Source organism: Strigops habroptila, chromosome 11 (genome assembly GCF_004027225.2).
Source record: "Strigops habroptila isolate Jane chromosome 11, bStrHab1.2.pri, whole genome shotgun sequence".
Lineage (NCBI taxonomy): Eukaryota > Metazoa > Chordata > Aves > Psittaciformes > Psittacidae > Strigops > Strigops habroptila.
This window is the reverse complement of record NC_046360.1, coordinates 31,643,981-31,716,069: the sequence shown is the minus strand read 5'-3', so window position 1 is coordinate 31,716,069 and position 72,089 is coordinate 31,643,981. Positions and strand designations below refer to the sequence as shown.

The 72,089-nt window shown below is 39.4% G+C and overlaps 1 protein-coding gene across 1 annotated transcript; it reads right to left on the bottom strand.

Moving 5' to 3' along the window:
- Nucleotides 1-20,635: 20,635 nt before the first annotated feature.
- TAFA4 (TAFA chemokine like family member 4) lies at nt 20,636-71,814 on the bottom strand. The gene is made up of 5 exons (XM_030501281.1): nt 71,700-71,814; nt 68,527-68,642; nt 32,750-32,905; nt 24,925-25,049; nt 20,636-20,715 (listed from the first exon to the last, which is right to left on the bottom strand). The coding sequence occupies exons 1-5, from the start codon at nt 71,777-71,779 to the stop codon at nt 20,704-20,706; spliced, it is 489 nt and encodes a 162-aa protein (XP_030357141.1). The 5' UTR covers nt 71,780-71,814; the 3' UTR covers nt 20,636-20,703.
- Between the last annotated feature and the right edge of the window lie 275 nt (nt 71,815-72,089).

Below are 72,089 nucleotides of genomic sequence, written 5' to 3'. Positions count from 1 at the left end.
CAGCGCTTCCACTGCTGGTAAAACCTATACCTAGGAACTGCTGACAACGGGGAAGCTATGTCTCAACGTAATATATTCTATTTTACAAACTCAAGCAGTTCCTCCAAGGAAGGAAGAACAAAATGTGCAGGGAAACACCCAGCATACACCACCACCATCTGGCTTGGCTTCCTCCCATCCACCTTGAGGTGCAAAGGATGCTGGTGAGCATTCAGCATACCCACTCCTTTTTCCCTACTGATCACAAAATCCTGCTGCAATTTTCCCTCTCCACAATCCACTTTCTACCCACAGGAGCACGGAATTTCCCAGCATTGATGGTTACAGCTCACCAAGACTGCTGTTATACAGGATGTTATCCTCAGCTTTTCCAACACTTCATAATGTATGCTCAGTCATTCTAAGCATTACATAGCTCCAGTGAAAATCACACAGCTTCACAGGGATAGAGCGCACAGTGTTCGGATTAGCAGAGTTATCCACTGTTTAGGAGTGTCTTAGCCTATTCTTAGCTTGGAAGGTAGCAAGAAGGAACAGCTTCTACCCAAGGAGTGGTCTCCTATGAGTATTAGCAGTTCTGCACTTTGGGAGCCCTTGCTAGCAGTCAGCACTTATTTTATCAGCTGCTATTTAGGCTGCATCTGTGCTTTGGTCTCATGAGTCTGCCAAAGCAATAATGAACCTGACATCTCCTCAGTCAGCTGTACATTTTATGGTTTTATAGCGTATTCCTCTATAGTGTCACTGTATACATGCACTTCATGTGGGCTGACCTTGAGGGGTAAAGCTACTGTTAGATATCTACACCAGTAAGTCCAGCTTAGTCTTTGTGTCCCATTGATCCCTCTCCACGCTGAGTTCAGCCCAAGTCTTGCTGAAACGTGAGGGAAACCTCTGGCACTAGACCTGTCTTCATGCTTTTCTGATCAAGTAAGCTGTAGTGTTACTAAGCTTTTCTTATAAAAACAATCCTTCCTTATTTAGAAATAAACTTAGAGCAGTGAATTAGAGAATTACAGAAGACAGAGGAACTCAAAAAAGTTAGCCAGCCTATTCTCTCAATCCTAACAGAGGACCATATCTACTTAAACTATTCATGAAAGATCTTACTTAAGATATTCTGAGTATTTCCAGGAGTGAATCCTACTGCACTTGTGTCTATACATGATTTTTTTACTATCTGCACGGTTTAGTCCTTGCAGAGATTTTTATATAAATTATAGCTCCACAGAGTGAATCAAATTAAAGACCATTATTATTAGCATTAAGCCAGTGTGTAAAATGAACAAGATACTGTCAAAACAAATTGGGAGTCTCTTTGTCTGCACTTTCTAATCTGAAAAGATTCCAAACTATACAATGCAAAACACACACAAAGTTGGAAAATCTCCTATGGGGAGAAATAATGAATAAAACAATTTGATGCCTTTCCAATCTGACAAAACAAAGAAATGTTCTGAGCAGTGGTTCTCAGGGATAAAAATCATTCAGCTTTTCATTATATGTGTTAATTTATGCTTTACATATTTAAAAAAAACAGTAAATTTTTAACTTGAAAACCTGCTATTACATCTCGCCAGGAGTGTCACTCATGCAATATGCAAAGAAGCACTAGTAGGTCTAAGAAGCAAGGATAGTGCATTTGCAGTTACTACCAACACTTGCTAGTTTAGTATGGGACAGTGCTTTGCCAAATAATTTTTTTTCTAACCAAAGATGGCCACCTCCTTCCCAACCACAGCTCTGGCCTCAGTGACATCAGTGGGAGTAAGGTCTTAGGACATTTGGCTCTGCCACCTACAAGAATATCCAGTCCTTTGAAGTACACTTTAGTTTGTTAAATCAGCACCCAGCTAAGGAACAAATGCAAATCTCTTTACATAGAGTCCAGTAGGGCAGAGACAAGCCAGACCCTCCAGGGCTCAGAAACCGGAAACCATCAGGATATCATTTCTGAAACAACATTGCCCTAAACCTTCTCAATCCACCTAAAATATTTCTTCCAACTGTGCCATATGTCGAATCCGTTCTGAAGCCAGTTGCTCATTCTGCAACATCATTAAGCAAAAGATATGGGGGAAGAAAAAAGCCCAGTTCTCTAGCAGCTGACTGCAAGATCAGATGCCAATAAAACCAGTCAGACTAGACTGGATTTTAGTTTGGTTGTTGTATTTGGTTGTGATTGCATCACTGAGACATGATTCAGTGATGGTTTTGACTCTTGAAAAGATAGCTCTTCAACCTTTGCTCCTTGTCATCAGAAAGTCTTAATTCACACTCCAGAATATGTTTTAGTATGAGCCAGACAAATGAAGAGGAGAGCTTAGCTGGTTTTCAGTTTCAGATGCAGAAAGCATTCTTGCATTGAATAAGCAGAATTAAAAATAGAAATTAAAAACAAACAAACAAAACCAACCAGACAACAAGCTGGAAAAGAAGATTATCAGCTGATCAATAGCATATTCTCCTCCAAATAGAAAGCCTTCTTATTCTTTCAAAGAAATTCCAGATCAACTGTCTATCCCCATGCGGAAACTTCATATAGAGGCGTTAAGCTATAGGAAACTGCATAAAGCATGTTATTACCTGGATTTTCTTATAAGGCAGACATATTTTGCATCATACTTTCAATACAAAATCAGAAATCTTCACTACAAATGTAGCACACCACTGGAATAATTATCAACTAACGCAAACAAAGATCAGAGATTAAACTATAAACCAGCACACTTGAGAACAACTGAAACTGGTTTGCCTTGCAAAGAAGCCTCAAATTGTCCTAGGCAGGCAAACCAGCCATCCAGAAATTAATTATGTATAATCTTCTACAGTTTAGGGAGCCTCACCCCATCTATTCCCTTTATACCTACCAAGAAGGTCACTCTATGAATCTGTAAGCCAGCAAAATAAAAAGTTGTGGTGAAGTGTCAGCTTATTAATCACGTACATACGGCTCTTCCTGGAAAAGAAACTTTCACCTAAAGCAAACTGATGTTTCTGTTCTCTGTTCCAGCTAAGTCCAGCCCACCACACATGCCAGATCATTAAGAGTTCTGAAAATAATAAATTCAAAATTAGTCATTATATGTGAAAGAGATTGATGGCTTTCCTGTCTGATAAGAGTCAGTTTGGAATAAAAATGCCCTCCTGTAAACAGAAGTAAACCATACATTTTCCAAAAAAAAAAAAAAAAAAAGGCAAGATTCAAAACAAATATTCAACAATATCAACAAATATTCAACAGTAGTTTCTTCAAGGTTTTCAAAAGCTGGTCCTTGATCTTGAAGATTCTTACACATGCTCTTCTCTACCTCCCTACTACCTGCCACAGCATCACATTGGCCAACATCCTGTATATCACAGAGGGATATAGCCCATGAAACACTACAGATAGCTCTGTTAACACCCAAAGATATTCTTGTGATCACCAACTGTGTTTACACTCCTGAATCGGTCTGCAGCCTTTGATACAAAGATTGAAAAAAACTACTAATAACAATATGTACCAGAAGCAGACAGTTCATTCTCAACATAGTTGCTATCGATGGCGTCCAGCAAACCGAAGAGTGGAGACAAGGTCTGTTCTTCCTTCCTTGAACAGCCCATAGGCATCCACATAATCCTTCCTTCTATTAATTATGAAAAATGACTGGGAGATCTGGAGAGGTGCTGCAGAGTTGGTTTACCAACAGCCTGTGGATGAGAGACAGTGTCCTCATAATCCGTGGATAACGACCATTGACTCTAACAACATGCCAGAACACCTCCAGGAAAATAGCTCTTGGAGAGGAGCAGATGGCTTGAAGTGAATCCAAGCAAGGCTGAAGTGAATGAATCCAAGCACAGCCAAAAAGCATGATGAGAAGAAGGATTTCTTTAACAGCTCATGGAAACATCCTCTCCTGCTCTACAAAAAAGCATGCTGCTCACATTTGTCAAAGCTGTGCCTTGGGTCTGACATCTTGCAAAGTCTGGCTACTTAGGTGGCATCAGTATTCCATGAATTTGTCACCTGTGGGCTGGATTATAACAACTCAACCTGTTTTGAAGCTCGGTTTGGGAACCTGTACACCAGCTTCAGCTGGTTGAGAATGGGGAACAACTGCTTTTTCCACAGCATGTTGCCAGGGGCATATCTGGTTTGTGCTCCAGTGTTTCCCAGACCTCCCAGCCACCATCTGATGCCAACTTAAGGCCCTGGTCGTATTTTTCAAAACAATTAGTGTTGCAAGTCCCAACCACGTCAAAGTCTGAATTTTCATCCATGAATCTCCAATGGCAACTGTGCTCCTCTGAGAGGTTTTAAAGCTCAGAACAAACATCTAGGAGAGCTGTGAAAAAAACACCATTTTTTATCGATAGCTATGGAATATTGTACTGGGGGAGATGAGGCAAAACCAGATTCTGGTACACTTCAGGCATAATTTCTTTAAAGCGAATATACTTCTTAACTTGAATGCACAACTCAGATACCTGTTTCATTCCAAAACTCTTCGCAACTTCCTCATCATATCAAAGGTCACAAATTTCTACTCCCCTTGTGAAGAACTGGAAGAGGCTCTACAAAGTTCATTAGACACTCAGACTGCCACTGACCTTGCCTACAGTGCTCTGACAGTTGAATACCCTTAGAAAAATGAAGAATATGCTGAATGCAACTTAGTCTGTGCTTCAATCCACCCTTCACACTTTTTTTGGTGACACACCATATCACAGAAGTTAAAAACAATTTTCATTTGGTTACACCTACCTTCTCACATCCAGAGGTTTTGCAGCTTCCTGATGTGAATTTTTTCATTCATTCCTCTTCTGAATTACAAGTAGATTTGGGAAGCTTGTTATTTACTCCTCCTCCAGCTCAACAACCTTGAATGGTTGACTAGTGTTCAGGGCAATGTTATCTTACCTCATATATCAGTGTGCAGGAAGACCAATTTGCCTCCAGTATTGACTAGTGGAAGTACCAAGTTTATTTGCTTTGAAAGAAGTTTGGTTTTCCAGCTCCCCATATGTTTAAGAATTACAAAGGAACAGTCTTTTGCAAATGGACATGAGCTTATACATGGTATGTGTGTTAAGCTGACTTCAAAATGCAGTGTCTTCAGGAACTGCATTATATCACAAGGCTGCTTTCACCAGCCTCAACCATTCTCCTCACATGTTGTTCCCCTTCCCAGAACGCCCCTGTCCCATTGAACTTTCTCAGCATCGAGTCCTGCTAGCAGTAGATGCAATTATCCTGCTGTTCTCACCAACATCCATGGCATCAGTTGCTAAAAACACACGCAGAGTAGCACAGGCAATCCCTTCAATTCATCAAATTCTGCCCTTTTGCAGACAAGATTAAAGACCTTTCAGTAATTAAAGATGGAAGGATGTCATTGAAAGGTACAGGGTAGCTGGGTAAGGTGAGTTATTCAAGTGACACATCTATGATTCTCTGGTCTCTTCTGACCTCTTGTTCTGAAGGCTACTGTTTGTAAATCAAGATTAATGAGAAGAACAGAACTTAAGTGCACCTGATCATAAATCTGGGAGAGTTAGTACACTCTCTGACAAGATTAATATGTTTTATATCTGACACTGTCTGTGTATTGCTCCGTGTTCAATACATTACCATCTCAGGCCTGAAAGTGGAGAGCAGATTTACTTGCAGTGCAACTTCCACTTTCTGCAGAGCATTTAATTTACAACTCTGTATCCATTGTCATCCCTCTTGAGGCTGTTTTCATTATGAAAAAAGAACATTTAACATAACTCCAGTATAAATGTACGTAAAACAACATATCGGCAAAAAGCCACTGAAAAGTGCTGTTGGTTAGACCATTAGGACAACAAACTGGTAATTTTTTGAGGAAACATATCAGAAAATGCCATTTCACCAAAGTCAAAACATTTTCTAGGTAAAATTTATTACTTTGGAAAAACCCCTGTAATAGAAACTATTTGCTTTAATATACTTTCACTTGAAACAGACTGCATTTCATATAAACTGCTTTCTTCCTTTGAAATGTACAATGATTAGCAAATACTTCTTTAGATTTAAAGAAGTCTGAACTCGAACTTCAGGAATTGCCATTTACTGAATCTCATCTTTTCAAGTGAGCCAATTCCATCCTCTGAAATTCCCCCACGTGACGAATGAAAATTGTTGAGATTTTTGTTTTCTACCTTCATTTGAAACAGAAGTGTTTTTCAAATCTTGAGTTTCTCACAGATTAGGAAAACAATCCCCACTGAGCCATAGCAGACACACAAACCCTGTGAGAAATTGTAAACTGCTTGGAACAATTCCTCAGCAGATCTTCAGATGTTTTTGCCCATGGTCAGTGAACATGCTGATGAACAGTTTCTCAAGTTGTCTTCTTGGTGGTCAAAACACACCTGGGATCAGAATCAGACATTGCAGAGAAAGTCCTTTTGTGCAACAGCCGTACCAGTGACAATGGCAGTATGGTGTAATGCATAAATAACAAAGGCAATACCGTCCAACTGATCCCACGCAACTGAAGCAGCATGGAGCAAGGAGAAATGGGATTCAGTCCTGTTGAAGGAACCCCTCACCATTTGCTTCCTCCCCATTTGCATCTCCTGAAAATGCTCCTCCTGCCTTGCTCCTGCAGCCCCAGTGAGCTACCCCAGGCACGATAGGCAGGTGGCACATCTCCTCCTGTGGCCTGTCCCTCCTTCTAGGACTATACTTTCACAATCACGGGTGCCAGACAAATAGCTCCTGCCCCCTCCTGAATCAAAATCAGGGCTAGAAAGTAATCAGCAGAGGCCCCCAGTTTTATTTCTCTGGAGAGAAACACATGGGCATAGACTGTCCATCTTTCAAAATGCTCCTGTAATTCAGATCATAACTCCACTGGCCTTCAGGCTGACACATGCCATGAGAAGCACATACATGACAGAAGCTAATTTCACTCCTAGGTCTCACCCCTGTTCACAGCTCCCACCCTTACATGATTTGATTCTCCTTTGCACACATAGCCATGTTCTCAACAGTTCCTGCCCTCCACCACAGCATTTTCTGAAGTCGGCACCCTACCAAAAGTTGTCTTCTCATTATATTTCTTGCTCTTCAGTATCACTGTCACCTCCTCCCACCACACCATATGTTCCTAATCTCTTCCCTGCTGAGCAGTCTCTGGTCTCTGAAATCTGACAGCTGAAATGACCTCCCCCTCCTTGGCCCACTGTTCTGTCTCAGCAGAAGTCAGTGACTGCAGCCAGCATGCTCTGCTCTCCTCAGCCACCAGATCCATACCTGCAAATGAGGGTAAAGGCATATCTGCATTCCCAGCCTTGATCTACTCCATCTCCTGATGCTGTGGGCTTTTTGGGACACAGAGGTCTCCTGTTCTTTGGCTATGGAGCACTTAAGAAGTGTCTTGCATCTGAATGAGGTCACCGGGTACTTTCACAATGCAGATAGCTGAACTGCTCTCCATATTACTACTAACTAGCCATTTCTAAAGCCTTTTTGTCACCAGCACCACTGAAAAGCTTCTAACATCATATGAACTCTCAAGACTCAAAGTCAGAATCTCTCCCATAAACAAACCAGTTACTCCTTGTTCGTGCTCTGACTCTGCAGCCAGGACTAATATAAAGCAAAGTCAAGTTTTCTAATCTTCCACACTATACAACACCCAGCAATCAGAGGCTTATTATCAGATAATGATTTACTTTCTACCCACCAGCTATTTGCAAAGATCATCCACTCTCCCTGTCTGAAGTACCGTCAGGGCTTCTCCGTAAGTCCACTCCATTTATCATTAGGGGGATTTACACTGTAAACAGGACAGCTGCATTACTAAGTCTAATTACACCCTGAGAAGACAAAGCACCGTGTGCCTACACGTTGAACTGGAATTAGAAGTCCAGGTAGAACAGACGAGAGGCTTTTAATTAAACAATGTCAGTTACCTTTCACAGAAAGCCTACGATTTAATTTAAGCGCACACACAGGAAGAACAGTAGGTCAAGCACCTTCCTCATCTTGTGAACGTCAGGCCTAGCGGCTGCCAAACACAACACAATCATTTCTGCCCACCTGCCTCACATTTCTCTGTAGAGGTACCTCATCCTCTTTTTGGCTTTCTTTCCTTTAATTAGGAGTAAGGAAAAAGTTGTAGTGACTTCATAGCATGTCAGATTTAATCTGCGTAAGACCCCACCACATGTTGGGGGTGTGTGTGGCAAGAGTTTTTAATAAAGGATTACAGGATGCACCTGCTGTGGCTGAAATATTGTGAGCTTTTTCTAAGCTCTGGGAGGCCTGCAGTAGGTCAGCTTTGACTTGAACATTTATTACTTATCAAGCTTTAGCATTGGGATGGAGTTGGAAGCACGGTGATGATGCCAGCTGATTTAAATTGCCAAAGTAGTGATCAGGTTGTTTGCGCAAAACAAGAGAAGTGTTTGTCTTAATGGCTGTTTCAAAAATGGGCAGAATTCCTTTGCCCCAGACAACCTATTTTTTTTGTTGTTCCCAGATGTCATCAGATAATGACTTTTACGCCAACAAGTTAATTGCAAAATCAAAGCTATGCAAATGTATACTGAACTATACTCATGTATTTCCTAAAATTGCTTCAAATTTAATGTAATGAACAGCGTGTTTTGTGAAGGAAGATTGCAGATGCCATGGAAAATTAATGCTGTTTCTGAGCATGACCATCACCCAGTCAAACGCCTTGCCAATTCTCCCCTCTGCTTGCACCACTTGTACTGCTCATTGTTCATGTCTTTCACAGGATGTGGGACACGGGGGGTCAATTGCTTTCTACATCTGAAGGAGTTCAACCCAAAGCGCACTAGCATACATGTTTGACATTTGGTGTATGTGTGGGACAGGCACCGCCACTCCAATCAGCTGAAGCAGCTCCATGGTTGGAAGGGATGTTAAAAATCATCTAGTTCTAACTCCCCTGCCATCAGAATTTTTAGGTTTTGAGGTAATTTTAACTAAGAAAATCTCACCGTAGACCATTATTGGCATGTGCAGCTACACAGCCTGGTTCAGCAGCTCTTACAAACACCAAAGAGCAGCCAGCAAAAGAGCAGTTAACCAGACGACTTCACCTAAGTATTCTCAGCAGTAGGGCTGCAGAGCTGGACCAAGTCTGTCTAGGAAACAGCCACCTTTGGAGTGTTTAGATGTTTCCTTTTGAATGAACCACTTGTCAGTTCATTGCTCACAGCTGCCAGTGTGTACCAGACTATTTACTGCATCCAAGCCATTTCCATTCTAATGGTACACAATAGAAGAGAAAGAGACGCTCAAAATATACTGAACAGTGACAAGTGTTAATAGGGCTGCTAGCCTGCTTTAAAGCAATTCTATTAACACATTATACTGCAGCTGAGGGTAATTATTTCCAAGGGAAATGGCTTTTGCAACCATGACCCATGGTAGGCTCTCATAATGGTGATTAAATTCGCATGTGACTAATATACAGAAGACATTAACTGAAGTTTCAGTTTATTAAGATTTACAGAGACATCTACAGGGCCATAGAAGACAGTTTCCTTGGGTTGCAGGAACAAAAAACAAAGTAAGAAAGGCTCATGTTGGCCTATAAAGATAATTAATTTCAGATTTTCAGTAATATGTGTTAGAGTAATATCTCTGCGAATCTGACATTTAGTAAAGAAATTAAAGGGTTATTATACATAACGTGATAAATTTTATATTTTGCCTTCAGTTAACACAATTTCAATCTACCACTGAATATCAAGCTAAGTTAGAAACATGAAATGGGGGAATAAAAGAAAAAAGGAGCGATTCACTGCTTCTCATCTTGCATTGTCTGTCTCTTCCTTACTGCAACTTGGTGGCAGCACAACATTGTGCATTCAGTACTTCCCTGCCATGAAAATAAGCAAAGTACTGGAAAATATGGGATACTCCTTGCTCCTTTGCAGCATCCAACTGGCTAAGCCAGTGTTAGAGGCTGATTAAAGCCAGCAGCTGATAACTTCACCACTGGAAAACCTCCACCTCTGTCTCCCTCCTGCCACTGGGCTCACCATTATATGCCAGTCTGCCTGCCTTCAGCATACATTTACCACTGATCCAAATCGGTCCCGACAGGGACTATAAACAGGGCAAACAGCAAAAGTGTCAATGCAAGTTATGCTGTGCCATGCACATTGCAGCATTAGAATGTAAAAACCTTTCCTGTTTCACAAAAGGAAGTCCTTTTATGGATTTCCACAGTGACTTGATGTGATCTCTACAGTCAGAGACAAACAAGAGCAGCAGCAGTAAGCTAAAGCTTCCCACATGCCCTCAGGATGGCTCTGGTTGCAGCTGTGGAGCAGTTGGCATACCTTAAGCTTGTCCTTTATAGGAAACCATGCTGCAGCACCTGTCTGTAAGGACCAAATGCTGTTAGGAAGAGCTTACCCTGCTTTACAATACCATGAATGTTCCTGCAGAACAAAATATGCTATTTTGAAAGGAAAACCAGCTCTCAGCTAATTCTGTCCGTGCAACAGCAGTGCAGGAGGCTCTAACAAATAACTCTCCATTGCCTTTTGAATATGTGCTTATACACAGCTTGGATATAAGAAAGGGAAGGGAAGGGAGAACAGAAGTGAGGAAAATCTGGATCTACCTCGTGGGTTGAATGAGTATAGAAGTAGCTTTTATGGAACAGCCAAGTTTTCTACTGCATATACTGTAATGCCTAACGGTAGCTGCACACAGTCAACATTTGACAGACAACTTGGCAAAGCTTCTTACATTTTATGTTACCTACTTATTATGCAGCAGACTGAGAGTTGCAGGCAGGCTACTGGAATCCACACCAGGCAAACACTATGGTCTGGCTTCTCCCTTGGACCTGTGCCTTGGGGACAGAATGGGAACAGCCTCGGCTTCTTAGCCCTTGCTCTCATAAGCAATAAAGCAGGGAGGGATGCAATTGCTTTCAGACATCAATTGAAAACCTTTGGGCTCCATCATTCACAAAGAATTTCTGTTGATAAACATGCACACAAGGATATCACTGCATTTAAAAGACTATCTGCATTTATTCAACCATCTTGTCATTCTTTGTATATAACAACCTGCAAATGGCTCTCAAATACAACCTCTGTTGCAGGACTGATTAACAGCAGAACCAAATCCAGCATTTCTCTCAAGCAGCTGAACTTTTCTTCTGGTCTCCTGCTTGGCCACTCCCTGGAATCTACTGAGAGCTGATCAGGACACCTACGGACTTGACAGAGAGATGACTTTGTTATCCATCAAATATTGATTTTTCCTAGATTTGAGTATATAGTGAATGATACCCTTGAAATACTGTGAGGTGGTAGAAAACTTTGAGAAAGGAAAGAATTTAGTTTAGAATTTCAGAGGCTACATAATCATATATACAGCTACTTCTCAAGCAGTGAGGGAACCTTTGGCAGGCCCAATAATGTCATTCTGTCATTCAAAAAACCTCTGGAATCTCCAAAGAAATCCTTGAATTGAGGCTTTCCTAAGAACAAAAACATTGTTGGAGAATACAGAAAACATTCCTGCCTGCTTCAGAGTTTGTCTGACAGAATGACATACCTATGGATCACAAGATCAATGACCCAGGAACATAACTCTGTTGAAATATTCTTGACATGGTGAACATTAATGGGCCTTGAAATAGGCCCATAGGGTCTAACCCATCAATGCACCTGCAGCAATTCAGCAGACTGTAGCAACTCTAAAACTGCCATTAGTCCATTAAATAGTAGGTCTATGAATGTACTTCTCACTAAAGGAGGAGCAAAGTCTGATTTGATTTGATAGACTGAAATAGCCTCATCATAACTATTAACTAAAATATCTTCAAAGGTGCTTACAGGGGCTTTAGATGATGTTGAAAACTGCGCTCCTTTCACGTGCCACAACTACAGAACTCCAACATTGCTTGAATAGATAAACCAAGATTTCATTGACTAAATAATGTCAACACAACACAGCACAACCTTCCTACACAGCCAAGCCAGCTTTCCGAATTTTTGTGACTATCAGGGTCTTTTCCCAAAGGGACAATATCCAAGAGGGACTGAACTTGTTACATCATTGCTCAATGCCAGAGCCTTGCTTTGATGTGGTAGACAACTGGTTTTGGCATGGCCAATCCTCTTTCTGAATCAAGAGTAAAGACCGACAGCTACAGCTTTCCATTTTCACCTAGTTCAAGCCAACCAATTTCTGCATCTTCCACCTGCTCTTCCAAACACTTCTGCTCTTCTGTCCTCTGCCCTTGATGATGTGTGATGTTCTCAGTGGATGGAGTGGAGGAGCAAAGCTTGGGAAAGGAAGATTGATAAGACCCATGGACAGTCAATGTGCCAAACTCACCTTGGTGCACTGAGGGCCACAAAAGTTGCACTAGAAAGACTTCTGTTTCAACAGTCTGTCACTTGCCCCTCAGTGATTCACAGATCTCCATTCCTTATCATTGCTTTTTTGGGAAGGAACCCAGGGTGAAGAACCTTATGAAGGTCTTTATGACCTTCACAGAAAACAACCTGTTATGGTGAAGAAGATAATCTGGTGGGTGAGCAAGTGGAGAAAAAGCAGAGGCACAAGGGAGCAAAGACAAAACAATGACAGAGCTATCCCCCAACCCAATATTTTGAGTGTTGCTATGCAAAAATATTTACAGATATTTGTATAGAACCTTTCTGAAATGAAAACTAAAATATTGATACATTCATCATAGATAAACATATTGTACCACAAATGCAGCTCTGCGAACAGAGTCCTGAAAGACAATATAAACAGCTCCAAAACCTTCCTCTTTCAGAAGCTCCAGCACTCCAGACCTGTTTTGTTGCTTGGCTTAATTTTCAACCATGCAAAATAAAAGCTTTTGCTAAAAAGATGTAAATATCCCTATGCTTCATAAAAGAAAGTTCCTTTTTTGACATGATTACCCCAATCTAATTAAAAATTATGCTTGTCACATCCTGGAAAATTAAATGTCTTCACACAGCGTAAATGCTGTCATTTGGAGAGGTCACAATAAATTACTTATAAACAAGTAAAAAAAAATATTAATTCCTGCTGTAAGTACCAAACTCCTTACAAACCTAATTAAAGAGCAAAAACTCAGCATCCTGAAGTGACTTGGAGATGCTTCCCACTTGCAGAATAGAAGTCTGTGTGTTTAAGTGAGCAACTCAACACATTTGGGAAAGAGATGGAAAGCACAAAAGGAATAATAGAAAAGACGAGAGACAGGATTTTATGCAAATGCGTTATGAATATAAATACACCCCAACACTAGAACAGTGAGTGCATCGTTATTGTGGAAGCTGGGGGATTGGCTTTGTTGTCATTCAGCACCAAAAATCAATGCTCAGAATCCTTTTCTCATGACACTGTTACAATTCATAAATTATTAACTGGAGTCTTTTGTAAAAAGTTCCTGTTTACAAGGTTACTCTGTAAGTTAAAATGTTTGTTTCCCCACAAATCTCTACTGTAAAGCATCTGTGGGTAGATTTACATGATGAAGTTGATAGATTTGTATTTTGACAGTACATCTGTCATCTTCGCTTCATGTGTCAAGAGGTCAGGTGTGCACTTGGTGTTATCAGGTGGCTCATTAGTGTCTTGTGGGATATACTACCTTGTCTGCTTAAGTGACAAAGAATGTTCTTTTCAGCCCTTGCTGCAAGAATTCACATCCCCTTTGCAATTGTTTGTATTTTCCTACTGTCAGAAGATAGGAATGAATTCTTAGCACACATACAGAGAAAACGTCAAGGGACAGAGCACCATGTGGAGAGAGAAAACTCAATACTTTCACACACCCTCCGATCAATCTGGGCTGCTAAGGGTGCAAAGTGTGCCCATGGCCTCTTCTTTACAGGACCTGAAACACATATTTAGACACTCAGCACAGTCACATTACAATTTGCACTGCCTCTGCCAAATAAATGCGCGTTAACCACTGCCAACAAGCCATCAGCTCACTGCTAACTGATCTTGGACGTTCATGCTCTCTGTAGGGGTAGGGTAGTTCTATTGGCTGTGAAAGCCATGGGCTAAAACAGAATGTAGTTTTCCCGTTACTTTCCAAGACTGTGTAAAAGTTGTTGAAAGCAGCAGTACCATTCCTCTCGTTTTCCTGAAATATTCCTCGCAGATTTGCTAATGCGTCCTGCTGTCTGTGGGCACATCTTCAAAAGACAGACTAAAGAACATCATTGTGCATTCATCTGGACCTGTGTGAACTCATCATCAGCTCCAGGAGTTTTATATGAACCCGAGTGACAGCGAAGTTTAGTCCTGCAAATACCAGTGCTGTTTTAAAAAGCACCTATTTTATTTTGTTGGGACTTAGAGTAATGCATTTTACATTGATTTTACCACTGTAGTAGATTACTTTGTGGGCCACTTAATTTAAAAGGTAAGCAAACAGCTGACAGTTTTGCTGGCAAATCACTTGTTCCAGTGAATTTTAAGCAATGGGCATATTTGTCAAAAAATATGGTAAAGAAAAAAATTATTGGGTTTCTGTAAACTAGAAAATCATTCGGTGCATGAACTTGGGTGGGTCTGCGTATTACTACACAGCAAACAGATTCTGTACCTAATTTTTTTGTTGTCTTATAGGCTACTTTTTCCACTATTACAGTGGTCCTCATTTCTTCCTCATGGTGCCTGATGGAGGCATTGCAGATGTCCCTTTAAGGTGCATGAAAATTATTTTTCCATTTATTGTGGATCTCTGAGGTCTCAGGGTTACAAAGGCCACTGGTCAACTGTCCTTGAAAAGTCTATGGAATAACACTTTGTAATAACAATATAGAGTATCTTGGTGTAAAGTTATCTTACCAGTGTTACCTTGTTATTCTTCTGGCTCCCTGTTAGAGACCACCTGTGGGACTGGATGAACCTTGTCCCTCTTGGCTTTCTTTACCTGTCTGAACCAAACTTCCTCTCTGCTCAGAAGACTCAGTGAGAAGTTTCCTAACTGGAAAGTGCATCCACTCCCAACCTTTAATTGCGGAGAACACAAATAAGGACTCTAACCAGGGGTGGGATTACCAAACCTTCAGTGCATATATTAAAGAGCAGAAGGGATACTGGATTCCTACAATTCATACATGTTTGTGTAAACGGCCTTACCAATCTGTGCAACCTCATGCCAGTGCAGATTGTCACTAGGAGAAACATCACTCCAGTGGGCAGACAAAATATTTGTCTTCCTGCTCCTCTACTGAGAAGCTTTCAATGACTAAATATTAAGACCGAAGTGGAAAAAGTCAGTTCCACAAAATTTCCCTTACAAAGATAAAAGCCTTTTACACCCTAAATGAAGAAGTCACTGCTAGTGCTGGGTTATCCAACATCCCTAAATAATCACTGCTTGGCAGATACAATGCAGGTTATAATGGAAGCAGGCACAAGAGAGTTAATGTATCTTTAAAAATTACTGCCTCCAGCTGCAACCTTCATATGAGACCAAGCTACCTCACTTTGCTCCATCTATCCACAGACCACAAGTAGGTATGGTACCTGCATTTCAGCTGAAGACCAGTATCCTGTCAAGATGCACTGCTTAATCACTTGTGATCTGACCATGCCTTAGATACCTTCCAAAATGAGAATCTTATATTGACTAGAAGAGATTTATGTGTCTCTGAACTTCATTCCCAGAAAGGTGTACAAAAAATGCATATGCAATCCTCTTTCTCCATTGTATGGCAAGGGCAAGAAGAGTGAAGCCAGAGTTGACTTTCCACACTTCGCCTCCCTCAGGTCTACCCACATTCATTTCCAGGACGCATCTTGCACTGTTAAAATGCAACGCTGGCATTTCACAGGCTTGAGCCTCCACGTTCAATGTAGCTTGTAGTGATTTTTCTGACAAAATTTCATTGACTATCATTTTGTATAAAGGATTTTAATAACAAACTTTTTATCCATGCTACCAAAACTCCTTTTGGGTGCATGCAATTTCTATTAGTATTAATGGGAATGCCACACACTCACAGAGGGTAGAATGGCCCCTGAAGTGTTCTAACATAGTATTAATTTCTCCTGGTGGATGACTCTGTCCTCATGACAATAATAAAGCTACAGTACTTTATAAAATGAAAAAGGACTCTTGAAGGTTGGTACAGGCTGTTATACTAACCTGTTAACTGTGTGAATTTCCATCCAAGTTAGAAAAATCTGGTAACTGAGGCATTTATACAAGGTTCTAGACTTTAAAGTACAAGCTGCAAACACTGCCTAGGCACTTTTTTTAAAGTAACTATTTAACAGCAAAAGACACAATATCAATGAGAGATATGCAGCTTATTCAACAAGGCAAAGTTATCATTTGGATAAAACCTCCAACTTTTATCATTGTCTACCTAATCCTGCTTTTGCAAAGGGCATCTATATGCTCCACTAAACACTAGGTAACTAAAGTGGAAAATACACATATTCTATGTTTTCAGATGTAGAAGTCTCATTTCCATTCAATAAGAATCCCCACAGCTGTGACCTTCAAAAACATCCTCATGAACTCTATATAACCAGCATATTTCAAGGTGAGCAGATCCATTCTGTGTCTGTCCAGAATTATTACCACAATGAAGTGCTTGGGGACACCATGCTGCAAAAAGCAGTCCTTTAAATGACATTACTACAGTTTAGAGGTATTTATTTATCTTAAACAGTTAAAACTATATCTGTATCTATATATCAATAGATACAGAACCATCTATTGTTACAACAGAAGCCTTAACTGTTCTCTTACCCCAGGGTCTGCTCAGTCTGTAAGCAAATTGTTAGTCTTCAAAGACATTTTCTACTGTTGTAGGTTTATTATGAACTAACCCTTGAGAAAATTTACAGCAAATGTAAAAATTTTATTTACTCTCTTTAGGTACAAATTCTAACACAAATCCTTGAAGATAGTAGACTTAGGGGTAAATGGAAAATGGAATAAAATCTATCATGGATTTAACAGAGTTGTAGAATGGAAGAGAAACCTTGCAGGGATTTCCATTAAGATAATTTATTTTCAAGATAAAGAAAATTCCATGTATCTAGTTTAATCCATATATCATTTATTTTGATACCGCAGATATTTCCTGATTTAATTGGAGAATATATGGACGGTGGTAAGAAAATTGCTACAGAGTGAACAACAGCACTTTCTGTTCAAAATGAGATGGGATAGAGTTTCCTCACCAGTCAGTCTTGGTAGTGTTCAACCATAACCTTGCAAAGAGACACACAGAAAACCTCAGCACAGGGAAGAGGCAGCACCTCACGACCTCAGCCTGGGAGAGTAGCAGTGGGTGACATTCAGCAGCACAAACTTCAAGGCCACTCTAGAGGTAGAATCAGTAAGAACATATGCTATCAGCAAGGAGACACGAGCTGAAAAAGCAAGCCTAGAATATTAGTCAAACACTTGCTGACTGTGAATTGCTAGTGTGAGGTGGCTATGAAAAATGCAAAAGCAACATAGGCTGTGGAAAGTGAAGTATTTTCAGCAGAGATGGGGAAGTGCTAACGACACTCTAGAAAACTGGCAATGGCAGATGTCAAATAAAGTGCATAATTCTGGCAATCCTTGTTCAAAAAACATCCACCTAAATTGCGAGGGATGCTAAGAGGACTACGAAGATAGACAAGGGAAAAGAGGAGATGAAGAGGCCATGGTTATTTTATGCCTACTGAAATGTCATGCGGGTGAAGGAAAATACATCAGGGTTATCCTAATGAGGGGAGAAAAGAACACAGTTAAGAAGTAAGATATAATCAAGACATTAATCAGTTTGGCTGATTAATAATACAATAACGTCTCATCAGAGAAGTGTCTGCAATAATCTTTGTTAGAAAACATGGCAAAATATTGCCGCTTTTAGACCAAGAGGATTACTTTCCAAACCAGACTAGGAGACAGTGCCTGCCCAAACAAAAGCCTGGACATGATAATCCATAGGGTCTAGTCCCATAGAACCTTAACAGTGGGATGCAAAGTGAGGTTTCCAAGAGATTAAAAGTATGCTGTTCACAAAAACTGCTCTTCCAGAACAAGTAGATAAACATAAATCAAGTCATTTACATAGAGAACACACCAAGAATCTGGGATGCTGATCTCTTCAACTAACAAGAGCTGCTGGCAAAGACTTTAATTTTGCTATCGTTCAGCAGAAGGGCAATGCTGGTGTCAGATGCCAGACAGCAGCATTAGAAGAAGCAACAATCTTCCAAAAAGAGACAGGCATATATTACAGCATTTGTGCAATGAGTCAGAAAAAGCTGTAAATCGACCCAAGATCCTCTGGAACAAGGCTGTTTTAGGAATATAAAATCTCTGTCATGGGCTGAGGATCTAGGAAGGCAAGTCATTCATTTGGGCTGTATTTCATAATCCCAGGCTATCAAACTGAAGTTGTGGTTTCCCCCTTTCTCAGAGGCAGCGAAAGCATATTCCAGGTGGCTATTGCAAGACATGTAACGTACTGAACCTCTTTTGGGTAAGTATGTTACATGCCTTAAATAAGAAAGACTTAATTAGACATAAGAAGTTTTGATTCTGTTCTCAATTCCGCCACAAACCCAGTGTATAACAACTGACAAGTAACTTATTTTCTTTGTATTTATCTTCAAAATAAAGAGAAAATAACTTTTATCTAAAACTCATTTGTCCACTTAGAACATCTCAACAATTGTTTTTACTGTGCCTTTCTAGAGGACTTATCAAACAAAGAACAGTTATGGATCAACATTGTCCAAATAGTAAATTAAAATGATCTTCACTGATAACACTGTTGAATACATATGTACAGAAATGGTAGAAATAGTAAAGGTCATTTTAAAATTTAATCAGAAAATCAAAACAATGGAAAAATAGTAGGAATGTAGCACTCATTAGGGCAAGCAGAGTCTAACTGTTCAGCTGTCCAAGCATAGAGCAGGAAATCTCTTGTTTACTTATCACCGAGTACAATGACCACTACAGTCCCAGCTGTAATCAAATACGTAACTGAAAGCGAACTAAAACAGAGAAATCAAAACTAACAACATGGGGCCAGATCTTCACACCACTGGCTTCAATGGTGTGGCTTCAATTATCTGGCTGAATACTCCCACTTACTCCAGCAAATCAAAAGCTAACAATTATTACTCTGAACAGGTTCATACTGCTGATGGTATCTTTCCCACAAACTAGAAAGCTTATGCACAATGACCTAAATAATTAGTACAACACACTTCTTTTTTTGCTTTTCTGTCTATATAAAAATTAGATGTACATTGTTACCCTAATATTTACATAAAGCATAACAATGAATTCAGTAGCTGGGTCAGCAGCAGTTCATCCGCATGACAGCCATCTGCATCGCTGCATTTTAGTCTGTTCCGATGCATCTTAAGTCACAAAATGATGTAATGAGGAACAGGCTGGCTACAGCTTCATCTCTTACTCTTCTATTTCTGAAGACTGATGACAAAAAACTAACAGGCAAATAAGAAAAATAGTATGAAATGCATCTACAATAATATGGAACAATTATGTGTCAGAAAACGTAACCACTTGGAAATTCAGTCTGTCAAGGAACTGGACATTTAATTATTATAATCATTCTAAACAAGAACTAATTGAAACTGAAGATTCATTTTTATCTAGAATTTTACTTATGAATTTTAAGTATGTTACCTATTATGATATAACCACAGCTATGAAAATCCAAACAAATTACTCTGCTTCCAGGAAGCCTTCCTTATGCAGTACAAGCATGTTCTTTTTTTTTTTTTTGAGGCATCTGAATGAATATTTCTAGCTAATGGCTAAATTCTTTTCCATATCTAGATTCAAAGAGGCAAGAAATATGTATACTTTGCTATTCCCCTAGAGAATGGATTTATTTTAGGACAAGAAAAAACTATATCTAGTTTCAAATTTTGTCTCTTCCTCTTGCTTTCCTGCCATCACATATGAATGTAAAAGCTAAACTACCTAGAACCATCTAAGGAAATAAATCTAATCGCACAAATATAACCAAAGTATGCCCTACAATAATTGCTACTGATTTATAAGTTCCATCTCTTCACCTTCATACAACCTTGACAGTTACTAAATCACAGTTGAAAATATACTAAGAAGTAATTTACCAGCACTGTCCTGTCAACTCACTTCGCATTGGGATCAGCTTTGTATTTTCATTTGTACTGTATGTGAGAAGTACCTCAGACAATCCACAGAATCATTTGGGTTGGAAAAGACCTATAAAATCATCTGAACCAGTTCTAACATAAGCATTTTTTTATATGACCCCTTAGGTTACATTCATGATCTAAACTCATTTAAAACAAGTTTACATATCTTAGTGTTTTTAAGAAAGTCTTATCCTTGAGGCACCACAGAAGTTCAGGTGTGTGCTTCCACGAATTTCTGTCAGGTGTCAGATCCTTGGGAATCCAAGGTGCATTTCTCGTAGAACTAAATCTCCTTGGTTTTTCCTTGTGAAATTAAAATGCACCATTCTGTATAGCAAAATCCAGGTTCAGGAACTGTAGCCACAGTTGAAAGGAGAAGTGTTATCCTTTTTGCTGACTAATTTTGCAAGTTCAAAGAATTAAGTCAACAGCATCATGACAAGAAAAGGGTCTCTGTGTAACAGCCAAGCAACAGTTGCACATGCCATTGTTCTGGTAGTAATCCACAGGTTTATTCTTTGCTACCGTGTTACCTATAAAAGAAGAGGGAAATGTTACCTTCACAAAATGGATCAGACAAAGGATGACAACACATACTTTGTTGCTGCAAAGGAACCGTACACATGAATACATCATGAATTTACTTATCTCAGTCACATGTATATACCTTGCAGAGAAACAGAATGTACACATGTAGGTGTTATTCAATAGTATAAGGGAGATCCAAAGAAAAAGAAATGGCTGTTCACTATTAAATTTGCCACCAACATCTCATGGCAATCTCTACTTGATTTTGCTTATCATCATTTTCAACACCAGTGTGTATGAGTTACATCCCAAAAGACCATTCATGTAAACTGTTACCCATTCATGGTCGTCCATCTTACAGCAGGGACCTAAGGATCAGACAGAACAGTCTGCGGGGGAAAGAATTGTTTGGCAGAAGCCACTCCCAGATAGCACTTCTCCCATAGGACACTGCAGTCTCTTCCCCTTATGCACACTCAGGTGCTTGAGGGATGGATGTGCAAACTCTAATATATACACACAGTGCATGAACCCAGTGGGTTTGGCTACATGGTAAGGAGTGGTCATGTCAGATTTTCCCATCCTGGACATGAATGAGAATAGGCAGCCTGCAAGGAGGAAAGCTTTGTCAGCTCTGCTCTGTAGCATCTGTAGATGTGTTACAAAACTAAACAGACACAACAGCACAGAGAAGTTTTTATTACCTTCTCTGAGGTAACTGATGTAAGGTACGAGCTCTTCAGTTTTTACGTTTACACTCAGCTACCAACTCTTCATCTAAATACTGAGTAGCATCACAAGTCTCCTGTGCTTCAGATACTTCACGTTACTCTAATATTTTCACAAAATGACTTCTGTAGGTATTTTCTCCGTCTTGTGGGTGGCTTTCCCTGTCCTCCAAGATATAGTTGTTGCACAAATATAATGAGTAATGGTAACTTCAGATTCTGAACAGAAGCTTGTGGTACAGGCAATACCGAACTGGAAGGAAAATAGAATGGGAAGAAAATTTCTATTTAAAACTGAACCAAAGATATTTCCAAACTCAGCTCAATCAACAAACTATGTACTAAGTGCATTATTAAAACTTTACACAGAAGACTATATGAACTGTAACACCAGTAGTAGGACTTCAAATTAATTAAACGCCATTTCCTCTTTCAGTACATAATTAACCTGTAGAAGTCACTGTCCCAACCAGCACTGATCCCAGGGTCTTAGAAAGCTTTAAAAAATGATTAGAAATTTAAATTGTAATGAGATTATCTTTGGTACATAACAGAAAAAAAACTAACATGGAATGGATCTCAACTCATGTTCTAAACATAAGCCAACTATTAAATTGGAAGAATTTCATGTATGTGTACATTTTCTATAATTGACCACAAGGGTTTTGCTGTGTCTTTCTGATTAAAGCATCCCGGCACTGAGATACACAGGCTGCTGTACAGTTTGGACTACCGGTCTTACAGTTCATATAGTCTTCTGTGTAAAGTTTTAATAATGCACTTAGTACATAGTTTGTTGATTGAGCTGAGTTTGGAAATATCTTTGGTTCAGTTTTAAATAGAAATTTTCTTCCCATTCTATTTTCCTTCCAGTTCGGTATTGCCTGTACCACAAGCTTCTGTTCAGAATCTGAAGTTACCATCACTCATTATATTTGTGCAACAACTATATCTTGGTGGACAGGGAAAGCCACCCACAAGACGGAGAAAATACCTACAGAAGGAATATGGATGCCAGAACAGATTCTGTAGCTGTCTGCTAGACAGCTGTCTAGCAAGCAGACGTCTACATGTAAGGTTGTCACCCAGGGCTTCCTTAAGGTACAGGGGAGAGAAAGAAGTACTCATGGGAACACTCCTGTGGATGGGCGGTCACGCTGAGCCATCACCCGTTTCTGCCCATGTGACTTTAGAGCATCCTAAATAACTCAGCTTGGATGGAAAAATGCCTGCAGCTGGGCACAATAAATCCCACCCACAAAACCTTGGACAAATCATGTCCTTTCTCACTTGGACCAATAAAGAAGACAAACTTCATTACTTCAGACTGATTCTCAAGAGATTCGTTACCAGAAGCTAATTACAGGAGTAAAACAACTTGGTGATAGTATGACAAGTCCTCAGCCTTTAGAAATGTCAGTACTGCTGAAGATACAGCTATGTTAAATCTCAGCCTCCTACAAGTAACTTTTCGTGGTTCACTTACTAGCAACTTCAGTAAATGCATGGACAAAGCTTTTAGGGGGTCAAAACTACAGTATTTAAAAGCATGAAAGTAATTATTTCTGCAAAGTATCTGCACATAAAACACATACAGCAAAAATGGAAGAATTTCTAGTAAAGAATAATTAAAAAGGGAGGGACTGAGACACCTTTTTAAGGGATCTACCCTTTAAGGAAATCTGCCTGTTCCCTTTCCTAACATGGCCAATCACTAATTAAAGGTTACAACCCTCTTGTGTCATTTCAATGTAATGTTCAACCACTAACTTTGTTATTCATATCTATATTTATACTGTTGCAGTCCTCCAAGACCCCCATTAGAATCAAGATCTCCCTTATTGTGTTGCTAACCACATTCACAAGAGAAACAGTCCTACCTTAACATGTTCAAATGAAAAATCTAAAACGCAGGGCATTAAAAGAAAAACAAAACCATGCAAGGAAAATGAACAGTTTTCATGTCAGTAATACAGTAGAATGATGCACTTCTAAGCACAAGTGCCAGTTGTTTGCTTATCCTTTCAATTAAATGCCCCTGAAAGGAATCTCCTATAGTAATAAAAATCAATGTAAAATGCATTAATTCACATCCCAGCAAAGGAGAGGAAGAGTTTAATGAAACAACATTTGCACTCATATTGCTATACTTTGCCCTCTGTCAGACCCACACACACTCACTGAAGTTGATGAATCTGCACAGGGCTAATTGCAGGCAGGATGATTTGTCCCACTCCAGCTTTATAAGACATCCCTAAACTTATCAGAATGCATTACCAGATCCTGTAGTTTGCTGGTTGCAATATTTGTCATGGATAATAAAATAAATGATCCATGCCAAATTTGCCCTTATATTAGTAAACTCCCAGTGACTCAGGCTGCCTCTTCTCAGTGCTTAAGAGCAAGAGTCATGAACACAGGATGTATGACTCGGTCAGTTGACCTCAATGAACTAAAAGGCAACTCTTCTCAAGCCTTCAGTCACCAGTGCCAACCTAAAGTTCATTCTTCTACTCTTCAACTGTCTGGTATCTATTGAAGAGCATCAAGGATATTTAACTCTAGCTTACTCTTTTCCAATAAGGTCCAGCTCTCTTCTGGTATGCCCAGAGATGAAGTTGTCTTATTCAACATCTAGAACTCCTACTTCGCCAGTCTTACCTTTCAGTGTGATGCTGCAACACTACATCTTACCTCTATATGAATAGTCCAAAGTCATTGCCCATGAAAAAATGTAAAGGCTGAGGGTAATCTAGATCTCACAACAACTGACTGCCAGTTACCTACAGTGATTCTAGAGTGTGCATGTCAACTTTCAGGTGGAGTACCCATCACAGGAGAAGAACAGGATCTAGGCACACTACAGATTACATCTTTGACATTTGATAAATAACACTGATTTACAACAAACCCTCTGATCTTACAAACAGGAATAGGGCTTTCAGACTGCTTGGTTTGGTTAGCTTTTTCCAGCAAGCCTGCCACTGTGCAATGTCTGTAGAAGGGCTTTAGACCACCCATATCACACCACAGCTGCCCAAACCATCCAATTTTCTCTCTTTCTTCCAAAAATTAGTATAGCTTTCACTCCTTAGAACAACCTTTATTAAACAAAATTTGGTGTCAGTATTTCAGACTGTAACCTAACCAACAACACTCATTTCTAACTAGAAAAGGCTGTAAAGGGAAAAGCTAAGCTTTCCTTGTTATTGCCTGATAAAGACTTGTGTTTTATGATATATTTCAACATGCAGTTTGCTATGACTTGTTGAACTTCAATTCACTGAACTCATTTTAGATTGTTAAGCAGACAGAGGACATGCTATTTTCTCCCTGCTCGCCATTAATTAAAAAATAGGATGGCATAGCAAAGGGGGGTTTTTTAAGAAATAGGCCATCTACAGCGTGGCCTGTAATTAGAAATGCAATGCAATAAGTGCTCTCAGCAGGCTGCCATCTTTAAATATCGGCGATCTCTGTACTTGCCTTTGTGGTTTTGACTTTATTTCCACTGCTGCAAGACCAACCTGAATAGTCTGGTAGTACTTTACAGTCCTCTCCATCCAAACAGGGGTTCATATGACACCACCACTTCTGCAGGACAATGGAAGCTAGAAAAAGAAATAGGGAAGAGAAACAGAATACGACTTATTTTTAATTACTGTTGGCTTCAGTAAGGAGGTTACCTATGCAGTGTTCAATTGTTTGATTTCAAAAAGTAGAAACACCAGTTATTCTTCTAACAGTTAATCGCTTTGATTGCTGTTGAGCTAAAAATGGGGCTAAAAAAATTTCACCAGCACACAGAAGGGTAAATTCCATTTGCAGAGACTGACTCCAGCATTTGAACTGACCTCTGGAGGTGCCTTGTCATCTCTACTGACTACAAAGATGACCTGCCTCCTTCATTTATATGCTTCAGTCAAGTACCTGCTATAAGGCAGAATGAAACTAAAGCTCCTTGTTTAACCTGGATATGCATATGCAAGACTGGACAAAGAAATGCCAGTTTCTCCCTTCACTGGGTGAGAAAATAGAATTGCACAGAGATGTAAGCATGTGAGGCCTGTCAGCAAATAGTGCAGATAAGAATGTGGAAACCACTGGAAAGCATTAGATTATTAACTAAAAATCTACTTGCAGGTCCACTGCCAGTTTTGCAGTTTGTTTTGGAAGACTACAGTAGTGCACCTTAACTGTGCAAATTTATTAATTTTCTACCTTTAAGCCCCCAGGTTTAACACTAATAACACCATAGTTATTTTTTCTACAAATGTAGTTATGACTTTATAATACTGCTGTTAACAACAGATATACTTTCCCCACAAACAGCTGCAAACATCTGCATGAATTTCTGCTTTGCATTGCTCATGAGATTCCTCAAATGGCAGAAAATTACTATGAAATATATCAGTTCACAATCTCACATAATCTAAATTGGATTTCAAAATAAAATATGGCTTAAAATCTTGATTTAGTTAGTCTGCATTGTGCTACTATGTGCACAAAATATTGAATCACATGCTTTAAAAGCTATCACATCCAAAAGAGATGAAAAAAATAACTTAGTCTACTGCTTGTAAAGCACTTATTTTCCTTTTAATTTCAAGGTAGATTCATACTTCTGCAACCTTTAAATTAGGGTGACAAGCAGGCTAGCTGATATCAAGATATTGCTGAAATGTTCATTCAATTACTTTTGTTTTACACTTTCACTCTAAGCCTACATGGAAAGCACTATGAAAAATGTACTTCTGGAATACCAGTTTGGCTTTTCTAAACTATTCAGAAATGTATAAAATAAATGTATAACTCCTTTCACCAGCCATTTGGTTCTTAGATCACTGATGTTGATTGATTGTTGACAAAACAGGTGAAACTTGACTATGCTTCCTAGGAGGTGAGGAATCATTTCCACTCCAGATATATGGGCAAGTCATCTATTTTATTTCTGCTACTTTCTAAATTTTTGTCAATTTCTATAGCACATTTATTTCAGGTAAACAAGAGCAAGTCTAGAAGGCCAGATTCAAGAAGACTGAGGGCATGTGCAGAGGTCCCTAAGCAAGCAGGAGATTCTGGTAGCAAGCTACTTGTATCTTCAGACCTCTGCTTCAAAGCCAGAGAGTGATCCTGGGAGGCCTAGTTACTGCGTGACACAGCTCTGCACAGTGCTGTTGTGACTGTGGATGTGGTGACATGCTGAGGCTTCACCTGCACTGACATGTGAACACACTTTCATGTATTTATTGCTACCTTAAAAACAAAAGTTCAACTTCAGACCTTGAAACTTCAGACCTTGAAAACCACCTCTTGCTCCCCTGTCTCCCACAGGCATCTAGAATCCACTAATTCTTACATCCATTTTATGTTCAATTTCTTTGTGGTTGTAATGTCCACTCTGCTGATCTGTATGTCCTAACAGGCTGTAGTTCTTTGCGTAGAATGTACTCCTGAGATTAGTCCATTAAAATTCTCCATCAAAGCCACCGGGCTCATCTTCAGAGCTAGTGTTCTTTGACTATCATTGTCCCTGTGCAACTCACTGGAGGATGTAAATGTTTCCTTCTCTCTTCAGATAGAGGCACTCTTGGAGAGGTTTAAACTGATGACTTTTCTAAGAAATCAGAGCAGCTATGTCACTCATACACAACCACCCACATGGAGGGAGACTGCTTTAGTTTGACGTTAACCAGTTGATTTGCTGGAAAGCAGACAGAAAACAGCCAGAAACCCTAGCAATAATAAATCTTCTGCTGGCACTGCTCCCTAGATAACGTGACACCATGGAAAGAGTAGATTCATAGAGAGTAAGGTGTCAATCCACCATCTCATCTTGCCTCACACAATTCTCTGTGTTGTGCACCCAGTTGGGTTTGGCTACACTCAATCTGGAACAGGTGAAGAAAGAAACTTCTCCCACTGTAATTCTTTTTGACAGTTAAATGATCTCAGCACGAAACACACAGCCTTAGTTTTCTTCCTCTTCCCACCTCTTCTGTCATACTTTCTACTCTTATATTACAGCACCTGTTAGCAATCATAATTTTCTCTATGCGAAGGTATTAAATGTGCTACAATCCAGTAACTTTTCAATCTTCTGCCTGATAAGCTGAGCTGATTGAACTTTTTCAGTTTCGCACCACAATTCATTTGTCTTTATTAACACAGTCATTTCAAACAGGTTCCGCTTCCTATGAGTAGGACTATGTCACTTGACTGCCTTGGGCTTGTCATTAATTACTCCTTTGCCCCACCAGATGAAGCCCATACATGTGTTTTGTTAGGTGACATTTTGTATTTGCTTTCATGCCACTACTGAAAATATTGCAGAGTGTCAGGTGCAGAGCTAAGCATTGTGAAATCCCAGTAGGTATGGGCCATTTGACTACCACTTCCTACTGATGACACTAGGGAGAGAAGTATTTTGGAGGTATGCCGAACTGAACAGTGCATACAGTGGTATATTGTTCAAAATTAAACAGCTTACCAAAACACAAGATTTAAATCCTCAAATGTATTTAGTAACTAAATCTTTCATTAAATAAATTTTATATTATCTACCAAGGTAACTTGGAAAAAAGCTGGGCTTACATGTTTTAAACCCCAAAACTATCTATATTAATCTTGAAAACTCCGCAGAAAATGAAGTCAGTTGGGTCTGGCAAATCTCTTTTCAGAAAGCTACATAAACTCCTGTGATGTCTACTCCAGGAATTCCTTGCTCATTGGATACCACATCAGCTTCTCAGTTACCCACACAGGATTGATATCAGCCTTAGTTGTCCCTAACTGTCTAGACCTTGCTGCCTACCCTCTCAAAACTGACGCAGCACTAGTACTCTTGTAGAATACCCCCAAGTATTCTGAAATAATACATTTTGAAGTACAACAACTGATCAGAGACCTACCAACCAGCCTGTCAGGACTCTAAAGTACTCAGGGTCAGAATGGGGAAAATAAAGTTTAATACTAGTAGATGTTGGTTAACACCCTCTTCAGTTAACAATAAGTTAGAAAATACCTCCCCATCCTGTTACTTAGCAAAAGAACTGTGACACTGATATGCCTCACCATTAACAATATCAATATTTGATGCATTATGGGCCAATAATTTTTTTTGTAAGGATTTCTATGTGTTCTACTTGAACAAGCAAATTCATACTGCCTATAGTCTGGACAAATACAGATGTCTTTCCTACTCCACTGTGTTAAGCTTTCTTCCATAAAAATTTTCATTACGCTATGCATTCTACTGTCTATTTCCTTTTATTCTTTGAATACCGACATGGCATTAACATGGTTCCCAAGTATTCTGAAAACCATTTAAAAACAGTGGGAGGGAAATCTTCTCAGCTATTTCTTCTCTTATCTATTTCTTACATATTGGATTTTTGTGTTCTTGTTTCTATATGCTCTCTTTTTTCAGTCTGTAACACAGATGGGCTTTCAGCCAAAATTGTCTTTTTCCTTCATTGCAGCTCTTTGGCTCTACAGAAAATTCTTATACAGTTCTTTAGTTCTATTCACATTTTCTTCCAATCTGTGTGTTTTCTCCTCATAAATTGTAGGACTAATAGAATTGCCTGGATGGAAGATGATTTGGCTAGTGATGATTTACTTAGAGGCATTTAATGCACTTAGCTAAGATAGCTACTCTACAGACATAAGTTATTAATGTCTTATCTCCTTGCCAGTAGCTGTTAGACAAGCTGGAGGTACTTACTCAAGGATGTTTATTTCCATTAAGAAAATGAGTATGAACAAAATGAGTATAAACAAAATCTCATTTCTGTTTTCAAAGTAATTTACTCATTGACAGAAGAGTGGGTTGACCTTTGCTAAACAAGATTTTCTATAGCTACAATCAAACAGTATAGCTACAACTCAAGGCAGGGTATACAGGCTGTGTGGTCTGTCCTCTCTGCATATTTAAATACTTCTTTTTGTATGCTTTGCTTTTTTCTGAGTGTAATGGCTCAATTTATTTACAGCATCATTTCTCAAAGTATCAGATGGGCCTGTGCTTGGAAGCTCAAATAACCCCCAGGAAAATGAGGTGTGCTTGTGTACAGAAGAACTAGCTGTGCTTTTTTTGTTTGCCAATGCTTGTCAATAGCTTTCACAACTAAGTTGAAATACACAAATGACAGAATCGCTTGTTGGATGCATCCAAAATGCAGTTATCTAAGTAAGTGTGTTAACATGGGCAAAAGATAAAGCAAATTATCCTGAATATCCAAAGAGTTCTTGCCCTGTTCTCTCATCTAGGCTACAAAGAGTGATTTTACTGTGCTTGTAAAAACTCTAGGAAGATCTCGGTCTATAACAAACATCGATTTTCACCTCCATACCCTTTTTAAATGAAGTACTTTGACTTCTCCTACTGCCAATATTTAAAGTTTCTGAGATGAAAGGCACTGTAGAAATGTAAAGCACTCTATAAATGTCAGTTAGGCCCCACAACACAGTATTACTGCACAACACGGAAAAGGACTGATTTGGAGCAATCAAGACAGTTAAGACTTTCACTTCATGCATTTGCAAGTTTTAACTAGCTTTTATGCTTTTATTTTCCTTTCCGTACCACCTTAACACCTTTCCCTTGGAACTCACCTTGATATTTATCATTTCTTCTGTAACACAAGTATCTCATTTCCTCCATAGCACATATCTTGAGAAAAAATGTCACTTCTATGTGCAGGTGTATGCCCGAATGGAATTATGCAAAAATCTGTTCTGATTTGGCTCAAATAAGAGATCTTCCTGAAATTTAGGTAGCTGTGAATATTGGTACATACATTCACTTCCTTTTTGAGCCGGGCTTAGCATTATATACAGTGCTGCTCCAATAAACTGCTGCTTTAAATCTGACCTTGTGTAAAATTCTTTAGCATCTGTCTACCTATTCCAGAATGTAAATATCCAGCTGGCCTATGGCTGTACACTAAAAAACACGATGATGGGCTGTATAAGCCTTTTTCATGGCCTATACATACAAAAGGCCATAATGCCCAATACTCATCAACAAGGAGCTCTGCTTGATGAACTAGGCTCTACCCCACCTAAATTAACAAACAAGCTGTCGCTGAAAGCCAGGGGGATTTAGGTCAGGAAACCCATATGCTCTAAGATGGAGAAAACTAAGGGGAAATACCCAACTAAACTAAAAAAAGAGATCTTCTGGAGATCTTCTGGATCTTCTGGAGATCAAAGGGATCAACTGGAGACATTCTATGATTCTGTGTAGGAACTATAAGTACCAACCACCACATGCATGCCATGCCTGATCAACAGCACAGAAAAAATCGCTGCCCTACTGTAAATGATCACTACAACTGGATGAGGTCTGAAGTTCAAAGAAAATACTTTAAAAGACTGCTACAAGTCAATTGCTCTATAAAATCTTTTCTTTTGGCTGGAAAAGTAACTCTGTGCTTTAGGCATGTTGTTCTCTTTTAAGCTCAGGGCAAAATATAGGCAAATTAAACAACCCTACATTCAGTAAAAAAGTGCTGGAAGAGAAAATAAAATGTCTGTATAAGACTGAAACATGCAAATTCAAGACATCAACTGTTTCTGGCTTCCACAGTGTAGAAGTCTACTCAAGGATATGTACAAAGTGGGAGAAAACACATCTAATCCCGAGGCTAACGAAAGATATTTATCATTTCTGTGCTACAGCAATTGACTGTAGTCCCAGCTACTTGCAAAAATAAGCAAAGTGTGCTAGAGCATTACCCTAAGGGCTGAGGGGGAGTCAAAGGCTTCTATTTTAGAAACCAAAATCTTACATTCATAATATTTTGTTTTATTTAATTTCAACTATACTAGAAGAAAAAACAGCTACTAAATTCCTTCAGCTACTATTTGCATTGACTGAATTAAGCTTCAAGATATTGTACATTTATATCTTTCTATCATAGAATGAGTGTCACCTTTGCAATCCTTAAGCAAGTTTAAAACAATGTGTGACTTTTATTATCTGTGTATGCAAAAGTATTTCTGCTGCTTGATGTGACACCTAAAAACACAGAAGGTATGTCTGATCTGACAAGAAAACTACTTAACAAATTGCACAGTTAAAAGCTGATTGTGTTCCTGAATTACCAGGCATGAAAAGACTAAGCATCTGAATAATAATAATAATTTAAAAAATCCTTTTGTAAATAAGAGGTTCTTAAAACAGGTAACAGGTTTAAAAAAGATTAAAAAAAATAAAACAGACATCACATGTATTTAGAGTTTTATGTTTAAAACTAAATATCTCTGAATATTTTTCTTTTATATTTAACTTGAAATGGTTGCAATTTTGTGTGAAAAAGTGTGAAAACAGAAGGGTCTTGCTTATGAATTAATGAAATAGGGGATCCAGTAACTTTTTTACTAAGATAACAACACGATCAGCAGCCTCTCCAGGGAATAGACTCTGCTGGTGGAAAAGAAAGAAGGGTAACCCACAGTTTCTGAACTGCTGGTAAGGCAGAGACGAAAAGGGTAGGGTGAAGTGTAGAGTGAACCTCAAGGAGGCAAGTTTTATATAGCCTCAGAATGCCTGGTCAACATTACGATCAATGTAAGGTTTTGGCTTTAGTGTGTATAATCAATTTAATTTCAAATGACTTATACTGCTAAAAGCATAAGGATGCCAACATTGAGCTCTGTGAGGAGTCCATCTGGAGTCCATCACTCAGGAAGGTGATGGACTAAGGCAACTGTACCACATTTTATGTTCATCGGGCACGTGACCTAGCTCAGACACTGTGTCCTGTGCAGCAGTTTATACTAAAGTATTTAGGGTTACAAAACATGAAACTGAATAGACACTGGGCATCATTGTAGCACTGGTGCCAGCATAAGAGACCATCAAACACATAAATTGGTGAAACACCCACCTAGAGAACAGCTTTCAAACTCAGATGTCCCAGCACTATCTGCATGCTCAGTCTTAGGGCTGCATTTATTATCCAGTGAATTTTAAGCCAAGTTACTAAGTCTAAAGACATCTGGACTCGTTAATATTATAAGCTTGAATTTCTTGGCTTATGCTGTTCTCAGACTAGTTTTAAAGGAGAATTCTTGTGTGAAAAAATTAAGTTTTATTGGCACAGACATGAAATAGATGAGTACATATATTAAGAGGATTAATTACACCCAGATTTATGCACAGACTCATTATCATCAATGCACAGAGTTGTTTCCAGAATTAACAAAAGGAAGGATTATGCTTTTGAGGCAGTGAGAAGTCAAACAATCAAGGAGAATAAACTCTCAATCTTAATGAACCACGAGCGAGCGGGAGACTGCTTACCTTCCACACACGAGGGCTGAGCCCTTGTTGTACCTGCCACCTGCCCCGGGAAGCAGGAACACTTGACTGTTTGTGATCGTTCTTCAATACGGTTCTTATTGCAGCAACGATGCACTGCCACAACTTCACATGTCCCTTGCTTGACTTGGTGCTGGCCTATTAATTGCAGAGATAAATGATGGAGAGCAAACCAAAACATCAGTGCATAAAGAAAAAGCCAGTTCATACATGATACTGAATCTCTCAAACGTCCCAGGAAGATGAAGGGGCAAAGCGTCTTGTAGGCTCTGAGTTATTCCCAGAGTTTATCCTATTCTTACTAATAAAGATTAGTTCAACATAACAAGTCAATTTTTCAATCTCTCTTCCCTGGCCTTTACAAAGTCATAGGGAGAAAAGGAGATTGGAGTAGTCAATTAGATGGATTAGACAAGGAGAGATACGGAGACAGAGCACACCCCTCCTTCCTTTGGCTTCCTGTCGTGCATTAGGTTTTATATCTAATTCTTTTCATTCATAAATGGACACAATGGACTGGATAGTATTTAGTGAAAGGGAGACTTCTCTTAAATAGTAGGGAAAAACTTTCTAACATACCACGTAAGCACTGCTTCCTATGTTTATCATTGCACGTGGGGTAAGAACAAAGTAGACTGAAAAGCTGTAGTAGACAGCCAAGTTTTGTTAAAAAAACAAACTCAAACTATAAGGATTTCTCAAGTTCTGTCCCAGACCATTTTGAAGAAACCTGTGATACTCAGTTCTGCTGCTTTCCTCTCAAGTGGATTTCCTCACAACTCACTCTTCCCTATTTCTCTGAGTTTATTTTTCCCTTCCTCTCCTTTCCTTGCTCCTAACTTCATTTAGTACCTCCACTGCTCCTTGCACCTGACCATTTTTCTCCACTACCGAACTTACTCTCTGCCCTGCCTAAAACCCTTTCTCAAAAACCCCACTTCACAAAAACCTTCTCCTCTTTGCATAAGTCGTTTCCATGCCCTCACTTTCCTGAATAGCCTTCAAGTGCTTCATCTTTCATTTGTCTCGTCTTATTTAGAGTAGAGCCTTGGATGGCCCTTATCAGTGTTTGTAAAGCACCTTGTAAATTAACAGCACTACAGAACAGGGTGAGTTTTTTAATAAGTGAGCTAGACAGAGAGACAACATAGAGAATAATAAAAATATTCACCATCAAAGCAGTACAGGCTCCTTATATGAGAAGAGACTGCAGTACAGATATTGGCGTAGGTGTGGGTAATATCAAAGGCACAGAAGATGAGAGAACAGAGGGTAAAAGGGAGAACACTCATGAGAAATAGACAATCCTCAAGCCTGAAGGATTGCCCTGTTCCCTACTCACTCCATGCTTCCTGTTGTGTTTTCGGGGGTGGGGAGGTGGGGGGGGGTTTACATTATCAGTTACTAATACCAGACACAGAATTTTAAGACAGAGAACACCTTGGTCTGATGCAATACGGCCAGGATCACATCCTTATTGATGAAATGTTATTGAGTGATTAAGATCACTCTACTTAGGGGGCAGAAATTTCAGTGAGTTGATTAAGTGGGAAATCTTCAACCTTCAAAAGAGTTTGCAATGCAATTTAGGCTTCTAAGGGGGGGTTTCAAAAAAATAAAAGGAGAGTATTCAAATATATATATGTGTATATATATATATATATAAAAAACTTTTTAAAAGGTTGGCTTGGCAATGTTCCTTTGCTGTGTGTGTTTTGGTTTGACAAGTATTTCAGCTGAAGGGCTGCCCAACTTTTGTTGCCAAATTTGTATCCATAACAACCTCAATGAACAAGAAACTACACATATGCAATCCGGGAAAGGAAATACGGTCTTCTATTTGTGCGCTTAACATGTACAACACATTAAAAGAAAAAATTATATATAAAGATGGCTTTGGGGGTTTTTTTCTGAGGAAAAACTCCACCGTACTTTTAAGCAGAATATGCTACAGCAGAAAAATGCATAAGGTATTTTACGGAAAGTTAAAAAATTGTTGAAGACAGCGTAAAAGTATCTTACATAGCTACTGCAATAAGTTATTGGCAGACTGTGAATTTTCATGCAAGTACCCAATACCCGTATCATAATAAACATGGAAAAAATTAAAGCAGCTACCAGCCGATAGGACAGTAACTTTTCTGTAAGTCAATATGGAGAATAAATACACAAATAGAGAAATTAAATTGGCCATACCATTGCATTCCAAAATATTGTTCTATAAAACACCTCGCATGACAGTGTTTGGAGATGATAAGCAGATGCGCAGGGGTTCTGACAGAAGAGATTTTATACAAGGAGGTTCTTAATTTAAAAAGAATAAATTTATTTATTAGACCTACAGCCTGAGTCAAAACTCCTTGGATTAATCAGGGGAAATTTCCATTAGTTTCCTATGGTGCTTAAGGTGGTGGGTCTGCATTCACTGGAATCAACAACAAACTTTCTATTGACTTCAGGAGAGCAGGGTCACCATTTGGACTGTCTCTTGAGAAGGAGATTTTGTAAGGGAGGGAAGAAAAAGTAAAAAATTTGGAACTGCTCATGCCACATACTCGAGTTTGCCATGTACCTCATCTGAAAAACCAGGCGGCCAGGTCCTCTTTTTAATTAAAGTCATCATTCACAAGACATCAGTTGCCAAGATAAGAGTAGAAGCCATTTTTTCAGAAGGTGCATCATGAGGATGGAGGACTAGATCCAGCTCCAACAATCAATATGTAGCTGAAAGAATGTCTATTTTTAAGTCCCAATCCTGCTTCCTTTGGGTGAACAGTCCTGTTAAGTCAATGCCAAAATAAATCAAACAGGCTGGGCCTGAGCATACAGCCTAAAAAACGTGGGGCTCACTTTCAGTTATCATGTTTGAATATGAAAGCAATGACAGTGCTCCCCTGAAGTGCCAGGAGTCAACAGGCACACAGATGTTTGCAGAAAGCAAAACCCAGTCACCTCATGAATGCATCCTTTGGTTTATTAGCTATTTTACTGTACACTTATTCATGCTTCGAAGCTACACAGGAGGGTAAGAGAAGGTATTCCCTCTTCATCTGATGACAGGGGTATGATGCTAAGGTTTGAAAGTACTGCTGCCATGCAAAGGAAGGCAGCACTCTCCTCCCCTGTTCCTAGCATGCAACTCATATGGAGTACAACACTGAAAGGTACTAAAAAAGCCAAAGACATCTGCATGCATCATTTGCATTAATTGGATTGCCCTTGTAATAGTCTTTCCCCTCCTACATGTTCACATCTTTATTTCCTCCTGCTTGTTCACGCACATCTTAACACCTTTCATTCTGTTGAACACCATACGCATTTCTTCTTAATATTCAGACACATCTGTGAGCAGGTGCTGAACAAATGCTAAGTGTTAACGTGCTGGCTTTCTGTCTCATTTTTGTCAGTGTTCAGCAATCTAGAGAACAAGCACTCAGTCTACAGAGTGGCTTTCAGATTTAATAAAACTCACAGAGTATCTTAAAAACTAACCATCAACTCAGTCTGTTCTCTGCCTAGATCTACTGAAACTTGCTGTATCTACATTTAGGTGCCCAAAGGCAGCAAAAAGAAAGAATATAAGAATACTCTCCTGCACATTTTAATCTCCATCTTGCACTATATAAACCTTTGTCTCAGTTCTAAAGTACATTTAAGGTATAGCTGAGATAATAATGACAGGAAAACTCAAGAACAGCCTTATATTTTATAATCAATGGATTCTCAGGAAGCAAGGTTTTAGAGGAGCAGGGAATGAAGGATTTCTAAAGTGTAAAGATCACAGTAAATGAATTCTACGCTGGACACATCAGGAAAGCCATTTCAGAGAGAACTGCAGTGAGAGACAGGGAGAAAGCCAGGCTGTGAAGAGCAAAGCCCCTTTGGGCTCACTTATAAAAAGCCCATAAATTTATAGCTCTTCACCTGTAAACCTATTCAGATGTTCAGCTTAAGGGTTGTCAATATTTGCAGTTGAAATTCAGTTACATCTTCACATTTAAATAAGAAAACTCTCCAAGGAGAAATACATTTTATCAGCAACAGTACCAGAGAAAGGTTCCTGTCATAGAACGCCTTCTGCATACCAAAGAGGGAATGCCTGCCAGCCAGGCACTGTGGAGGACAGAGTATGAATGTGGAAAACTACGGGGCTCTGGGTTACCTCTGATCAGGAGTTTGGCACATGTGTTACTCTCCATATCCCAATTTCTTTACAGCTTAGCTTCCCTAGAAATACTACTGCTATTCAAGTTCACCAAGGATGCTTTCCCTACCTCTCCATGCAGGGCATAGACATAATGCAATAGGGCTCCCTAATGGAAGCGTCCTCCCTGATAAATATAAAATACACTGATAAATATAAAATAAATATAAAAGTATATTAATATAAATACTGAATATTAATATAAAAAATATAATTTTTGCTGCATTCCATGATGAGATACATACAGATAATAACATGTGCCCAAGTCTAGAATGCCTCTTAATGCCTCAAGGACTGACTGCACCAAGGCTCTCTGACCATTTTTTAGCGGGCTTTCCAGCCCAGAAGATGGTTCTGTGCAGAGCTGCTCGGCAACCTTTACAGTTTTCAGAGAGGCAGCCATCATCTCTGAAGAACAAGAAAGTACAAACTAGGAAGTTATTAGGCTTGCACGTTACAAACCAGCGCAAGTGTTGTGAATAGAGTTAACTGAATAATCACAACTGAGCTGCTTATTCTCAGTTTAATACATTTTTTTTCAACTAACATACTTGACAAGACCTTATTTTCACTTTCTTTATAGAAGTCAGAGGGCAAATATGCAATTAATGCTTCTAAAACTCTTTGAAATCCTCAAATGAAAAGAGGGAAATACAATTATTGTTAATAAAATATCAAACATCATAGTGATGTACTTCAAAACTACAAGGAAAATATCAAAGAAAGAGGAAGGCTTTCAGAAGGTTGCTAGCCAATTCTGTCCACATCCATTTCATCTCTGTGACTAATTCTAATCACTCCCAAGGAGTACTCTTTCAATGCAATATACGTGCAGGCAACATGCCTTTATCAAAAATGCTGAATAACCTCCTTTCTTTCTAGTTCCTTATTTAAGAAGCATATGGAAAAGACACATTTAAAGGGAGTTTTTATCTCTGCCCTCGTTGAAGAAGAAAGCAACTAGTGCTTTGAAGAACAGCACATCTAGATAGTAGGACAAGATGACCCTAGCTGAGCACATTCCTTAGTAAGCCTCAAAACCAGCAAGCTTGGTCTGCACAAAATCAACTGCATCATTTATTTAAAGAGTAAGAGTACGGCTGTCAATAAGAAGATGAATGGCTGTGGAACCTAATGTTGCAGACAATAGTAAGAGAAACAAGTGAGTTTAGAGGTCAGCACTGATATGGTTTGGAAGAGGAAAGAACTCTAAAAAGCTTGGTGCCAGTTCATCATCTGTTCCACCTTCATTTCATGCTGGCTTTTGCTTACAGATATTTGAACACAGAAAAGTGCACACCAAGAGGCAAATACTCTTAGAAAAACATACATTAAAGGAAATAACATTTGCTGGTTTTCACATATTTTTACCAGGCATATTTATGAGAACCTCTCCAGTTCATGGGGTGGCTTCTGGGGGGAAAGGGGAAAAAGGGTGTTTCTAAAGACAACCGTTCTTCTCAAGAGAAGCAGCTAAAAGTCACTTGGAAGGTAAAATTAACACACCATCTTCTAGGCTGAGCATTTCAGCAAAGCTTTTCTCTACCATTCCATCAGCCACTGGATTTTTTTTGTAATAATTCCACATTCATGTCACAAGGTCCACACTTAGACCATCCTGAAGGATACGCAATAACTCTATATATACTTTCTCATAAATTGTCTCTGAATATACAATTCAGCCCAGTTTCGCTTTTCAAAGTTTTATCTTTTCACTTGATGACAGTAAGGACTGTTCAGAGATAGTCCAGAACTGCCACAAAAGGCTAGTTCAACTTCTCTGCAGATAAATAGACAAAAAAAATCTTCTCATAATCATTTGCCCATGATAACAGGCAAAGTAAGATGTAGGGCACACACCCCCAAAAAAAGGAAGAAAGCAATCCAGTTTGCTATCCATTACTCTCACATTCTTCAAATACATAGCAGTATTCTGATTACTAGAGCTAACATAGAAGCATAGAATAGCTAGCGTTGGAAAAGACCTTAAGATCATCCAGTTCCAACCTCCTGCCATGGGCAGGGACACCTCACAGTAGATCACATCATCCAAGACTCTGTCCAACCTGGCCTTGAACATCTGTAACAAAACAATCAAACAAAGATACAACAATCTCCCAGATGAAGGAATTGAGGTTGATGTTCACACCGTGTGTCGGTTTCAAATCAAAGAGTTTATCACAGCCCATAAAACTATAGCTTTGTTCCAGTCAAGACATTTGTGCTTGTTGTGGAAGCCAATAGTAAGGCATGTGCAAAATCACAATCAGCATTTTAACAGGATAACCAGGGAACCAGCGCTGAACCACTTCAACTCGTTTTGAACAAGACGTGACACCTGAGGAAAACAGCTCTCAAAACTAGCAACCAATTTTTGAGGAGTCCTAGGGTTACAGTAGATCTAGATGTATATCTGGAAAAAAAGGTGAGTGACCTCAAACACTGATAATGAGACCCAAAAAGTTAATGAAATCAAAAGCACAACCTTTCGGTGAGGGTGGAGGAACATGCTGACACAGCTGGAGAGAATCATGTAACGCAGTGAATTCTTTGGTGAGTGTCAGAGGTCACATCCATATGGAGATTAAAGTCCTCTGGAATAAGTAACATAGGTGACCTTAGATCAGACACAAACACTCCAAGGAACGAAGCATTAAATCTGAGCGGTCAATAAATCAAACCAGCCAAGACCAAAGTAGGGGCTGTAAATGGGGGAGAGAAGAGGGAAAAGTTGCTGTAAAGGAAAAGAAAGGTGGATGAAGGGTGACCTGGAAGCAAAAATAAATTAAAACATGAGTCTCTCTACCTGCTGAAGTTAATCAATAAGGACTGCCTTTCTGCCAGGCAGTAATATTCATCCTGGTTCAAGCACACACGACACTTGTACAAATGAAATCTAAGAGCATAAAACTTCACAAAACATCTTGGAGTAAAGTGTTGCTACTCATTTCCTGCAGGAAACTTTTCACCATGTGGCTATGTCAGGTGAGGCGGAGAAAAAAATACAATGGAGAGATTCAGTTTTCCATCGTAACTTGCAGTAATAAGCAATAATGCGCTCTGTAATACAGAAATATTTCCCACATGTCCCATTAACATTCACTCTTGCTATTACACGTGGACCACTCTTTTTCTCTCATTTTTTCCTTCCTTCACAAATTTATCATGAGGGAAAGGGAAAAAGAATTAAACCAGTTTCCTAGAGTTTTCTACTTGCCTGAAGAGAGCAGGTACACACACATCTATATAGGCCAGGCTTACGGTTATTCACCAATTTGTACTTGTACAGCTTAGTACTTCATATCTATGGCATGCCACAAGTTCCTTTAATATTATCATGAACTTTTAATAAAGAAAAAAAAGAAAGAAAACCTCTAAAGTTTGTCTCACATATGCAAATTAATAAATGCAAAATAAATTTCAAGGTTTAGGCCTTGTGCCCTTCTGAGTATTCCTCCATCACCTGAAATAACAAATTACCATTTGGGACTTAGCTGTGTAGAACAAATATTTGTGATCTACTAAATACCAGAGGTATTTTTAACCCAGTTCAAGGTTATTCATCAGACAAGAATGGTATTTGTTCAAAGAACATGAAACAGCAATTGTCATCTAAGTCATTAGGCTCTGCAGATTAAGTAAATGGTAGTTGCCAGAAAACAGAAGTAGATGCTTGGAAAAGAAGCATTTTCTTAATTTCCAGTGAAAACTGAATTCTCATGTCCAAGTGCAATGGGGTAAAACTGAGGAGAGCAACCAAAGGAACTTCTACTCTCTTCCGTTTCAGTACTCGAAACAGCCCGGATTTACAAGGTACAAAGAACTTCTGCTTTTATGGGGTTTATTTTTTAAATGCAGAAGTGTGTTTCCCTCCTTAAATGAAATTACTTTAATGGGATTGTAAAGTAATAGGACTGTGCCCGACTTCAGCAGTTAGAGGGAGGCAGATGAGTAATTATTCATTAGTTAACCCTCATTTGAGAATCTGCTCAAGAAAGATCCAGAAATAACTTTCGTCATTAAATGGTTATGGTTTGTGAGAGTCTTTCTGGTTGTCCTGTTTGACAGTCTTAATTTAAAAGACTGAGTTTGGCAGTGAATCTCTCTTTCCATTAATTGCTCTGTGTTTATTAAAATCATTCAGCAGTATTTTTTGCTACCGTAAGAATTGTCTTTTGCAAAAAAAAAAACCCAGGACCAGTGGATAAGACTGCAAATTGGAATGATCCATTTCACTGCTGAAGTGAGATGAAATTTTCATGCGATGGGCAAATCAGGCAAATGGAATTTCAAGGAACGTTACAAGCAATCAGATCAGTTAATGCACTGGGCATGAGGCCATCAACTCCTCAGCTGGTCTTTAATCCCTGGAAAAGCCCCTATGTCTTGATCACCACTGATTAATTATTTTCAGAGTTTGCCTCATTTTATATCAGGTTTTATATAGCTGTAATGGTTATCTTGGGTTTATTCCTATGCAAGGACAAGGAAAGCATTGCAGCAGTCCAAGTATAAGATCCAGCTGCCAGTTAAGCAATAACAGGTCATAAAACTAAATTGCACAAATGCATTTTTAATTCTGAGTGGCATGAGGACTTTTAGATGGTTTCAGTATGTGCAGTCTGTATCCAACCTCGCTGAACGGCTAATTGAACTTAGGCTATTTTAACTATTATATCCATAAGTGCAAAGCATAAGTAAGGTTTCCAGAATGCCAACAGATATTTTTAGTCAGTATTATTGAATGAGGGGTTTTTTAATTATATGGAAAAAAATAAACCTGCAGATTGCCCACCATTTTATGCCGCACTGTAACAGTGGAAGAGACAACAAGAATATAGACACCATCAACTAAAATAAGAATCAGAACCTGATAACAATTTCCCATAGGCCCACACTATAACTCATGACCCTGACTTACACTGGTAGTAATGAAATAATGTTAGAATTCAGAAGTTGTGAGGGTCTGTACGTTTGCTATTTCATACTGATGACTGTTTTTCAAAACTCTACCATTAATACTTCTTTTTCTATTCAAGGTTCTGCAGATCTCTTGAGCCTCCCAACTTTCCCTTTTTAATCTTCTTTGCCTAAAAATAAAGGTGCAAATCTAAAAGTTTTACATTTCAGTTGCAGGCCGTAACACAACAAAATCCCAGAGAGGTACAATTCAGTGAGCCAAATCTGGAGATCTGTGCTCACTAACTAGGTGCACGCACAAAAGGGTGCTGACATGACACTCACCCTATCCTGATCTTTCACCTTATTTCCGCTGTATTATTTATACTATTAATTGTATGATCCTATGCAGCAAAAGCCCTTTTTTGCAGTTAGTGTACTGCTTGTTCTACACAAATGTGACTTTTTCCATTAGGCAACTAGCAAGAATATATTTCACCTAGGCTTACAATGTGAGTTGCTATGAAAAGCTGTACGAATCAGTAAAAATAGCGTTAACAGACCCTCCTCAGAAATGGAAGAACTAAAGGTTAAGACATTCGTCCTTTCCTATTCCACAGATCCCCTCCCAAGCATCCAAGAACCCAATCCTCTTCCATTCTTATTAAAAATGGACAGTCTTTGACAATGATTAAGTAGATTTTCCATTTTAATTAAGCCATTCAGCTTGAAGTGAAAAATTAATATACAACTTCAAAATGGTACAGAAGCTACTGTATCCTGTAACTTGCACAACAGGAACAAACTGGAGAGTAACATCAAAAGCCTCCCTCCACACCATGTCTTGGCTTTGGCACAAAGAGACTACAACTCTGGGAGAAAGTCCGACAGTTTAATCCAAGAATCATATTCAAGCCTCACTGTCATCATTCAAAGGACTAAGAAGGTTCTTGACTCTTGCAGATTATTGTATTTGGAAGGGGTTTTTCTACCATGAGATAGAAATCTGCTCCCTGATAACAGAGCACATTTATTTTGTGATGTAACAGCTGCAATAACAGCACTTTCCTACACCTGTATATAGCAAACAGTCACTGGCTTAGCCCCAGGACACTTGACAAAGTGTATTTGGATTGGAGCTCAAAGGAGTTAGAATTGAAGGGGAAGCCTCATATTCCCAAGGGTTTTTATATGTTCAGTTCTTATGTTGGCAATGAAATCTATTTGAAATTATTGGAAGTGAGATGTTTAAACAGCAGGAAAACACCTGGATCTTGGCCTAAAAAACAAAATCCAAAAGAGGTCAGCCAGCAGAGGGGACATACTTCAATCACTACAGAATGGAGGGAATGCCCTTTTTAGCTGGAACACTTGTCACAACTGGGCAATTGCAGAAACGATGTAGTGAAATTGTCTTTCGGAAGTATCCCAGCTAGCTTGTCAGATTTGACAAACTTTTAATCTTAGCGGAAAACAACGGGCTTCCTCACCTAGTGAATTGTCTCTTGGCTCTAATGAGACTATCAGCAAATGCAGAGATGAATTAAAAGAGTCATTAAGGAGGCAAAGCATAAAAAATGAGCCACAGGAAAGGTCAGAGCAACAAGGGTGAATGAAGAAGAGCACATGCCCTGTCACAACTACTGCTGATGTGAAGGAAACAACCAGGGGAGAGAAGCAGATGTTCCTGTTAAAGCTGTGCAAATTTGATGTCTGCTTTCAAGGGTAACGGAGCAGCCATAGGTGGCAGGAGAGGGCACGCCATTAACTTACACAATGCTGGTTGGACTCCCCCAAGAGCCGTTTACTTTAACAGCAGTGCTTCACCATCTCCCCTGTCTGAGCAAGTTTAAAGGTGACCTGGTACAGTTGTCATTAGTTCCACTATTTTTCTACAGAGATGGCACTTTAATTAAAAACGTTGGGTTTTTCCTCTTGGAGTGCGCACATTACAAAGGGGAAACTCTTAAAATGTTTCTTCTGATAATATTCTCCAAAACAATGTCAAAACAACAGCTGCTTTTTATTTTTCTTACCTTTAAAAACTGTGTTGACTAACTCGCTGGAAAACAGTTACTGCTAGTGTGGCTTGCAAGATAAGTTATCATAATAGTAGCTAATTTTGAAAATCCATGGATGTTGTCACATATATAGCATCCGCTAGTTCTGGTATTTGCTTTAACTCAGTGTCCCACCAGGGACAGGGTGGGAATGACCAACAGGCATTGTTCATGATAGCTCTTCTACAGAGCAGCAGCAGCTTCATAAAGGCAGATTACTCTGAAGACCTTTGCTTGAAGGTGCTGAGAACCCAAGAAAAAGTCAGTTTAATCTGTAGTGAATCACAACAGCGGGAATCAGTGACAATTTCATTAGTGTCACATTAGTGCATGGTCAATAACGAGCTATGAATTCCTTCATAGTCTATATGACACGCTTGCACACTGGCTGGGTCAGTCATGGAAAAAAGACAGAATTACACACATGCCTGTTTGATTCCTGTTATTTTCAGGGCTTCCTAGGGCACTGTGTGGTTGGAGTGCCTCCCTAACCCTGTTCTTTGACCAGCCTCTCCTTTAAAAATAAACTCCTCTGCTGCCTCCCCCTGCTGACATCCCTCCAGTGCCCACACCATTGGTCTTATGTCTGACAGCATCATCGCTGCCCAGCAGGTAGTCTTCAGCAGCAGTGAAACCGGCCAGACTCACATTAATCTCACCCAGTCAGATCAATACAAGAGAACAGCAGAAATTCTGTCTCCTATCTAGAGGAAGGGAAGGAGGTAGCCAGAAAGAAAACCACAGCCACAGCAATTTTTCTGAGGTGGATATGCGCTTACTAACAAACAACCCTGAGATCTCCAACTAATTTCACACTAACCACCTGCCTGATGGCACTTCCAAATGCTACCACGCAGATATGGATTAGAAACAATAACCTCCAGGTGAAAGGCTCTGTATCTCATTACTAATCCATTGAGGCTTCCTGTTCTCATGTGATTGCATCTTGTAATGATTTACAAGTGCCTCTTTCAAGCAAAAGAAATTACAAGACTTTCTTTAAAGTGACTATGCACCTTTGGAGCATGCAAACCTGACCATCTGAGATTAAGCAATGCAATTAACGTATTTGTTTCTGCACTACCACTTCCATGGAGAGAACTCAGTTGTCAGCACACCGACAGTCCTAGCTAATCCAGTTTAATTCCAGCTTGGCAAACAGAACATTTAAGAAGAATAATTCACACACCTGAACTGCCATGCCACACCTTCTTTAATGAAATAGTCTGAACCTATATTTCTGTATTAACAAAAAAAATCTGAGTTTTGCCTTAAAAATATTACAAAATTTGTTGTTAGGTACGAGGCATGACATTATTCAGCATGAAAATGCTGACAAAGAAATGTCTTTTCAAAAGTCTTTTGGGCACTTTATATATGATTCATTGCCTGCCAGCTTCCTGTTTAAATACTTCTAACCAAGTAATTTACTCTCCACTCATGTACTACATATGAAATAAGGGGAAATTTTAATTGAGGTCTCCAAAAAGTTGCTTCTGATAATGTAAAAATAACAATACAGAAGTTAAGGAAAAATTTCCTTGTATTTTTGGGCAAAGGTTAAGGGAGAGGCAAAAGAGAAGGAAGATTTAAAAGATTCAAGAATGAGTATAAAAGAGTTATTGGGTTTAAAACAATAAAATAGAGCGAAGGATATTCTGCTGTGAATGACTGGCTGTGGTAAGGAAGGATGCATCTAGGGTGAATATTTTTACTCATTCTGAAACTGGTGGCAGATGGCCTGAGGTTATTATAAATATGTACATTTTGTAAGTGGCTTTAGCTGAGAAGGTAGAGGTCTTCAGAAACATAACCCCCAAAAGGTTCACTTATAAACAAGAAAGCAGGTTCTTCACTATCAAGTTCCAAGCATCCTGTGCTGAGAAGCTGAAGAATAATGATCTATGTTTAACCACAACAATTCAAAACCACATAGCAAGCTAGACCAACGAGCTGGCAGTCAACACACTCAGAATTTGCTCTGGCTCTGTACAGAATATCCCTAACTCCAAGTTACACAAAGTGTTGGTTTACAAGGCTCATCACCAGAAAGACTTAGACCTTCAGATATGGCCTTAAAAAACATTTGACGCTTAACGTAATACAGCCTACTTTTACTGAAAGAAATTTGCCATGCAAGTTCAGTAAAATAGCAGAGAAGCAGCAGAACATACGCCCATTCTAGCACTTACACATGGGGTGACTAAATCCCACATTTCACTTTTCTTCAGGGTCTATTTTAACTCCTAACACATCCTAGTGACAAGAGCCAAACAACTGAACCATCACGAGAGTCTCTTGTGGATGAAGAGTTGTGGATGGGACACTGGAAGTGCGACAGTTCTCACAAGGACTTTGCTGCTTTTCCATAGAGCCCTCTCAGGCCACAGCACATTGTGTTTTGATGCTCCTAGCTGACAAATGATACCCAGCATTCAAACTTGGAGAAGTTTTCAAGTACAGCTTCCAAACTGACTGCAACAGTTAAACACCTGAAGGACTAATTCACTGTATTTAGCATAAATTTCACTCCCTTCCTGAGTGTTAGGTACAAGTACCTTAAATATTAACAGTAAAAATCTCAGACCACCAACACCCTCTTGTTAGCTACAAAGGCTGCCCTTTATCCCTCCTCTTGAAATCTATTCAAGATTGAACGGGGGTGGGTTCGTTTCCAAGGTGCCCTGGCTTCATATTCGTTCTTGAACACAGGCGAGGCATTGAGAGCACTGAATGGCCACCTATTGGTATCTCTTAGAATCAAATGAACAATGGGGTGTGTCAAATGAAGAACTCTGCTACCCTCCTACTGAGAGCTATTCCGGCTTTCAGTTTGTACTCATGAAATTTTGCTAACTATTAGACATGAAATCAGACATGTTATTTGGCAACAGACTTGACAGCTACTTTCAATGGACTAGAAAAAACCAACATCATTTATCTCCTGCAGGAATGCATTTTGTAGTCTGAAATTAAAAGGTGCAGTCATAACTTGGTTTTCCTTTTTTTATTTATTTAAAGTCATTGACATTTGATCAGGAACTTTGGTAATAAATTGTTATTTAAAAAAACACTGTAATTGGGTAAGAGAGAATAGATTTCTATTTCTTTTATTGTTTCTGTCAGTTTAAATCAGAGGGATTTTTTCTTTTAATGAACTTTTTACATGTCCCTCAAATTTCAGTAAAAAAATCCAGTAGAGAAGAGGAAGAGTCTGTTAACGTAGACCCCATAAACCCTGAAAATACTACAGTGAAAAAACAGTCATATTTGTTCATGAAGTGTCTAGAAAAAATTGGGACTTCTTTCTTTAAAAGAATTTCTCACACATCCTTCTAATACTAGTGAGAATAGTGTTATGACTGAACATGATTCACTGTTTAAAAACAGGTGAATTTCAGACTAGAGGTGGATGGACATATTGGGAAGAATAGATCCTATGCAGAGATTCAATCTGCTGCCAGTCCATCACATCATCCTTTGTTAGCTTTCAAGTAATTTTAAGCATTTGGATAGAGATAGATAGATTATTAGATAGTTTATGTTTCAAGGCACAGAGACAATTTATGGAGGCTTAGTCTTAGAAGCATAAAACGTCTTTCTTTGCAGGATTCTGTAAATGGCTTGTCCAGAGACCTTTATGCTACAAGTTGATGCTTTGACTGGACCTGAAGAAGGGGGTCTCTCTCAGCTGCCACCTTAGACCACAGAACAACATGGAAAGTGCTGAATCAAAATCTTTACATGAGAACTTGTAGCAAGGAGCAACCAGTTTCCAGCTACAAGCAAAGAGAAAACACATAGTCTGGCTTCTTTTAGTAAGCAATTAGGCTTTGGGTGTAAAAGTACAGGGTGGCTTATGTCTTATCTTCACAGGACTGAACCAAGACAGGCAATTAGGCAAAATGAGAATGGACTCAGTGAAACAATTTATTTGTTTACTATACAGTATCATCTAATAGAGACTCCACAGAAACAAAATCCCTTCCTGGAGGTCTTCGCTTTGCTCATAACTTATTACCCTAGAGACAAGAGCTATCGCTGATGCTATTTTAATCCACTAAGCTGCCTTTTCTCAGCTATATGGCAAGTCTTATAAAACTCCACTGCATACAAAGCAAAATCTTCTCTCTCCTGGCAAGAAGACCTTGAACTTGAAGGTTTGAATCTATAGCAAGGCAGGTTATGGCAAAACATCTAGTCATAATAGCAGTGCAGGATAATGCCTTATATTTTCAAATTCTAGGTTTTGCTGTACTGTGTTAGTGCACATCCAGCAGCTCTTGTCACCAGTAATTACTATCCCACAGCAGCTACATGAAAATACTGGCCAATTAACTAATTTCATTTTGACAGTTTTGGAAACAGAAGAGGAGAAATATTGATGTCTCCAAACCACAGTCAGCAGCTGACACACATCTTCTTTCTATCCGAAGAGGCTGCTGTCAAATGAATTGCTTATAAAGGTATTTGAGGTGGTTCTATACAATACAGCAGGGATGCATTGCAGAGCCTTCTGCAAGTGTTTATTCTTGGGGTACTATTAAGATTGGTACAAGTGAAAAATAGACCTTGGTGGCAAGAAATGACAACTAGAGAAAATTATTATTTATAGATGGCCAGTATTTTAAAGGCTAAAGGAATTTTGAGAATAGTAATTGCCTCTAAAAAATAAAGCAAATCTTGACTTTTTCAGCAATAGGCACTAAATATTTAATAAGGGAACCTGGAGCTCAGAAAGGTTTAAGACACTGTGTTAGGATATTGAATAAGCTCCCCCAGTAAGCCTCTAAATACGTATAGTTAAACACTACCTAGTTTATTTTAATTATTTAACACAGAGACTGAAGGAGGTTAATGTGACCCAGCGGACTTGTTTATGTCGAAAACTATTGCCTCTCCTTACTCAAAAATCTGCATGCTGAGCTGCATCATAGCACAGAGTTACGAGGGAGCAATAAGGAATAGAGGTTTACAGCTGCTTGCTAACATCCAAATGATAGCAGTTATACCAGGACAATGTCTGCATGAAGGCAGAGGTAATGAAAAAAAAGTCAGACCCATTGACATCACTGGAAAATCTAATACAGGTAAGAAAGGCGCATAGTCAAGAATGCCCTTGTTGAATGGGGATATTACTAGCTTCCAAAATTCAGGTTTAGAAATATAAAAATCCCCATCATCTACCATGCAGCTCACAAATCATAACTGCTATTTGTCCTCCTCTCTTTTCAGACCACGGATGATGTGTCACTTTGATCTTCAGCCTTGTACCCCAGCTAAGACAGTGGAGAAAGCAGCCTTCACTAAGCCACTGAAACAATTGAAAAAGCCCCAAACCACTTTAAAAAACCTAAAGGATAGTTATTAAACAACAGGGGGAGAAAACCACTTCTGCAATCTCTCACATCCAATCGAAAAGAGAGAAATAAGGGACAGGTAACCATTCGTGGCCCCATCAGAAGAGGGGAGAATAAGCTGGTTTAAAGTAATACAAGCTAAAGCCCAGTGTATTCACCTGGACATCTCTTCCTTAAAGAGACTAAAAGCTAGTCTTGCAAAAGTAAAAAAGGACTTGAGTTTCATTTTTAACTAGTCGTTTATCAAAATAAATCTTGATCAAAACCATTTGTTTTCACTTGTCTTCAGGAATGCAAGCACAAGGTGAGGCTTATGTCCCTTCTCATATATGGAATGCAAAACCTAAGTCTCGCGCACAGCATAATGTGCCAATGAAAAATACGGCTTAGCTCTGCAACACCTCCGGCTATTTCACAGCAGTGTTCAGAGTCATCGTTTTGATTCTACAAACCAATATTTATACAGCAAAGGTTGTTAAAGACGAAGGGGAAAGCTACTGAGAGCAGAAGTCATGGGACTCTGAGAGGATCAGTCGGCAAAGCGAAGACTTTGGAGTTCACTGCACTAATGGTGTTACATGCATTCAGAAGTGAACAAATAATGGAAATTTTATTAATGCATTTCCTAGAAACAAAGATTCTGCTGTGCTAGAGTACTCCTGCCAGCAGATCCATGCATGAACGCAGCTTTGAGCTGCTCGACCGTTGGAGACCTACTGACTTAAAATGCAGAATCCTGCCCCACGGCATGACAAACATGCCGCTACTTCAGCTTCTCAAGAGACCAGCCATAGTGACTTGGCCCTTTCCCATTCAGTCTCTATCATCACCATCATCACCTTTGCTGTTATAAACATGGATGCCCATGACTGTGGTTTGTTTCTAACTCAGTGCTCTGCCTGAGTGAAAGGTGTTAAACACTTTCTGAGGTCCATGTGCCTAAATTCCACAGCTATTCCATTTCCACCATTTAAATAAGTTGGGGGTTGAGCTTTGGGGCTTTGCCTTCTACAAAAACAAAACTTCATGAAAATTACTGATTTCACAGTAAATACAACCTCATTTTCAAGCAAAGCTGAGGTAAAATGATTCCATAACCTCTAAGTATGATCAACATCATCTTCAACCACCTAAAAATCTCAGTACTGGGGAAATCAGTGGGGCAGAAATAAAATGGGAAGCTCATGCACACAAGAAGAACATTTAAAAATAATTAATGATTCAAATGTTTTATCTAAGAACAAACCCAGTTTTTTACCCCCAGTCCCTAATAAAAATAGCACACTTAAGTCTTAATTTTATTGGCTTATTTTTCCTTTTCTGCAGGATTTTCATTACAGCTTTCCTTTAAAGCTCTCCCAAGACTCAGTTATATGCTTGGAGAGCTTTTAAAGGAAAAGAGCTTATTTGCCTGGCTTCTCTTTCTAGCCTCTCTTAGCTCTAATTACAAGGTGAAGATTAAAAAGACAAATGAGTTTTATCATTATATCCTTGGCTTTTGGAGAAAAAACAACTAAACAAACAAAAAAGCCCACAACCAAACCCAAAACAAAAATCACTGGAGCATCCAACCTCGGATAAAATGTTGAAATCAGCAGCTTGCAGTGGGAGGGCGGAGAAAGAAGAGATGAAATCCAATTTACAGAAAAATTTCACTACAAAGCTCCCATGCCTTGTGGCGCTCTTGCTTGAGTACAAAGTTGTGCAGTGTGCAGGTGACATAATTAGGTCACAGGGGGCAAGGCTTCTTAGAACTATTACATAAAGAAATCCATAACATTTCCCAAATTAGACTTCCTCCAAGTTTCAAGGAGGTTCAAAACAGCAACTCTGCGAGCAACCTGGACTAAAATCTTCCTGGCAACACATCGCATTGCAGTTACATGATCTGGCTAACTAAATAGTTAATTTCCGTCATTATTCTATTCTCAGCTTGCAATTATTTATGGGATCCTGCTAAATACACTTTACAACTTTGTCACTGAACATGAAACAAGATTAAAGAGATGGAACAGGCAAGCTGCCATTGGTGTTTCCCTGTCATATCAGGATGAGGAGTGACATTGCTCATATAATAAAAGTGGAGTAATAAGAGTTAGACTTTGCAAATAGGATTTCCATAGGTGTCTAAAAGGTGTTTTCAATGCTCCTGGGTCAATAACGTTCCCCACTCAGCAGTTGTTGCTACTCACTCATAGGCTGCTATCCAATAATCAAAATCTAATGGAACATTCAGTGACAGTTTGAGAGACTGTAAAATTACGTATGTCCTGCTCCATTAGGAACTTTTAGTCTTTCAGGGTTATGAGGTGTTTGGAATGCAAGATGTACACGTGGTTCCATTTCTGGAAAGCACTGCTAATTAAACAGTCTCACAAAACACAGAAGACTCAGTCACATCTTGTTCTCTCTAACAGTCCCAGTTCCATTTACTCTGAAGCATTCTATAATTAATTCAGAACATGCTGGACTATTGGACTGGCAAGTATCACAATACACAAGAGCAAACGGAAACAGAAGAGACTAACTAAAGGGAAAGAAGAAAACACTTGCTCAGGACAAAAACCAAAGCATCGTCCTTGCCACAAGCACCTAATCCCAATACTTGGAACAAGACACCAACACAAGGATCTACTTAACAGCAGCCTTTTTACACAACTATTATAACTACATAAATCACCTCTTGATTATACTGTATCATTTCTTACTAACTGTACAGGAAACAATCGCAGTACACATCTATGCTGTGCCTTTAAAATTTCCAAATTCCCCTTAAACTCCCCAATTTTGTATGGATTATTTCATGTGTTTTCCAGCTAGAGATGTCTTCTCCATAGATCTTCCATCATCTGCCATCTGGGACATACACAGCACCACTCCCAAAGGGTCGATCACAGAGCTAGGTTAATATAGCTAACCAGTTACCTTCTCTGAATGACACAATTAACCCTAATTAAGAAATCTCTTTATTTCTAACAAATCCTCCTTCGGAGTGATTTTCCCTTTAGGCTTTTAAGCCAACCAGATAAATTCAACAGCTGGGACAGTCAAACAGCCTCAATTTCCACTGTGCAGCATCAGATGATGCACTCAGCCAGTGTACATGGCTTGTGTTGATAAGTTTCAAACAGGTTTTTGTCACTGTATCTGCAAGCAAGTTGAGAAGGAGGTGAACAAGCTGCCAAAATCTTGTTTCATTCCACGATTAAGGGCAACAACAGAGGTCAAGCCTGTAGCAGCTCCAAGCTTGCATTTTTTCCCACATAATAATTTTCCTTACTTTATTATCTCCACATTCTTGCCTAGTACTATCACTAGGACCTGTGGCTGGGATTAAGTCTCTTCTACATATCCAAAAGGAACTACTGTGGAATTACTGATAACAATCCAGTCACTGGATGTCACTGCAACAGCACTTTTAGGCCCTGCTGCTCTGGGTAAATAGTCTGTGTTTTGATCTCTAGTTTCCTGCTTGCAACAAACAGCACTATCTTTAGTCTACCCACTTAAGACCATATTCGCCCCCTAGTAAACACAAGTATTTCCTCTTAAACTCAGAATCACCTCCAATGAAAGCAGATGTGGTATTTTAATTTCTGTGGGACTTTCTCATACTGCAGAGATCCTTAACTGTACAAATCTCTTCTTTTTCATACTTTACAGACCCGATACACAGCTGAAAAATGTAGCACTGACACTTAGTGTCAGTGTCGGGTGAACTGTCCACACTTTCACCCTAATGAATTGTTAGCCTTGGAGGTGAGCTGGATCCCATTTAAATTCTTGCACACGTATAAAGTATTGTAGGTCTGAGCACTCAGCATAAAATCATGACATTTAGTTAAGTAGTATGTTGTGTTTCTAAAGGTACAATGCTACACAAGATGTTGTTACAAATTTTAAATAACATAATTTACCCAAAATATAAATAAACCCAAAAATAGACCCCAAAATTCAAACAATGCTTCAAGTAACATGAAGAATGTGTGATTGCTCAAGGTCAAATCTAATTACAAAGCCTGCTAAGGTGAGGATCATTCTTTAAGCAGTGGGAAATGTGTCTGCACTATCTGGCAGTAAATACTTGCCATTTTAATTGCTGTTGATATAACCTAATAAAAATAAGAAGGGAAATGCTCAGTCTCAGTTCTCTTTCCAGGCAAAGTTCTATCTGATGTTCAGCAAGCTGAACTGGTCATTGCTGCAGTCTGACCCATACCAGGTACGAGGGCACATCACTTCCTCACTGCCCAACTCAGACCCCTGGCCCTTTGAAGATCTAGTACAACAATCTGCATTCTTGGACACTGTGAGAAGAGGACACTGAAGGCCAAGCTGTGCCTCTCCTGGATACACAGATGCAAATAACAGAGGATTAAGTAGGGAGAAAGTCACTTGAAAACTGGGAGAATATATTCTAACTTAGATAGTCCCATTACTTTAGATAAAAAAGGGAATATATGGATATGTTCTGCTGCTGCCATCCAGTGGGGAGGTCGAGTAGAAAGCACTGGAGTAAAGATCGATGACTAACAAGGACTGAGCCTGAGCCACTGTCAGATTGATGCTTATGCTGCACCTTTCTGTCAATGCCATCCAAGATAAAAGTTTTCAGAGAAAGTAAAATAAAATAGGTGCTGAAAAAGAAACTGTTGTAACAGTCTGATCCTTCTGCACAAGGGCAAAAGAGGCACTCGGCTCCCTGGTTCATTCCCGGTGCTCCCTGTCAAATCACTCTATGGACCTGATCCACTTCAATCCTGCAGCTGTTTAGCTGTTTTAAGATGCTGGAGCTGACAGAGGAATAGTTGCACAAAGCTTTGCAACATGCAGGATCTCAGCTTATGCCATCACAAATTTCACGTCTTCAAACCCACAAATTTCATTGCAGTTAAACTGAAAGTTCAGCAACTACCTTGCATAAACGCATTTGAAAAATGCTACTGGCTGCTACTCTGCAGTGATAGGTATCTAATATCTTTTAAATTTGGCTTTAAAAGCCCCTATCTGCCTTGTTTCAGTACTTGGGAGCTCAGAATATAGATGTGTAGAGCAAAATGGGACTCTGATACTCTACTATCTACTTAGCATGTCCCAATAGGTAACAGAGGGCCTCAGAATTCATAAATGATAGCATAACATTTTCATTATCAACATCATTACTTGTGGATGATGAAGCAGAGGCAATGACAACAATTTAAAGCCAACTCAAATTGTCAGGGTACAGTCTACAGGGTAATTTATGAAGAAGATAGATTTCTGATGCTAATAGGACTCTACAACAAGACATCAATACACAAGAACTCCTCCAGCAAATCAAGGAGAATGAGGGGAAAGCAGAGGGAAGTGGACTGACTTCAGACTCAGAGAGAGGAAAAGACAGAGCTTTCCTCAGTGGTCTGGGTGCACAATCAGGACGCTGCTTTGTGAAACTATGAGATGCTGCCGAGACTGACTCTTGATTATGTCCCTGTTTTCCACATATTCATAATATTTCCTATAAAAATACTACAAAGAATATAAAATTATCATTTAATCAACAGTATCAAATCTCATTATACAGACCTCTTCCAAAGAGCAGTAGTGGTGTAGCAGTCAACAAAGAAGGGGACGATGTTTTCTTTTTGGTGCATGTAAGGAAGCAGGTGAACTGTGCTCATAAACATTGTTTACCAGTACTGACATCTAGCTAAACCATCAGCAGAATGGAAGAATCATAATTCACATTTGGTCTGGTTTGAGTACTGAGGACTTATCCACATCAGCCTAATTCTTTGATTATCTTGGCATTTCTATAGCAGTCAGAAAAACTGACATATGTTGTCTTCCTTGTCCAGGTAACCTTCCTGAAAAGCAGGATACAATCAGAGCCCATCTATTCTCCACCAAGTCCTGGGTGCTAGAAATAGTATTCTACTGGAGTCACAGGCAAAACTTAGAGCTGCCCTGTGATTATGTGCTATACATTGCACCAGGCACCAAGTCAGATTTCTACAAAGAATCTGCAAGTATATTTGCTCTTATTTTCTGCCATATATTCTGTTCAGCTCTCTCTGAGAAAGACACCAAGCCCAGGACACTCTGAGTGCTTAATTTCAGAAGGATTAATTTAAGATGATTATGTTTTGTCAGTAAACAGTTGTTCTTTGTATCAAAAAAACCCAAACAAAAACATATACCAAAACACAAAAAGCCCACTTAACTTTCAAAAATAATTAACTGTCGCATTAAAGCCCTGGTAACTTGCTCACCCGTACAAACGTTGCATAGACAACACTTGCATAGCACATAACACAAAGAATAATCTCAGCCTCTGCACGTTTCTACCAGGTTACCGCTTAATCATGTTTTAAACTTTAGCATTTGTTTGGATACAGGACAGCAGAATTTACTGAAAATGCACAATATTTAATCTCTGATTCTAGTCCAGAGGGTATGTAATCATTAGCTCAGACCTATTTGTCTCCCTCTCATTTCATCATTAAATGTGATTTTTGAATTTCAATTAGGTTATCAAGCGCTCAACAACATCACAAGACCCTGTCTCCACTGAAAGTGATTTCTGCCTTTCCTCTTCCTTGAAGACTGTCATGTCCTGTTCATTCTATCAATCAGCCTGACATTATCTTCCTTTCATGGAGCAGATAGTTTAAGTCATGAGATTTATGCGAAAAGTAACAAGTAGTTCTCTTTGCCCCAGAGAGCACTTCTCAACTGGATGCTGTTCTTCATACGCACTCTTATTGAAGCATGGTATTTATCCTTGTGTATTTCATACTGTCTTTTTATATTCATCAATTCTTTGCTTAATGCTGTATTTCCAGTATAACATCAATGACCTTTAAAAAAACCAACCAACTACTTACTGATTTTCAAAGAGATACAGGAATAAAAGTAAAGAGAAAATTGAAAGACAAGGGTATTTAAGAAATCCATTAAGTCAAAATGGAATTAAGATCTGAAATACATCCTCATATGCTATTGTAACTCTTCTGTTAAAACACAGGCCTCTAAACACACCACAGCGCCCAGATAACTCCAGTGATCAGCATCTACCCTTCGTGCTTCTTATCCTGTCTGGTATCTCCAGCATAAATCAAAAGTACCTTTCCTTTTATTTAATCCTGTAACCTCAGTCTTCAACTAAGCAGTCACTCCAACTTCACAGGAAAGAATAGTGTCTCACTAGAAACAGCTTATTGGTTTTGTGTGAGCCAGAACATTACACATCTTGGTTCTGTCCTAGGACTTGATTGTACTTTTAAGGTTTCTACCACTGCAGCTGGCCAAATGGTGATGAGGAATGGTACTGCCCTTGTCCTTGGAGAAGCTCAGACACTGCATTCACTGAAGAGTGATGCTGTCAGTCAGTTTTTTCAATGGGGCAGTGCCAAAGTGCTGTTGGCAGCCCCTAAGATGGATGCTACCAGAGCCTCAGAACTGCTGGAGGACCAAAGTGAAACAGGCCCTGGCATTCTGGCTTTCTGTTTACTGAATGGAGAGACAGTCTTGTCACCTGTCACAGAGAGAAGGACCCAAGTGAAACAGGGGCCCTGGCATTCTGGCTTTCTATTTACTGAATGGAGAGACAGTCTTATCACCTGTCACAGACAGAAAGACCCCACTTCTCTCTCCATCCCCACAGGCAAGTGGCAAACAAGTTCGTAGTGAACATGCTGATATAAGAGCAGTGGCAATTAGCAATATCCACTGTCTCATTACAACCATCTGCTGAGTCTGTTACAAACCAGACATGTTTCCGTTGCTTGTCCCTGATTGAATGTATCATTTCATAACATGCAGTTTTCCCTTGGTCATGCAATGACCTTGCTAATACTGTTTAACAGACTGAAAGCCCATGCCATACTCCATTAAAAAAAAAAAAAAAAAAACAACAAAATAAAATATAGTGAACAAAACTTAATATCTGTAAGAATAAAGTATTTATCATTCAATGAAAAATGTTAATAATGAAAAATTACATTTCTTTACACAGCCTTTTGATCAACTCAGCTAATGGACTCTGGATTAGAAAATATTGGAAATAAGTTTGGGAAGGAGCTTACCAGTCACTTGTCAGCTTTGATAGGCGTATGTCCTCACTGTAGCGGGCCAGCACAGCGCAATGATGGTATTTAAGTACTGCTCTGTGGTGTTTGCACAAAGAGTAGCCCAGCCAAGCTACAGGCAAGGCAATCTAAATGTGACCTCTGGCACTGCTCTGCAACTGAGTCCAATTTGTTCCCAAGATCTGGAAGCATTCACCATGCACACATGTGTGTTTCAGCCCCCCATCTGTTAAATGAGAACAGTCACACTTCATTTGTAAAGCACTTCATGTTCTGCTGACAAACACCTTGTATTGCTTTGCTTTCAGTGAGCCTGGCTGCCAGAGCAGTTACTCCAGGTTATCACTGTTTATTTAGACTGAAGCACTTGGAGCAAAGACCCTCCTCTTTTGTTGAGACACAACACAGCGAGAATGCTGGATCACCTTTATCCCTCTGGTAAACTGGTCATTCTGCAGCCATAGTTCTTTTTAATGCTGTTTTGACGCAGTTCTTACTACAGCTGAAAGAAAAAATGGAAATGATTTTGCAAAAACCCTTACTCAGTCCTTGGTTCTGATCCAGAATTCAGTTAATCCAAATCCTGTCATACTGGGGAAGGGTCAGGAAAATGCTTTCCATAGTCACTGTTGGATTAGATCTGTTCTCCCAGAAGAGGCTATGGTTTCAGAGTAAACTCTCTTTTCTCTCTAGCTTGGCACAAACTACCATGTGATAGAGTCTGATAAAAGGATGTTTCTTTACATTACCGTAGCAGACTTATTTGTCAGTTGTAGACTAATTATCTTGGCTCCTTGTTTGGGGACTGTGGCATTCCCTGCAGTAAATTGCATTTTGCTGAGGGAAGCAATTTCAGTCATTTCTAAAGAATGTCAATACAAACTCGTGTGGTTTTTGTATTTCCAGTAAAAATAGTGTGTGGCAGGGGGAGAACAATAGGACACCCACCATAGTATTTCCAAATTAAACATCAAACTAGTGCTTTTTCATATGTAGTTTAAACAAAAGAAAAAGCATAGGACTGATAATAAAATCCACCATGTTGTTCCCTCCCCATTCCTGAAGCCTTGGAAGTACAACAAAATCCAAAATATTAGCCCAATGTAAGTAAATTATTAAACTCTATCATGAGCGGCGACTCCCAAAACCAGGCAACTCCTTGGGACACACAGACAAGCAAGTGACAGTCTTAAAAGGCGAGACACATTTAGAAACACTGAAAATAAAAATAGCAGTTACTTATTAATTCCTCAGTGACCCAATGGTGCCGATTCCAACAGAGTGCACCTAGAGAACAGTGGGGACCTCTTTCTACGTTCGTGGCTTAGATAAGATATTTCTGTTGATTTAATTTTGAGGGTTTTTTGGTTTGATTTGTTTTTTCAGTTGGAGGAACACCAGCATCTGCTGAAAGGACTCAATAGACAGAAATCATCAGCATATCCACAATTTGGGCCAGACACTCATGTTTCTGGCCTGATTTCTGCCAGCTGATGTAATTTGCACTTCTTTCAAATTATGCTCTGACTTGATTTTCTTACTTTCAGTAAATTTCATTTTCTAAAGACAATGTAAGAAAACTTAGGAGTAGCAACAAACATCAATGATGATATACAGTTGAAGATCTTCCTGTCTAATCGCCTCTGAAGAGGGCATCTCTGCAAAACGGTAAGTCACAAGAGGACCAGCACTATTCCTTTGGGTGACAAGGTATTTATTGTGCTCCATTAAAAAGATAAACTTGGTGGAGAGGGGCACAGAGTGTTTGCACAATTATTGCTTATTCATGAAATACAGTAATCTGGTTCCATAACTTGCAGTGCTTCAATATACTTTTTATTCTATCACCAGACTATGCAAAAAACATCACTGGGACCAGGGCAGGAGGGAATGTGTCAGAAAGCCTTGATGCTTTCAAATTGTATGGCGCATAAGATAGTATAAAAGAGCTGTAAATAAATATTTATAGGGAAAACAGATATTTCTATGCTCTTTTTCAAGAGATTTTGTCTTTCACTGTGCTGTGTATTGGGTTAGGAAGAGCACTGAATCCAATCTGGTGCCTTACAAAGGTCATAGCTATGAATGAGGGACTTGCATTCTGTTCCTCTCTCCCTTTTGCGCTGTTGCTGGAATAGATTTGTACTCTAACCAAGTAGGCTAATGCCACCTCAGAGCCCTTGAATACCCTCATCTTCACGTCCCATCCAGTGCCAAGCCAGGGGCAGCACAAAGGAAGAAGGTCAGCATGTTCTCTATCAACTTTTATTTCCTGCGATGTAAAAGGAAATCTCCCAAGAAAAAAGGGAGCTATAGAAGAAAGGATATCCAGAGCACAAGAGATATGAGACAAGATTTTTCAACCAACCTGAAAATAAGATGCATAGGAAAGCGTACCTTGATACATCTAAATTTTTGCTTTACAATTGCTTACCATTTCACTTTTGCTATCAGGCATCAACAGCCACCATGAAACTAAAATCAGCTACATGCAACACTCTACAAAGACTGGTTAACACAATCATGATCTGTTACACACAGATCCTGCCATTCCACCCCAGACGTACAACACACCAAGTTAATTTGCAACAATTTTTCTCTGTGCAAAAAAGACAGTAAAAGAAAACTGTTCATTCTAAAACATTCACTTCATCTTCAGATGCCAATGGAAGAGCTGATATCAGGAAGACACAAACGTAAATAAAGCTAAGAGAAATCCTGCCTCAAACTTACCTGGTCATTATTTCTTAAAACAAAAGAATAGTAACCATCACATGCAAGGCATGTGGACGATGCGCATCACAGAAACAAAGTGAAAATAAAGAAAGGGACAAAATAAATAAAGGCAGGCCAAACACTAAGCAATAGAACTGTTGATCCTAGAATTTTCTGCTCATAACTTCTGTCGTTTGGGGGGTATTGTTAGAGATTGCCACCCTGGAAGATAATCAATGTCAAATGTAGCCTCCACTCATGTGCTGATGGATAGCATCTCCAGGCTGATGAGGGGAGATTACGCTGCTGAACCCTACAAGACATCTTTAATCTCCTGATTTCAAATCCATTGTCCTTTACCAGTTGTCACTCTCCTGAAGGAATGCAAGAATGCTGCCAAACACTGATAAACAGACAGCTGCAGCAAAGGGCTATCAGCAGCAATCTGGAGGTGTTCTGCCAACAAAACATTTATATGTCAGTTAAAAAAAAATTCCATCTCCAGGTTCTTCTATTATTAATTGTTTTCCGGTTTCTAAGAAGAAACGCTTGCTCAAACATGTCCTTGAAAGCAAACACATCAACACTGTAAACTCTCAAGCTAACATTGAGGGACAGCTCTTTGGCAGGGGAAAATACTGTGCTTGGCACGAGAGCAGAGCTGAGCACTTCTTCACACAGCATGAGTGGACTAGGAGGTGGGGCATGTTTGATGCTACAGCCAAGTATGACAACTAATTTCCTGCTCTTAAATACCGGGTGAATATTTTGTACCCACCAACAGCCAAAACCATGCGGAAATGGAAGCCAGCATAGAGGGTTAGCATGTCCAAGCCTGCTCCTGAATGCCCCTTCACCTGGCAGCACAGACAAACGTAGACACCAAGTCTAAATCACCAAATCAACAGAAGCTGCCATCCATTTCCATGGACTTTTATTCAACCCTGTGCAGTCACTCATTTGGGGTGAAACTGTCCAGTAGCACAGGGCCTTACAATTACATTAAAATTGGACTTTAAATCTGGGACAGACTCTGTGCTGCTATTACAATTAATGCAATTGCAAGGCTGTGGCAACGCAGCCCATGCAGTAAACACAGACAAGCTGATCAATAGCAGAACAGGCCCTAAAGCACTTTCCATCTCTCAAAATGGCAGTGATTTGCAAACATTGACTGATGAATTCTATAAGAATGACTGGCTTAAGTGTTCATAAAATCATAACTATGAAGTCTAACTTTTCTGCTGGGACCAAAAAACCATACGACATATCCTGAGCAGGCTGGAAACTAAATCACAGAAGAATCACAAACTCCCACTTCAGTGGGGTCAGGACTTCATCTTAGGCAGGTCTTTTAATCATTTCAGAGCAAGGAATTCAATGCAAGTCCTTTACATTTCAATCTATTGCCTTCATTACTCAAGCATCTACCCTCCCAAGGACTCAGTATGTTGACCTCCATGTAAATCCAGAGTAGAGCTCCTGAGTAGAACACATTCCACTTTTTGTTGCATCACTTCACCCACATGAACCCTCAGGACAAGACGCTTTCCATCCTGTTAGTGGAGCATCACTTATCCAACCATTTCTTTCTCCCCACATTAGCACAAGCCTGTATATATAATATATATTTACAATATAATAATTTTTTATTATATAAGTTCTAAGTTGGGACAATTAGATTAAAAAAAGACAAAGAGCAAGGAAAGCTTTCTTGGTTAGAATTATGGTCAATGGAATATAAAGATAATCATTTATTTGAGATCACAGATATAAAAAAAAATGATCCTGTCAATTTAAATGAATAAAATAAAGACAGTGTTTTCACAAGCTTTCCTCAATGGCTTTAAAATAAGGTCACTTTGATACTGCAGAAAAGAGCTTGGCTTCAGTCTCCTGCTATACCGATTGATATACTGGACTTGGTCATTTGTGTGGTAAATGAAACTCCATCTTCTTTTTGTTACAGAAGATGGTCTGTCCCCCCCCTCCTTTTGAAATAGAATGAAATATGATGAGCAAAACCTGCACATTTCACTGATTTGTCTGTAACTCCACACACACACACCCCCAACTGCCTAGAATATGAAAATCTTTTCATAGACAATCACATTCCATTCACGGAAAATCATACCAGAAGCTACATTTTACCCTATAAAAGACTAAATTATGACTGAAATGCTCCTTGCTGGTAACACAGCTATGCATCCAAATTGAAATCGTTGTCAAAATCTGTCATATATCTTTAAAGTTCCCTTGTTGTTTTAGGAGGGGGGAAATCAGGAAAATAAGAAGTATTTCTTCCTCTTTTTTTCCTTCTTTAAAACAAATACACCAACAAACCACACAGTGAACTTCATTCCATTTTGTCTTAAAGGGAACCTATTGCTCAGCTGAATTGCTTTCTCTACCTTATTACTTGAAGAGATTACAACCAGGGCTGTATGTTGTAGCTACCCTATATTTAGTAGGTGGATAATAAAACACATAAATAGCACACTGAATAAAACATTAAGACATAAAAGGAGTTAAACAAAACAAAGGGCTAAAGTTTATTGTGCAATAACCACGTCTGACCCATTGAAATACAAAGTACTCATAATTCTAATTAGTAAAATGCACAGTTATGATAAATCAGGGGAAAGAGAGAGTGGTGCCCATCTGCGGCTGTGCACTGGAACCCCTTTCGTGGCCGTGCAGGGCCCTCTGGTGGAACTGGGAACCGAGCCCGTGGCTACCCGACAACACTGATAGGAAGAATGATGCTCCAGCCTAAAAATAAGGTGAGAACAAGAAGCCTGGGTTTTCCCTTTTTCCTTGAAAGCAGCAATATTTCTAACAGAAAGCTGCATTTTTCAGACATACAGCCTTCACTTAAGCAGGTGAAGTCCTAGAGCCAGTATAAAGGAGGAAGTTTTCCTCTGACACCAATGGCAACAGGATTCTGTCCATAAATTCCTAGAAGTTGTGAAACCCTGCAATTGATGTGGAATAATCCAGTCTATCAGATCATCTGAAATCAAAAACATGATCAAGAGGTATAAACAGGTCTGAATTCCAGCTGACAATGACATTTCACATTCAGAGTTAAAAAGGAGCAGGCTCAGGGGGTCCTGCAGACCAACACAATGTCTGATTGTGCCTCAGCACACGAATTGCTTTTTTGTGCATAAAGGAACAGCCTCCTGTTTGTGATGTTCTCAGCATCATTTATGCCCACCTGCCACTCAGCCCCCAAGTCCAGTCCAACAGCATCACTGAATCCTTTTTCATCCTTCAAATGAACTGTGATGTTCATTTCTTCATCTGATGCCTATGACATGACACCCCATGCTGTCAACACATCAAGGTTTTACCTATCATAGGCTGCTATTCCTTCCTTACTGCCTAATAAAGGGCAATGAAGTATGTACTTTCCCAGTGTGTTAGGAGGGCTTGGGGGGTGATTCTTCCACTCCTCCGGAGTACTGACTTCTCTTTGCTGTTTGGGATGCAGAAAATAATTATTAAACACATAGGTCAACACATGCCCTCTGTACTGCCTTCAGCAGGCCTGGTCTGCTGTTTATCAAGGACAGATCTTTGCCTCAGGTCCACATACGTACAATACTTGCCACTATGAAACAACAGGAGGGCTGTTTCTATGACAAAAAAGTGACTTTGACCATCCCACTGATAGGTTAGACGAGCACTTCTTCGGAGAGCAATCAAAGAAGGACAGGAAGAGACAGACATGTTCTGAAGAAGATTGTTTTCTGCCAGGGCAGAACAGGAGCAGCAGCAAGGAAAGGCTTTGTCTTCTGCACGAAGTGCATTGCTGCATTATTCACTCAGATTACCCTTACACAAGCCAAGCCTTTCCATACATCTGTCTCTCCCTGTTCAAGCATCAATCAGAAGAAAACAAAGGAGAACATTCACAGAATCCCAGAAAATCATTTCAGGTCTCAGTTCAGGCCCTGCTCAGCAGAATCTACAAAAGAAGCTTGTCTTTTACACGTGATGGAAATCACTGGTCCTCTGAAAACCAGTTAGGACAGCATTCTGGTTGCTGGAGATCACATCTGAGATGCCAGGCAGCAAATTACAAACTTTCAGCTGGATTTCACTAAGCGAAGATGTAAAGCTTATAACAGCTCAGGCTGCTGACAATTCCCCCCTGGACACACTTCCCAGTCTCTACAGTCATGCATATTTGCTTGCCACTGCCATTTTTAACAAGACTTGTCCCATTTAACCTCTGATAGCCCTGTAAATAAAACTGTCTGCAGTGAAACAAGGAATAAACTCCATGAAAAGAAGTTGCTACTTACTCCTGTGATTGGCTAGAAAAGCAAGCTGTCCCAGTGCACTCACTCACAGTGATTTATCCCTATGATCTGCACCACCCTGCAGGTGCAGTAAGCAAGCAAACTATTAGGGCTACCACTGAAGTCTTCACTTAAAATCACAAAGAGAAGAGATAATTTGAACTGAGTAAGACAATTCAGAGACAACTTTGACCCTGCTTTAAGCTACAGATGGATGTTGATTAAATATATGGATTCCAGGCATATTAGTAATAATGGACTTTCCAAAAATCTAGAACCTTCAGCAAGTAGAAGGAGGCTGGAAGCATTTCAGGTGAGCATCATCACATAAAACACAGCAGTCTCAAAAAAGCCAAGCTGCACTGTTAACTGAAGACAGAAACTGCTCAGCTGGCTATACCAGTTAATGGTCTGCAAGTCCAGCCCTGCCGTGAGGTGACCTGAGGAAGTGTCTTTTCAATGTTTCATCATGTGTGGATCCTGACTTATAGCAGTGAGATGGAAACAAATCTCCTCTACTACTAAATGTATGTTGCTTCATTCAGCACAGCATGGAATTGATACTTATATTGGTATCAGTTAGGTACTCTGGGAGCCTGAAATACTGCCCAATTTTAAATAGCCATAGTAAGGTTGGTGCTTTTGCTTCCCTCAGCTACTGTCAGTGCAAAAGACAAACTCTTCACAAGGGTAATTCAGAGCCACAAAGTCAGATAAATATTCAGACGTACCTCCTCTACATAAACATACAGGAAGCCTGCTGAAATAATCTGCATGAGCAGCATCTTCAGTGAGCTAATGGTAATGAGAAGGAACATTTCTACCTTTTGCCTAGTTAACTCTGCCAGTCAAAGCAATTACAGTGTTCGAATGAAAAATTGTCTGTGGTCTCCAAGCCGGGCTCAAGATCCAAAATGCTTCAAAGCAATGGCAGGACTGGCTTGCTAGATTGAACAGTCTCTTCACTAACAGTTATTAGATGGTGGCGAATATTTTGCAGAATAAAAGAGCGAGCCAGCTCTGTCTTACACTTTATACAGTGAAGAGGCTCATTTTGTCAAAGTGATTGCTCAGTGGCATTCTCTCCCACTTTTCAGAAACAGAATGGTTATTGGGTCCTTAAAGATCTAGTCTCTGTTCCTGTCTGAATATTGCAGAGACAGCTGTCGAATGTCATTCTTCCAGGCACCATCTAACATGACCAAAGTCAATAACTGTCTTTTCCCAGATTAGGGTCCTTAAAAATGGCAGCATTTTGAAAAGAAAGAAGTCAATCTGCACTTCTTAAATTCTATTGCCTGCTCTTGGTTAATAAACTTTCTTAGCCTTGATGAGTAAGCACTTTTTCAAAAGCCACTAGTGATGTCAAGTACATAGCTTGAAACACTCTGATTTTCAGGAGCAGACACAATATGTTCTTAAAAACTAGACCCTCCTAAAGTATCCCAGTTTCATAAACAGCTCATATTTCCCACCTCAGTACACTCCAGTTACTGAGTGGAGGTACTAACTGGCACTAACACATGTCAGGTTGCAGCTACTTGACCCAAGGGACACTCGACAAAGGCTTTGCCAAACCCAAAGCTTGAATCGATCCCTCTAATGTGCTTCAGGACATTTTACTTTGAAAAATATTCATGTTGTCTATTGAATGCAAGAGTTTTATCTCAATCGCCATCCAAGAACATGCTAATTTGTATTAAACAAAGGAGGCTAATTATTTGCTTTCCACAAAACAGGCTACACTAAATGATCTAAATTATTTGCTTTCCAGGTGAACAAGGCGCTGTCTTGCTCACATATCAGATTCCATCTGATCATACATTCGAAGGTCAATATAGGTGGTGTATCAAACAGCAAAGATAAGATGAGTCTAGGAAGCACAGTCCCCTTGAGTAGAGCCCCCGAAGCCTTCTAAATGCTCCATGGTGCCATATGGCAGAGATGGGGAGCTGGAGAATCAAAAATGGGGTGACTGTTTCATTGCTACATGAAATGATAAAGTGGGATGGGGATCACTTCCATGTACACATAAGAGAAACTTCTGTCTAGGGAAGAATATGATACCAGAGTCTAAAAAGATGCTTGAAGGCCCCAGCTTCAAAGTTATCTGTTTGAAAGAGCTCCATAATCTATAACCAAACCATTCATGAAGAGCAGAATCTTTCTTTAGCCTACCAGAGAAAGCACAGTACGTAAATCTGCTTAACATTCAAGCAGCTTGATTGTGTTCTACAATCAAATCTGAGTACTTCTTTAATATGGGGGAAAGAATTCTTGGTGTCAATTAAAACTATGCAGTCAAGCATTCTGAAATGTTATGTTAAAAAAATTGTCATGATTTACATAACACACAAAGATTGTTCATCATACAAGCCTACAACACAGGATCACTACTGCCTTATTATGGGTATTTCCCTTGGGTACACATGCAAAGTACATTTTTAGAAGACAAAAATAACATTTCTTTTTACAAGACTCTTCCCTGAATGACAAAAGCTGCAGAAGGCTGTTCTCCAGCTTTTGCTGTGTAGTCAGCTCTGAAACAATGTGCTGAGCAGCAGTTGTTTACAGGAAAGGTCAAGAGGGCCTAATTAACTTGTCATTGCGCATAGGCCCCCTTCCTCATTGAAGTGGTTCAACTAGTTTCCATAACAGCTACCTGCAAAACAATAATATAGATCATCCTCTAACAGTGTATTCCGTGAAATTACTTTGTGGGCTTTTGCTGCAATGTTAGTTATTCTCCATAACCTGTGACTGTGTTTTATGGCAAACACATGAATGCTGCACAGCACCAAGGAATGAAGAGCTGGTGATGGGAAAGGCAAGGAGGTGGTGTGTGTAGCTCTTAGCTATACACGCTGCCTATGAACACATAGGCAGACGCAGCAGCTATATGCAGGTCACAGTCAATCCTGTTTGCCAGGACTTTAGAGATTTTGGTGCCCACATAAGGAGACTTCAGCTCCTACCTAGATGATCGCAGGAAGCAGCCAGGGAAGAGATCAATAGGTTGTCTCATCTGGAGGATGGAGCCTCCAACAAATGCAACCCCACTTCCTAGTGCTGAGCTGAAGCAGATGCTAACATTAGACTTGGACCCGCAAAAGTCTGGCTCACAGCTAAGAACACTACATATGGATTTAAGGCATTACACCTAATTTAAGAATGAGATTCCATCACAAATAGCAACACTTGCAGAAATCCCCAAGTCAGCATGAAGCTAACTATCATAGAATGGTTTGGGTTGGAAGGGATCATCTAGTCGAACCCCCCTGCCATGGGCAGGGACACCTTCCACTAGACTAGGTTGCTTCAAGCCCCATCCAACCTGGCCTTGAACACTGCCAGGGACGGGGCAGCCACAGCTTCTCTGCGCAAACTGTTCCAGTGCATCACCACCCTCACAGTAAAGAATTTCTTCCTTGTATCTAATCTAAATCTACCCTCTGTCAGTTTAAAGCCATTCCACCTAGCACAGAGATGTTGTATCAAAGATCCAGTCTGGTATCTTTGCAAGGCCAACCCAACTTGTTCTGAGCTATTTCTGTCTTTTCTAAGAAGATACTATATTGTGCCTGGTAGATATACCCAACTACAATAGTGCATCCTCTTAAATGCAATTATCTTTCTGTTTGCCTCACTGTGAAAGTTAGGAAAAGAAGGAGCATATCACAAGCTGAACTAAACCACAGTTCAGTATTTATGTTATTTAGTGAAAGAACCTGCTAACATAAATATGAAGACATTTATCTATTGCCCACCAGAGCCAGTGATACCATTGTAAAGCCTCTTGATAACAACTGGATTAGGAGGGAGAAGATAAAGATGCATTTCAGTATGTCTCTGCATACTAATAAAGCAAAATGACAAAAACAAATCCCAAAGTCCTAGCAGTCATGAAGTCACTCCAAAAACTGCCTGGTGAGATTCAGTACATAAAGTTACTTGAGAAAACACATGAAAAATTACAATAACTCATTTTTTTCTTCTTGTTGATATATTTTTAATCCATTGCACTGATTATAACATGCTGTCAACAGCCTCATCAATTATCCATTGCTAAAAAGTGAGTGTTAACATTCTGCAAGTGGTATTAATTGGTCTCAGTAGCACATAATGAGTTTAAAAGCTCCTACCTGTGTGCCCCCGGGGATGGTGGCTAGAGGCGGACAACAATTTACAGCAGACCATTAACACATAGACCAGAAAGAGCCAGTCAGATAGAAGCATTGATTTGGCACAGAATCTCATCCTGGAGGCAGAAAAGGAAGCAGTTGAGTGAAAGAACTTTGTGAGTAAGGAATAACATAAAAATGATGTGGGGAAGGAAAAGCTGAAAAGATGCTGATGAAAAAATAACGTGGCTTATTACATTGCAACACTGACCAACTCATATTCATGGTTTAGTTGGGATCAATTCTTTGTTAAGCATGTTTCATAATTAGAAGTAATGCAATGGCCGTCACACATCATGTTACCCACAAACACATATTTATAACAACACATTATGAGTACAATGCATTTCTATGAATATGAGATAAGGGGTTGGGGTTTTTTTGGATTAAGATCCATCCACACTCCAATCTAATCATACATATTTATAAGTTGTGCTACTATTTTTAAACTGTACCTGCCTCAAACCAGAAAAACGTCCTTTTTACTTCATGCTTCTCAGGACATGTTTGCTAAAGCTACCAGCTCCCATATAGCCATGCACATGAATTGGCTGGTTCTCCCAAGCACACAACTTCTGCTAGTTTTCCTGGAGATCGGTAAGTTTGCTGACGGTTAAACAGTCATGAAACCAGCACCTCAGTCAAACATGTGAGAACTTAGGGTGTTAGAAACCATTTCAGAAAACATTTGTTCTAAAGGAGGTGGATGTTGATGGTCTTATTCATGTTAGTGTTAGATCTAAGACCACAAATCCTCAGTAATTTTGCTGCAAATATCTACAATTAAATCCCTCAATAGTTTTTGTTACACCATTCATCATATAGAAAGGTAATCTAATCATTTTCTTAAACTCAGTTATGATGATTTATTACTTGTGTGATACAATAAGTGGGCATTACGCAGTTGAACCCTGAGATACAATGTTCCACACTTTCAGCAACTGCTGTAAGCAGGAATACATCAAATTAATTAAAGGCAATTTATAGATTTGCATAAATTGAACTAAACACTGCTTTCATAGCAGTGATGTTAGTCTGCAGCTAATCAGCACACTGGGATTTGGGTAAGCCTATCATAAGCGTGCTTATTTGCACCAAAAAGTCCTTTGGGGTCTTCTTTCCCTGCAGATTCCAGTTCTGATTTTTCCATGTGTTTTCTAAATAATATGTTTATCTGTATATCTTTAAAATACTTGAGACTATTCAGTTAATCCAGTAGTCAAATGCTGAATAGACAAGAAAAAAAACAAACCACATGCCTTAGACACCTCTACCGTCAAAGCCAGATGAAGCACTTGGGTCCTGTTTTGAGTCTGATAACCATCTACAAATGAAATCAAAACAGTTGCCATGTTTTCTCATTTACAAATGCTTGCATAATGTTCTCTTTCGCACATCACAAAAGTTTTGTTCTCTCGTTGTGTATGAATGCTGATAAAGCCCAAACAAATCACAAATACACTTATTAATATGAAAAGTTGAGACCAAAAGCCTGTTGTATGTAAACATATTTTAGCAACAAGTGGTATTTTACACTTGAGAAAACAAAAACAGATTGGTAAAAAGCCCTGCTTCAGCTGTCCTTACAGACTTCACTCCAGTCTATGAACTCTTTTCAAGAGCTACACAAATATTGCTAAAAAATAACTCACCATGTCCACAGATTTAAGGAAAAAAAAAAAAATTACTTGTAAAGAAGTCACTTTTAAGGACTGACTTGGCAAAAAGGTACCTTTTACTTGCTTTGAGAAGGTGCTCTGTTTCAAGCCCAGTATGTCGCCACCCTAAATGCAAATGAGCCAGTACAGAAAGAAACATGCTGGTGTTCTTTTGCAGCAGTGTATAGGAGTCTTCTGCAAGCACGAATCAAGCCCAGAAGATAAAGACATCACTGGTCCTTGCTTACCTTACAAGTATTGTCTCATGAAGCACTTCCAGGCTAATTCAGAGCAGCTACACTTCAGCTAATAAGCATGGACCTAATTCACCTCTTGCACCCAGCTGAACCACATAATGCTACTGCAGCTAATGGAATTGAGTCACTGTGAAACCAGCATAAATGTCATTATTGCTGTTGACTCAGTACTAGTCTAAGGAAACTTCTCAGTAAGCTCTAAAATCAACCAGATTTTAATCACCCAAATCTTCTCCAGATAACTGAACCTTAATTTCTGGAGGAGAGAGCTGATTTTAATCTTAGTTTTCTTGGTCTCTCCATGAGAAACACACAGCTTACACCTCCTGCACCAGTTACCACTAAATAGGAAGTCATCCTCTGCTCATCTTGCAATACCATCCCTCTGTTGCTCTAAAAGCAAACACAGGAATCTGGTCCAAACATCAGTGGACAGACCAACTCTAGTGTCACTCTGTAGTATCATAATGGACACAGGGACCTTCCTTCAGGTTTCCCAGGGTGTGACTGAAAGCAGGATTTAACCCTTGGAACTAAATACCACAGATGAGACATTCTGAACATGATATTTCTGATGTCAGCTGATGGGAGGGACAGGTATTTAGTCACAAATCACACACTACATGCCCAACAGCTGCTATTTCAGCACGTAAGTGAACCCAGGTGTTCTCAGTGCAGGAACAAAGCTGGTCTCTGTGGAAATGGCTGTTTCAAATGTGTGTTGACCTATTTCCAAAGCTTTCTCAGATCATGAGCTTGATTCTTTTGAAGCCACAGCCCTGACGTTAGACTGGGAATGTGAAACCAGGTTTCATCAGGTTAACAGGGTAACCTTACCCCTCTGTAAGTATATTCAAGTCCAGGAATAAGTGTATCTCTACAAAGCACCAACTTGGTTATATCCAAACTGATAAGCCTGCTAAAAGCCTCCACTACCATTAAAATGCTACATTTGCCGGCTTTAGTCTGCCTTGAAGGTAGACAGGACACAAGTCTTCAGCCCACTAATATAAAGAAATACAAGAGGATCTATAAAAGGGCAGGGGAAAAATGAAATCTGGCAGCCAGATGCAGCAAGTGGTGCTGAGCCCTTCAGCGTCAGTGGGCTGCCGCTTTCAGAAATGTCAAGCCTTCATTCTCTGTTGGATTCAAGTGGATATTGTTGCTAACCAGAACAGCAAATCTTCAGTGTCATTTGAAAGATAAAAAGTGCTCTTACCTTGGGGACTTTGCAAGAATTTTGTTCCAGTCAAACACAATTATTTCAGTGTGTTTTTCATAGTTATTCCAGATTCCCATTTGCGGCAGCAAATAAACTTTTCTGCATTTCAGAATTTTCCCTTCACTTTGGGGACCTAGAAAGCAAGCCATATTACAGTGCAATTAACGTCTGGAATAGTGCTGTGAAATAGATGTTTGTTACCAAAATCATTGTTTCACAGTGCCATCTACAGTGCAATCCAAGGCAGCAGTCGTATTGCTCTTTTCACTTGTTTCCAAGAACACAGAGAAACTGTGATAAGGCATCTCTGAAATATCACTACATTAACTACAGGCAGAGTTCTCTATACTAGAAATTACAAGCATAATGCACACAGTTTACTGTGCC

Excerpts from the sequence above, each read along its gene's own strand:
- TAFA4 (XM_030501281.1), bottom strand. The coding sequence starts at position 71,779 with ATGGGAATCTGGAATAACTATGAAAAACACACTGAAATAATTGTGTTT. Across the intron at positions 68,643-71,699 it reads ATTCTTGCAAAGTCCCCAAG|GATGAGATTCTGTGCCAAAT; the intron begins GTAAGAGCACTT and ends TTCTGCCTCCAG. Across the intron at positions 25,050-32,749 it reads TCAGCCCTCGTGTGTGGAAG|CTTCCATTGTCCTGCAGAAG; the intron begins GTAAGCAGTCTC and ends TTCTTTTTCTAG.